Source organism: Carya illinoinensis, chromosome 2 (genome assembly GCF_018687715.1).
Source record: "Carya illinoinensis cultivar Pawnee chromosome 2, C.illinoinensisPawnee_v1, whole genome shotgun sequence".
In the NCBI taxonomy this organism is placed as follows: Eukaryota; Viridiplantae; Streptophyta; class Magnoliopsida; order Fagales; family Juglandaceae; genus Carya; species Carya illinoinensis.
Genome location: NC_056753.1, coordinates 4,449,613 through 4,521,701, shown reverse-complemented (window position 1 = coordinate 4,521,701; position 72,089 = coordinate 4,449,613). Strand labels below are relative to the sequence as shown.

The 72,089-nt window shown below is 37.0% G+C and overlaps 2 protein-coding genes and 2 pseudogenes across 2 annotated transcripts; all 4 read left to right on the top strand.

Annotated features, from left to right (window-relative positions):
- Nucleotides 1–9,761: 9,761 nt before the first annotated feature.
- Nucleotides 9,762–11,446, top strand: LOC122294922 (annotated as a pseudogene).
- Nucleotides 11,447–21,328: 9,882 nt separating this feature from the next.
- LOC122301630 (probable sesquiterpene synthase) lies at nt 21,329–22,577 on the top strand. Its single transcript, XM_043113030.1, has 3 exons — nt 21,329–21,460; nt 21,661–21,928; nt 22,237–22,577. The coding sequence occupies exons 1-3, from the start codon at nt 21,329–21,331 to the stop codon at nt 22,575–22,577; spliced, it is 741 nt and encodes a 246-aa protein (XP_042968964.1).
- Nucleotides 22,578–36,723: 14,146 nt separating this feature from the next.
- On the top strand, nt 36,724–38,660 carry LOC122301629 (annotated as a pseudogene).
- Nucleotides 38,661–48,431: 9,771 nt separating this feature from the next.
- On the top strand, nt 48,432–51,285 carry LOC122301969 (probable sesquiterpene synthase). Its single transcript, XM_043113309.1, has 7 exons — nt 48,432–48,673; nt 48,865–49,135; nt 49,440–49,812; nt 49,910–50,125; nt 50,223–50,361; nt 50,469–50,717; nt 50,884–51,285. Exons 1-7 carry the CDS (start codon nt 48,542–48,544, stop codon nt 51,175–51,177), a joined length of 1,674 nt encoding a protein of 557 aa, XP_042969243.1. The 5' UTR covers nt 48,432–48,541; the 3' UTR covers nt 51,178–51,285.
- Nucleotides 51,286–72,089: the final 20,804 nt, after the last annotated feature.

The following is a 72,089-nucleotide window of genomic DNA, read 5'->3' as shown; positions in this document are numbered from 1 at the left end:
TAGCCCTGGTGACTTCCCTCCCCATCCCTTCTTTTGATAACAAAGAAATATGCCCTGTATCCACTAGTCTTGCCAGATATTAACATATCTTCCATCTTCTATTCACCATCTACAACCTGCCACTAACCATTTTCTTGTCTCTCATATTCCCCTCCAAGTATAGGGTGGACATTTGCCCAGCCCTGCTTGATGAAACTGGTTTGAGGGAAAGACTTTGCCTTTGATAATCTGTGTAGTAAGGAACTGCCATCTTGAAATAATCTCCATCCTTGCTTTGCTAGTAAAGCAAGATTGAAACTTCTTAGATCTTTAAACCTCATTCCTCCAGGATATTTCTACTAACACAACTTACTCCAACTCAACCAATGAATTTTCCTCTCATTTCGTTTTTGACCCCACCAAAACCTTGACATCATACATTCCAATTCAGTACATAAGCTAGAAGGAAGTAGAAAACAGCTTATTGTATATGTAGGAATAGATAGAGCGATAGCTTTCAAAAGAATTTCCTTTCCTTGTGACAACAACTTTTCTTTCCAAGCTTGAAGCTTTTGCCATACCCTCTATTTTATGGATTGAAAAGCACGATTTTTAGACCTTCCAATAATAGGTGGAAGCCCCAAGTATTTCTCATGTTGTTGTATCTCACAATTGCACCAAAGATTTTTTATCTCATTCTTAGCATCTACACTCACATTACCACTAAACAGAATGGCAGATTTTTCTTTATTGAAAAGAGTTTAAAATTATGATCATTCATACATATGTGACATGCATAACTTGTCTTGAATTGTCTTACATATCTAACTTATCATACTTACCTTACTGGCCAAGACACTTAACCCTGTTTGTAAGGTTGTGCACCGGTCTCATATCCTGTGGCAACAATGAGAACTACTAATAGTATTCTAGTATATTATGGTAGACCACGTTTAGGTTCGTGATTTTTACATCCACTCATAAATCGCATTGGTACCAACATTTGAATGACCATTAAACTAATCTTATTTTAGACTTGGTCTTATAGAAGTTTAGGTGTTTTATGCAACGCGAGATGCATGACATACACAAATAGATAAATAAATATAAAATGTGGAATTAGCATGATGATATGATGAATGAAATGCTGGCATATAGTTTATAGACGAGCCTGGATGTTGAGTAAACCGGCTTGGGCCTTGGATCCTAGGGTTTTCACTTGGGTCCTTGTTTCGGGTTCTAAAAAAGGTAAATCACTTAATAATCCTAACGTGCAAAATCTTAAATTATAAAGTGAGCCCATCTCGCCTAATAAACATTTTCGGCTTATAAAATAATCATTGGGCTTAATCCTAATTAAATATAAGTACATTTGGTTCATAAATATTAATTTTAATCAAAATTTATCTTTTAAATTAAATTATATTACGTCAATGGTGTGCGGTGTAATGGTATTTAAATAGAATTATTTTAATTTGTAACATTATTTTTCTAACATTTATATTCGTGGATGCATAACGTTATAAATATCAACAATATTTTATAAATATAATCATTTAATACTCAATCTCTGTCACGATTACAATATTAATTCACAATTGATCTAGGGAGTTTTCTTTGCTGGTCATGCTTGAGGCCTTTCAGTCCACCAAAGTATGGACTTTTGCCTTTTGCCTGCCTTATCACCCGGTTTGCCCTCTCTCAGTTAGTTGCTTTTCTTCCCCATGATCTTATAATTACTCTTAAGGCTCCTATTGGTTGTAGGACTATGCAGCTTAGTCGTGCTCACATCACCCCGCACCCTCTCCTTGTTGAACATCCTCCTGCACCCTCCTCTCAGCCTTTGAGCTCTTGGCCATCCAGTTCTCATCCTTCTAACTTGGCACCATCCACATCGGCATTAGGTTCTACCGAGCCCAGCCTTCAGCAAGTTCTTGAGTACCTAACCCGCCTTGATGCTAGCCTGCCTTGATGCTTGGTTTGATAGCCTAGATACTAAAGTTGATAGTCTTGGTTTGGTAGCTCGTGACTCAACACTTCAACGACATTGAGGAGCAACTTGTTGATGATGATGATGATGGTGGTGGTAGTCCTACTAATGGTGATAATTGAGACCCTTGTCCAGTTGTGACAAAAAAGGGGAGTAGTAGAGTACTAATTCAGGGGGAGTGGTATAGATGTAGGGGGAGTAAAGGGAGAAGGACAGTTGTTAGTAACATAATTTTTCTTAGGAGCATCAACTTTTGGTTTTGTATCTTATGTTATTTGTGCTGCTGTTATTTGACTAATTGAACTTGAACTAAAAGTCTGGTTAATTGCTTAATGAAATATTTTTTTCTAAAACCTATGCTTGTCATGTCTATACGTGTATTCTGGTTTATGATTTACGAGTAGACATTGATTATACTTATGAGAATATTTCATACATATTTTTGTTGGTACGTTTAACTCTTTGCTAAATGTGTACAGAAATATTTCAACGTATTCAAGAATATGAATCCTATGTTGGGTGTACTAGGATTATGTCCTATCTATAGGTTAGAGGTTTTGTCACAGAAATGCCAAATAGGGAGATTGTTGAGGGAAAAATGAGTTGATTGGCATATTATTATGAAAACCTACGTAAAATAGTGTTGTAACAAGTGTTGAAGTGGTGTAACATGAAAATGATTGAAGTGTGCTCAACATGGGTCAAACAAAGCTCAAAATAGAGAGATTGCTCGACTAGTGCTCGAGCGAGACCCATCTAGAGTTGGTTGCTCAACTGGTGCTCGATGTGATGCTCGAGCGAGACCCATCTAGAGTGGGTTGCTCGAATGGCACTCGAGCGATACCTATCCAGAGTAGGTTGCTCGACTGGCGCTCGACGTGGCTCTCAAGCGAGACCCTTCTAGAGTGGGTTGCTATTTGTGCACTTGACATGGCACTCGAGCAGCTTCTAAAAGACAGTGTTCACTCGACTCTTACTTGACACTTCGCTGGAGCTAATATTCCAAACCACTTAAAATTTAGAGTTTTGAGCACCTCTTTCACTTGAAACTATAAATAGAACTGCTCACTTGTGTTCTTTGGTGTGGAGAATCAAAGCGAAAACCCTAAGTGCTTCCAAGAACTTTTTAGAGTAACTTCTCCCCTCACATGGTTGATTCTCTCTTAGAAAAATACATCTCCACCACACCACACTCAAAATCAAACTTTATATGAGTCCATTGAAGTGGACATGTTCATTGGCAGGAAAAGTCCAGAGCCATTATTGATGCAGAGATCGAGAGGTTCTCATGGTGAGCTATAGAAAGGTCGAAGTTCTGACACTACATGCGTGAGTGGGTCACTTGTGGTGTTGCAAGCCAAGTTTAGCTACTACAAAGGCTTTATGAGTGTCTTTAAATTGGTTGTAACAAATTTATTTTCTATAGTGGATTTGAGGTGATGTCTTTCGCCTGAAGTGGTTTTAGATTTTGAAGATGTTTTTCAAATGAGTTTCCACTCAGTGATCAAAATTAATGTATTGATTATTTGTGTTATTTGATTCCTTTATTAACTGTTTGTTTGACTAATTTTGAAAAGACCATCAAAATTGGATTACACCTATTCACCCCCCTCTAGGTGTAGTAATTGGTAGAACCACTGCTTTTTCAAGGTGAAAATAGCACAATAGGTTTTTCCATCTTGACAGACTCATACTTCTATTTTTTTATTAGAATACCATGTGGATTGATTAGTTAACTTGCTGCTCGATTAATTAACCTGTTGCTTGATCAAGTAAATGTTTTCAAAATCCTATTTCTTGCTAAATAACTTTTTGACAAATATCATTACCAAAGTTGCTATCATGCACTGGAACCACAACTCAAAACCACAATTCCATGGCATGGTAGTAGTGTATTTTAAACAACATCAAAATAATTGACAAACCAACCTAGAACCACAACTCATGCACAAAACAGACCCACAATACAGATGCATAGAAAAGCAAGTAAACTTTGATGCACAAAACAGAACCACAACTATCATGTGCACTAAAATACCACTGCACTAAAATAAAACCACATAACAGATGAAGTTTGTAGTGCAAGCAGAACCAAAGGCTAGTAGAATGTAGAAAACACAAGCTAAAAGCCACTTCTCTTTCTTTTATATTTTCTTTATAATTTTTAGTAATTTGAAACATTAAATAGATGTTAAACATGTTTAGAGAACTTGGAAGGCATGAACCTTATTGTTTAAAAAACAGAGAAATTCACTAAAAATTCTAGTAAATATTGATGGGTGGAATCTCTTCTAATATTCTAATGGGATGAAATAACTTATGCAGTCAAATTATTAATATTATTCGACCTTGAATGTGGCAACTTCTTACTGCATAGGAGTTTTAAGTGATCTGCATAATGTATAAAACATATCTATTAGTAAATTCCACTCTATTAGTAAAACATATTTATGTTTTAAGAAGATATAAAACAACATTGACTCCAAAAAAATCAATAAATATATCTATTAGTAAATTCCACTCTCAATCTACATTAAAGCCAAAGTACTAATCTGAAACAAAAAAAATAAAAAAATAAACAGTTGAAAAATTCATGCCTTTACCCATCAAAACTCACTACCCAGTTGATAAAAAAAGAAAAAAGAAAAATAAAACATATATTTTCCTCAACTATTCAACATCCAGCCGAAATGTCAAATCTTGTTCATAAACAAAAGCCCAATTATTATAAAATCAAAATCTTCCATACAAAATTTGTTGCCAGTGTACTTCGAGAGTAAACCACGGATCAAAGACTTTCTTTTCTCTTAACAGAATTCACTTACTTACAGTATAGAAGGTTAAAAAACAAGGCTATTTATCTACAAGAAAAAGCTTCTGCTTCAGCAAAAACAAGTAATATTTGGTGAATTAAAATTATCTAATACCAACTGATTGAGCAACTCAAACATGAAAGGCAAATACACAACATTAAACCGAAAACTGAGGAACATGCACATCGGTTTCACAGAGAGAAAATTATTGTACCCACAGAAAACCACAACTTTTGTAATGCAACCTACTTGTGAAGGGGGGAAGATAAATGCCATGGCGACAAGAGATACCTGTACATTGCTGATATTTCCTGGAGCCTCACTCAATCATACTGGACTACCCAAAATATTAACTTTGCGTTGAAATGGAGGCACATAATTGAAATTTGTAAGGGAAGCTGGAAATGTAGGGCCTAACTTCCCAAAGAGAGACAATATTCAAGTGGAGAGAAGGCCGTGTGCAAATTGGGATAGCCGATTGTGGGATTTAAAGTCCTGTGAAATTGGTGAACCAAGAACGGAGGTGAGAATGGTGTGGGGAAATGGGACTCAGAAAAAGTGCCAAAAGCTCACGGCGGAGGAGTTGACACTGTGAAAGAACAGTAGGAAGGGTGTAGTTTGCAGGGTTTGAAAATGGAGTCTGATGGGTGCAATGGGTCGAAGTGCAGAAGGGTGTTCATTGAAGTGGGCAAACATGGGGGCAAATATGTTGGGGGGAAATATAAAAGGCTTTTGTGCTTTTGGCGCCCCATGCTGAAATCCCGACAAAAATCACAGCGTCAACCACAACAATTTTTTTGTTTTATGATGCACAAAATTGTTGTAAAAGCAAAAATAGTCACCACAAAATACTTTTTAATTGAAACACAGTGTGCAAGTGCACATGCAATTTTAAACGCGTGTAACAAATTCAAATTTGACGAAAAAAATAACTTTTTGTAGCGATTTTGTTTGCAACGATTTTAAAATCACTAAAAAAAGCCTCATTTCTTGTAGTGAATGGACTTCAGAAGGTGGATGATGAACCTTAAAGTGAAAAGTAGAGTCTTCATAGAGAATTACTAGAAGAAGAGGCAATGTAGATAAAAACAAATTTAAAATATCAAAAAGCACACGGTGTTGAAAAATGAAAAAGAAAAAAAAAGGATAGAAGCAAATATCGCTCCAATTAAACATTGCATCCTTCATTGCATGTAAAGAGTAAAAAAAAAAAAAAAGGAAACAAGCATGGACAGCTTGGATCTCAATAGAATAAAAGTTAGATTTTGGTTGTTTATGGTATTCATTGCAGTAACATGAGATTTATTCTTTGAGATCCACAAATAGGGATTGAATTCAAAGTTTAGCTTCATGTTCTACATGCTAGCTTTGACCATCATGCATGTATGGACAACATACAACATATCCATGACAATTGATTATAAGTAGAAACTACTTTATTCGATGGGGGCAGGATGGGTGATAGGTACCAGAGTTCTTATAGTGATACCAAATTGTGTTATGAATCATAAGGCCCCATTAAAACCTTTGTCCAACCTCCTAGTTTTCTAATTTTTACCTAACATTTTAAGGACCACTACTACTTCAGAAAACAACTTGCTGGACATGAGATGGTTTTAATATAATGAGATGGGTTAGATTGAAATTACAGCTTAAGGTTAGGCATTAGTTATGATGGCTGATTGTTTAAGCGACTAACTCAACATTAATTAGCAAAAGCTGTCAAAAGTGGACTATGCAATATTTTAAGAGCCATAAATGTTGGGGAAAAGATCTCTAGGTAGAGTCGCATTGTCATCGCCGCAATTAAAAATAAGCCCAAAAATGACATCATAAAGCCATGAAATGGTCCGGCACACCAGTTACATCATCCATGTTATTAATAAATATAAAATTTGTAATGACTTTTTCTACCTAATATTAATCAAATATTACCCTTGGTAAAATAAAACCATTCATGGCTAATTAACAATATTGATATGATCATTATTTTTTAGTTAAATAGGAAACAGTAAGTAAAAGTAACTATGTATAGGGGTGTGTGTGGAATTGATCAAGGGTCTGACTTTATCCAAATGATAAAAAGATCCACGACGTTGTCTCAAGAATAAGACCCAAGTCAATGAAGGTTACATGGTAATATACCTTAAGCAACAACTGATTTAAATGTATTTAAATTAATATGAGTTGTGCAAAGAGGTTGAGAGCCTTAGCTTGCATTTTGGATTATAATCAAGTCAACCTATGCCAGTGATCTTCATGACCACTCTACTTTTTCTTCCCCCCTCCCCCCCCCCCCCCCCCCTTCCCAAAAAAAAGAAACCATTAATTGAGAGCTATGTGAAGATAATGGAATTGGACAAGGATTCCTTCATACATTTCCTTATAGAATCAAAGTCTATATATAGACTTTACAAAAGAATCAAAAAGAATATTGTTGGTTACATAGCACAACAGAGAGTAACAATCTTATATGTTCTCTGCAGTGCATATTCTAGTGGACATGATTGTTGTGCTGTGCATGTACTGTTGGTCTGCTATGTGACAGACTTGATATTGAGAGTGTGCAGTCTAATAAGCTGCATGATGCAAACGACCCAATGCCATGCAATCGAAACCTTCCATGCATGATTGTATACATTCGATCTGGGCCACCCAGAACCAAGAATATGCCAAACAAATTAAATGAGGGTACCTAGAAATCTAAACCCACATCAACACGTCCACAAAATGCAGGTATACAATCAAAATCTTGTGCAAAAAATTCATGTTTTTAGACTCAAAAACCTCGAAATTAGTCTACAAAAAAGGCAATTTTTTTGCATTGCAACAAGAATGGATAAAGGGGGAGAGATACACAAATTCATTGTAGCCATACTTGTGGTGATAGAAGATACCCAAGAGTCTCGGTTGAAAAATCTCCACCTCCGATTTGCTCAAAATAGTTGAAAAACCAAATGCTTCAAATCCCTAATCGCAGGGCACCCAGTTGTATAGGGAGGAGAAGATGACTGTAGCTTCTATTGGGAAGGCTAACGAAGTGAAGGAATAGAAGCTTGGGTGGGGATTGAAAATGCTAGTCAAGCCGTGCGGGGGTGGGTATCACAGCGATGGTACAAACTCAATGATTGGGATGAACAGAGGAGTTCACTAAGAGGGAAAGTAAAGGGAATGACTAAACAGGTTCTGTTGGAAAAAAAAAAAGCAATCCATGCGTTTTGGTGCCCAAAACTATATCGTGACGATTGTTAGCTCGTTGCAAGATGTTTTTCTTTGTTCAAAGAAAACAATTGCCACAATAACTGAGAAAATCGCTGCAATTGACTCCCGTAAGGGCCGCTCCATATTAATCGTAAATTTGGGGTTTATAGGATGAGACGAAAATAAAATCGTTGCTAAAAGTTACTTGTTGCAGCGTTTTTATTTGCAACATAATAAAAATCGCTGGAAAAACCCTCTTTCCTTGTAGTGTGATGAGGCTCTTAGTTTCACCACCACTCAACTTGAGTCAGCGAAATCCAATTTGAGAAATCCTTTAGAAGCACAGGTAACTCATGCACTAAAGCAATCTCTGCACTAGGGCATTCCAAGGCTACAGTCCAGGGTTTTCATGACGCTCTACCAAGATGACACTTCCCATAACAAAGCTTTCCTAAAGCTTTCAATATTAGATTTCAATTTTGTGCAGGCATTGCACAAACATGAACTTGGTCATATCGTCAGGTATTGCCATGCATGACATTCATAGCACTATATATGTCAACTGGAGGTGCATGGCACTGATTAATGTCAATATATTTAATTAATTTGTAGGTGGTGGAAAGATTTGACTTTGCAATGAAACTACCTTTTGCAACAGACAGGGTTGTGGAGTGCTTCTTTTGGATTGTGGTAGTAACTTTATCATTATCCTTGATTATTTAGATTGGGGTTTGATTGAATGAGTTGGCGAAAAATGCATAGGAATTTTATTTTATTTTTTTATGGGCTTTATGTTTAAATTAAATTATGGCTTCTATTTTTATTCATTTATTTTTAATTATCTTTCGGTTCCCATCATGCAATTATCAGTTCACCCTGCTAACCCAGAAAAGCATTTATGTCTTTTTCTATGACCGTGTTTTAGGTTGAGTCTGATTTTTAACTTGTTGTAAACACCATATAGTGAAATTTGATACGAAATTCACTGCTAAAATTGTAACTTCAAATTATGATCATGATATTGTAATTTTTGCGACCGGACATTTCACCTTTTGTGGGGAATTAATTAATCAACCATTGAAGTTGTGCAGCAAAACTCTTCATGTATAGGGGAGTATGTCTGTTCTATTCATCAAATGACCTTTCCCGATCGAATTTTTTTGGTGGTCTTGGACTTTTAACATGTGATAATTCTTTGCTTCTTCCTGATTCAGGAGATTCAATTTGTTTTTTTTTTTTTTTTATTGGCACAGGGTGACTAGGAACAACGTCCCGACTAATCCCAGGGGTGCGGGCCATCAGCAAGGAGTTTCCCACAAGTGCACCTAAGGTAATTCAAGGGTAAAATCCCCCAGTCCAATGGCCTATAGAGGTTGTTTGCTCCCAAAGATATTTGAATCTTATACCTGAGGGGAGCATACCCCAAGCCTAATGCCTTTACCACTTGAGTCAACCTCTAGGGGTTGGGAGGTTCAATATGTTGGGGCAGCTCCTTATTGTTTTACAACTAATCATTCACTGCTGAGAATGTATTACAATCATAACTCTATTTTTGCAATAGTTTAGCTTTGTTGTATATTATAAGCTCTCTCTCTATCTCTCTATGTGTGTCTTTCCCCCCTGCTGTTGCCATGTGTAAACCCTCTTAAATTTGATTACAGTATGGGACTTTGTAGACTGATTGATTTTGATTTGGAACGTAACTTCTATTTTTCTTTTTTAAAGATAAAATAAGACAATAACTTATCTGTTTTTCTTTGTTTGTAGTTTCAGTTTGATTGTAATCTATAATCTTGAAGGTAAAAGACTTTGGGTCCTAAGTTGTTACGTGCTGATTGTGGTTCTTTAGAGAAGGGCCAAGGCTGATTCATTTCTGATCCACCAACTGGCAGTGAGAATTCTTATTACATAAATCACCTCATGCAAACCTCATAACATGGACTCGCACCAGTTTTTTGGACTTGGAGTGACTAGTGCCAGCCTATCCTTCACATCATCTTATCCCACTATTCCATCCATACCTAATAGACTGCTTGGGTCCTTGAAATTTGATTTAGAGAACTCACCTGATTCACCTTTTTCAACTCAGTTTGATACCGATAGCCTCACAAATTTGTGACTGGATCCGCTCATATCCATTAGCACTGCAAGGAAGGAAAGTGAGGTTCAGGCTGGCGCTAATCCCACTCTTCATCATTGTAGAGGTTGGGGTTAGTTATCGGGCAACCGAAGGGCCAAACTTAAGTGAGAGCCAGGAGCAGCACAGTTCCACAGAGGATCTCTCAGGAGTAAGCACTTCTTGTAACTCTTCATTAGAAACTAGCAGCTATTATCATCAGTTAATCCTTCTCTGGACAATCTTCAAGAAGATCAAAAGCTCTATCCTAGTCCAGCTTCTTTTATACAGGATGCAAATTGCTGCCAGAACATAAGACACGCTTTTTTGGAATTAGACACGGCTTTGAAGGGGCTTGATGATGATGAAGCCACTACACGGGAAGTTAGCAAACCAGAGACACCAGACCGAAGAGCTAGGTCATGGAGCCAGGAGCCACGGGGGGTGCATGCATCTCAGTCTCAACTATCATTTGTTTCTGGGCATATGTAATTTGACGAAGTTGTTCATGTAGAGAAACGTTACAAAGTGATGGATGAAGCATCTTTGCCTAGTTTCTCCCCCGTTAGTCTTACGTAATTGCTGATCGCATCTGCTAAAGCTCTCTTTGAGAACAGGATGGATAATTTTGATAAATTGGTGGAAAAGGCTAAAGGTGCTGTGTCTATCACAGGAGAACTTATCCATTGTCTTGGTGCTTACATGATGGGTTGGAGGCTGTAGGGAGATGGTTGGCAGCGATTTTTGAGAAATTTAACATCCCAGTAGAGTTTCATGTAGTGCCAATTTTTGCTTCAGATGTCATGCTAGAAATGCTTATTGTCAGGCTTTGGGAGGCTTTGGCTGTAAACTTTCCCCTACAGCTCCACCACACTCCTGATGAGAGCATAGATTTGAACAATCCAAGGGATGAGCTATTGAGAATGGTAAAGTCACTGTCTCGCAGTCACTTTGGTGGAGCAAGAATCAAACACAAACACAACCCCGTTCTTCCATAGGTTTGTAGAAACTCTAGACTTCTACTTGGCAATGTTCGAGTCTATCGATGTCAACCTTCCAAGAAATAGTAAAGATCATGTGGGGCAGCAATGTTTAGCCAAGGATATCGTGAACATAATTGCTTGCAAGGGGAAGGAGAGGGTGGAGGGCCATGAGCTCTTTGGCAAGTGAAAGTCTAGATTGGCAATGGCCGGGTTCTGCCAATATCCATTAAGTTCTTATGTAAACTCTGTGATAGGGACCCTACTGAGGTGTTATTCAGAACACTATACACTAGTGGAGAGGGATGGGGCAATGATGTTGGGCTGGAAGGACAGAAACCTGATATTGGCTTCTGCCTGGCAATGATAATAGCAGAGAAAGGTACAAGATGTAGCCGTAGAAAGGAACACTATAATTTTTCCAAGCTTGTGATACTGACATTACAACATGCCGTAAAAGGTGGGGGATGCTGTAGCATTAGCCGATGGGTGCCTTGAATAATCTTGTGGGTGATTTCTCACATTTCGACTAGGGTTTTTTTGCCCATGGCAGCACCTCTCACACAGGAGGGGGCTGCTGGTGGGGATGGGGGCACCTTGTCCTATGTTCAGATGGTTTCAAAGGGAGCGATGCCTTCTACTTTCAAAGTACCGATGCGATATTCCGTTGATGTGGATGGGGAGCCTGGTTTTTTCTTCAGGGAACCAGAGATGACAAAAGTGGCAGAAGAGTTCCGGTGTGCTCTTGTGATGAAGTTTGTACGTATCAGGCCTATGATCGATGATGTTCGTCTGGCTATCATATAGTCATGGGGGCTTTTGGAGATTTCAACGGTGAGTGTGATGGATGATCATCATGTCCAGGTGAAGATGCAATCAGAGAGGGATTTTGTGCATGTATGGGCTCACGAGAGGTAGTTGATTGCTGGTTCTACGTTTCAGCTGTTCAGATGGACAAAAGATTTTGACCTACATAAAGAATCATCGTTGGCACCTCAATGGCTTTTTCTACCTGATCTTCCCGTGCATATGTACTGTATCGATAGTTTGGAAATTTTAGCCACCAGGTTTGGCAGATTTCTAGGGGTGGACAATGCAATGCTACATCGTTCTAGAGCAACCGGTGCGAGGATATGTGTTGAGATTGATTTGATTAAGGAGCCGATGCAAGGCTTTCCCATTGTTGTGGCTAATAAAACATTTTGGCAGGAGGTGCATTATGAAAAGCCAAACTTTTACTGCATTAAGTGTTGGAGATAGGGCCACATGTCAGTGGTTTGCAGAGCTGGGGAAGGGGCTTCTCGTAGAGCAAGGGATGAGGGAAAATGGGGTGTTAGGGGTGCAAGGATAACATGGCAGGAGAAACAAAAATTCATTCCATAACAAGAAAGTCATGAATGTTGTATAACAAAGGAGAAAAGACCTGACAATAAGGCTGAACCGTCGAAAATAATTGAGGACAAAGCTGAGACAAGGCAGTGGGGGGATGTTGTACAAGAGCCGAGGGAGGAGCCATAGTGTTTATTAATAAAACATGCTGAGGCTTCAAGTGATATTGAGAAGGTTGAAGAGTTGCCTTTAATCCAAGGATAGAGCATCATTATGTTGGCGGATGTGCCGCCTGCGGAAAAGGTGGCAAAGGATGATAGTGTTGTGCGAGAGGAGAGTCCAGTAGTACCATTGCAGCCTATATGGTTGGAGGAGACGGTTGGTTCAGTGGTGGCCATGCATGCAGTAGAGGTTGTGACAGGTTGTGACTGATCTATGGGTGATGGAACTATCTGGGGCAGTGGCGATAGAGGATAGTGCTGCTATAATTGAAGAACCGCATGGGGTAGTGGCGATTGTGGCTGACGAAGTGATCCCTATAATAGAGGAGCCGAACGATGATTCATCCTGTAATGAGGGAGAGGAAGAAGATTCTTTTGCTGGGCTTGTGAAGCAAAAAGAGCATGACTCTGAGAACTTGCATGTTTCTGCCACAAGTATAAACTAAAAAAATAAGGGTGTGCGTCATTCTCAGTGGGTTTCTACCCGCACTACAAAATTGAATTTATCACTGAGTCGATCATTGCATGGAATATTAGGGGGTTAGGCAGTTCTCGTTGTGTATTGCGGAATTTGATTCAAAAAAATAAAGGAATGTTAGTAGCTCTTTTTGAACCATTTGCAGCAGCATCTAAGTTGCAACAATTAGTTGGTAAGTTTGGTTTTGATGGTTATATTTGTAATGAACGGGAAGGAGGGAAAATATGGGTGTTCTGGGGTGATCCTTATGCGATGGAGGTGGTTAGTGTTACTAATCAAATGATTATGGGTTGGGTAGTCCTTGATAATGTGCAAACGATGGTTACCTTCATTTATGCAAAGTGTAATCATGTGGACCGAAGAGGCTTATGGGAGAGTTTGATAGCTTGTGGACAGAATAATAGTCCATGGCTTATTCTTGGCGATTTTAATATCATCTGTGTTGATCGTGAGCGAGTGGGTGGGATGCCCCTTCTAGCTCAAGCAATGGAGGAGTTTAATGACTGGATTGATTCTTGTGGACTTATGGAAGTTAAGTACCATGGGAGCCATCTATCTTGGTGTAATGGTCAAGAAGGAGTACCAGGAAATGGGCAAGGCTTGATCGGGCTCTAATGAATATGGCCTTTTCGACTTGGTTTAATAGGTCAGAATTGGAAAATATCAGAAGGAAATCCTCGGATCACAGCCCTATGATTTTACAAGTTTCAGGTGTTGATACAAGGTACTGTCCATCTCCGTTTAGATTCCAAAAAATGTGGTGCTCTCATGAATCCTTTATTTCACTCGTACAGAAAAGTTGGGAGCAGCCTATATGGGGTTCAGGCTTAACTAAATTGGCAGCTAAGTTGCAAAGAGTAAAATTGGATTTGCGGTCTTGGAATAGAAATGTTTTTGGGCCAATTGAGTAGCGTATTCAAGACCTTGAAGAAAAGCTTACTGTTTTGGAGTTCGAACTTTAGATAGAATTTTTGGAGGGGATGGAGGCTGAGTTCATAGCTACGAAGTTGGAGTTAGATAGTGGGAAAAGAGAGAGGAGACTCGTCTAGCTCAGACTATGAAGACAAAATGGTTAAAGGAGGGAGATCATAATTCCAGCTTTTTTCATGTTGTGGTATCTTAGCGTCGACAGGGGGCGGTTATTGCTCGAATGCAATTGGAAGATGGAACAGTGCTAGACTCTCCTGAGAAGGTTCATTTGGGGGTGCTAAATTGTTTTGAGAGGTTCCTCAGTGAGTTGCTGACCGTTGAGGATGTGGACTTAACGTTGTTGGTATTGTGGACTATATCAGTTGACGATAATGTTGAGCTCTGCCGTATGCCTTCTGAAGAGGAGGTAAAGGAAGCGGCCTTCTCTTTCCCACATCAGAGCAGCCCGGGCCCGGATGGTTTCGGGTCTTCATTTTATATTTCTTGTTGGCATGTTGTGAAAAATGATCTGGTGGAGGCGGCGAGAGAATTCTTCACCGGTGCTTCGCTCCTAAAATTTTATGGTTCATCTTACATTGTGCTCATCCCTAAGGTTCAAGACCCAAAGAGTTTTGATAAATTTTGGCCTATTAGCCTATGTTTAGTTGCATATAAGATTTTTTCGAAGATATTAGTTTCGCTGTTGACTAGGTTTTTGCCGAGGCTGATTTCTTCGAAGCAAGGGGCCTTCATCCCGGGTCGTAGTATTTTTTAGAATATCTCCCTCACTCAAGAGATGGTCCATGGTATGAATAAAAAAAATTTAGGAGGTAATGTTATGGTGAAAATTGACATGGCAAAGGCTTATGATAGGGTTCATTGGGAATTGTTGCTAAAAATTCTTATTGGCTTTGGGTTTTGTCGACAATTCTGCAATTTGATAAAGAAGTGTGTAACTTTTCCTTGGTTTTCTGTGATGATGCATTGGTTGTATAAAGGCTTTTTCCAACCTTCTCGAGGCTTTCGGTAAGGTGATCCTCTTTTACCGTACCTATTTATTTTGATGCAAGAAATTCTTTCGAGGCTTTTGTGGAAACAATTTGAGGATGGTCACATTAGCAAGTTTTATCATCCTATGGGGGCCCCGATGGTGTCGCATTTGTTATGTGCTGATGACATTTTAATTTTCGTCAATGGATATAAGTATTATTTGCGTCATCTTGGGTCTACGTTGGCTTGTTATGAGCGGTGGCTTGGGTAGCACATTAATAGAGAAAAATCTGCCATTTTTACTTCAGATGCTATTAGTAATGCTCGAAGGAGAGGGTTGGTACGTCTAACTGGTTTTGTGCAAGGCAGATTTCCTACAACTTACGTGGGGGTACTGTAGGTGCATGGTCGGCTTAAAGTTTGCCATTTTGATCAGCTGCTAGGAAAATTGCGGGCAAAGGTTGCAGGTTGGAAAGCAATGTTGTTGTCCCAACGGGGGTGTCTAACCTTGATTCAGTTTGTTCTATCTAGTATGTCATCTCATCTTATGGCTGTACTGGATGTTTCGAAAAGTTCAGTGAACAAAATTAATGCCATTCTCTTTACTTCTTTTGGGGGGAAAATAACGAAAAAGCAAAGGCTAAGTGGTGTGCATGGTCTCAGATTAGTAAGCCTATCCAAGAGGGTGGTCTGGGTTTGCGAGATTTTTTAGAGTTACAGAGAGCTTTGCATATGAAAATGGCTTGGTGTCTTATGTCATCAGAGTCCTTGTGGTCATGCTTTTAGCTGTCTAAGTATGGAAGAGGGCAACATGTATCCCTCTTAGAGGTGCAAAGGGGCAGATCTAGACTTTGGAAGTCCATTATTTCTTTCCTTCTTGATGTATGCGTAGCGCCCAAAACAAAAGTAAAGAATGGGTATTCATCATTTTGGTTTGACCGATGGTTTGAGGATGAGCCTTTGGCTCAAAGGGTGGAGAGGGTCCCGATGCCAACCCTATTAATCAAAGGTGTGTGGTTAGTGATAGCTGGAATTATGATATGCTGGAAAATTTTGTTGGAACAAAAGTTTCAGAGGTAGTGACTAGAACGATTTCTGCTGGACAGGTTGGGCAAGATGTATTGGTGTGGAAGCTTGAGAAAGATGGTAGTTTCACAACAACAACTGTATGGGAATTTATTCGAGTGAGGGGCGATCGTGTTGCATGGATGGATTGGATGTGGAATAAGCTTCTGCCGAATAGGATCTCGGTTTGTATGTAGCGAGTTAGATTTAAATGCCTAGTTGTTGATGATAAGGAGCAGGCCCGTGGAGTCCAAATGGCATCCAAATGTGATTGCTGTTCTTCACCTAAGCAGGAAACGATGGACCACGTGCTGGCAACAGGTTACATTGCAGAGAAAGTATAGAGTGTTGCTGTTGTTGCATTGGGAGTTTCTTGTTTGTAGACTAACAGTTGGTGGAACCGAGTGGAGGCCTTGTTTAATTGTGGACGGAAAGGTACCAAACGGGGAGTGTTGATTGGCCTTTTGCCCAGTATAATTACATGTGTTTATGGCGAAGGTGTTGCAAAGCCTGGATGGAAGGCATCCAGGAAAATCATGTAGGAGTTTTGACTAGGTACTTTGGTGCGTGATTCAACTGAGTTGAAGATCTCTCAAAGTGATTGCCAAATGTTGAATGCACTGGACATACCAATCCATGGTAGTGCTGTACAGAAAGTGCAAACGATTACGTGGATGAAACCTCCTGGTGGATGTTGGAAGCTAAATGTAGACAGTAATTGTCATGGGAACCCAGGAAATTGTGGTTGGGGTGGAGTGATAAGAGATCACAAAGGAAATATTAATTCTGGTTTTTCTGCATCATATGGTTTCGGCATCAATAAGGAGGTTGAGTTACGTGCCCTACTATAAGGAGTTAGATTGTGTAAATCTATGTCCTATATGCATGTTCTCCTGGAATGTGACTCGAAGGTAGTGGTTGATTGGTTGAATAAGTGATGTTGTAGTTTATGGTATTTATGGGATTACTGGGATGACCTTCTCAAGGAATTAAAGGGCTTGCATTATAAGATGATTCATCAATTCAGAGAAGGGAATCAAGCGGCTGACTACCTTGCTCGGCAAGGTGAAGAGGGACTTGTATGGAGCTATGGTCCGAGTGGCTGGCTTCCAAGGAAGTTGAGGGGTATTCTATGTGTGGATGCAATGGGTTTACCATCTCTTAGGATGGTCATAGATTGAGTGTTTGGTTGCAATGGTTCTACTATGTTGGGATCGCCTCGGTCCTTTGGGTTTATCTTTTATGGCTTTAAGTGTTCCATGTGTTTTTTTTTTTTTTTTTTTTTTCGTATAGGTTGTTTTGTTTGGGAGTGATTTGAGTTGTTGATGATCATAAGGTTTTCCTTCGCCATAAGTGAGAGTTTTAATAAAATAAATAAATAAATAAATAAATAAATAAAGTAAAAAAGATATACAGTTTATTTATCATCGAGTTCTTTGATATAGATACTTCCTCACCTGTTTTAGTAGCATATTAGAGTTGTGTATATCCTTGTTGATGGGGTTTGAGAAACTTGTAATATTGCACGTGGCAAGCCAAGTTAATTCGTTATTGTTTGGTTAAGCATAGTTTGTTGTTATGGAAAAAGGTTCTGTCATTTCATGTGGTGTTCTGTTGTGTTAGGAAAATAGGAGGCCCATGCTAGTTATCCAATAAGCCACTGCTGGCTATATAGCTTGTACATGCAGTTCATTGAATGGGTAGCATTAAAATGTAGCTTTACTCAGTCTGTTTGTGAGGTGCGACTCCTCTTTTCCTTGAGATGCCACGAGACTCCATTATTGGCCGCCTCTAGATGTAGAAGGGCAAGAGACTCTTTGTTCATAAATTGTAATTCAGGAATTTTCCAAATCCTTTTGGCGTATAAGTTTTGTTTTGTCTTTTGCACTATATATATAATTGGTTGATATTCTTATAATTTACCTTCGAAACTGTAATAAATATATGGTCACCGAGCAATCTCTGCTATTTGTCTCCTCACATGTTACTTCTGCATGCAAGTTTGAAGTTGCAGATTTTTCCAACTTCCTACCAATTTATTTGAGACGAACATCAAGATGAAAAACGTGCAACATTATTATTTCAATTTGTATGAGCAAGATGCCAACAATTCTTGCCAATTCATCTGACATGAAAATGGTATCACGCTTCTTTCAATTTCTAATAAGTCGGCTTGATCAATCTGTTTCTCTCCGTTTTTCACGTTTTGAATTTTCTTATGGGACCTGTTTAGAAGATGAGAATAGAGGAGATGAGATGATTTTATATGAAAGTTGAATAAAATATTATTAGAATATTATTTTTTAATATTATTATTAATTTAAAATTTGAAAAAAATATTTGAATTGTTTATCATATTTTGTATAAAAATTTAAAAACGTTATAATTATGAGATGACGTGGTTTATAAATCCAAACCCTCCTAAAACTTCACCACTTTCTTGCAAGTCCTAATATATTAGGGATGCTACTCAACATCCTATATAACATATTTTATATATTTTAATTTTTTTTAATTTTTTTATTCTTATTAAATTAATTAAATTGATTTTGTTATCTTCCATAAACTTCATATTTATTATACAAAAAATAAAAAATAAAATAAAAATAGATATTATGTGTATTGTGCGAGAATTATTCTACATTTAATTGCTCTGGTCGGGAGTACGTACTTGGCATGGCGGTCAACATCATGATCTGATGACACTGAAAACTTTCTGGTTTATTCCTATTAATCGAATTATTCCACAGCCCTACGTCCCACCCGAGAAATTTTCTTCTATGATAAGCAAGTATACGGTTTAGCGAAGAAGTGGGGTAGGGCTTTTTCAAAATCCAAAATCGAAATGGAAAGTACTTCTATGGTCAGCAAGTACATGTATCGCACTGCTCACTAAATGTATGGCGTGATGAATAAATACACTGCTCAGTCAACAACATAAAATATGAGAAATAATATTTGTAGTTGTGAATTATGCAAACGTCGCACAGTCTATTTTAAAAAAAATAAATTAATACAAGACTCACATGAAAAAAAATAATAATAATTTTTTAATTATAGACTCTATTCTTTTTCAAAATAATTGCACAGCGCTTATGCACTCCACACTGTATATAGTATTACTCCACATAATATATACTTGTCTATCTACATGTACGCATGCATTCCTAGATTCAAAGATGGCTTAAATCTGATGTTTTTGGTGGCATGAAGAAAATTAAAGCATTTACAAAAACATACAAAGGAAGAAAGTAAGGATCATCATGTATACAGCTTAGCCAACCAAAAAAGAAAGTAGCATTCTCCAGATAGCCTTTATAACACAAATGATAAAGAGAAATGATCGATATTTACAGTTTTAGTATATGCAAACTTCACACATTTTTAAAAATTAATAAATATAAAATTTACATGAAACGTGCGAGACTTGTATACTTTAATACTTTTATTCTTAGTCAATGAAAAATATATATTTATTTAAGATCTAATTAAGTTCCTAACTATCAGTCCAACAAGTTAACGTAGTACAACTACGTACGCTAGCTTGTGGGGACTGGATCAGACCTCTTAACACTCACACAATGCAGGGCTGGCTTAAGGCAAAATTTTCAGTGAGGCTTTTTTAATTTTAAAAAGTAAAATTTAATAAATTTATTTTTAATTTTATTTTTACATTATATTTTTATTTAAAAATCACTCCTATCGTTTTGTAAAGTAGAATGGTTTAATTAAATTTTTTAATTTTTTTTTAATTAATAACCAACTTAATTTTTATTGAAAAATTATCGGTTTAGAAAGAATTTTATCAATGTTAGTTTTATAAGGGTGTATGAGTGCCTCGTTCAGAGCATGGAGAGAAAAGTAAAGAACCCATTTTTCCAGTATCAATGATATCCATTATTGTAAATAAAGTCCAATAAACCCACGCATTTGGAAAAAAAAAAAGGGACAAAAAATGGAACCTTGTGATCTATTCATACGATTATGCTAAAATCTTTTATAAACACTAAAAAGTAAATTTTGCTCTTTATAAATTTTATATTGTATAGTAAACTAATAAAGATAAAATGCAAGTGCAAAATGAGATTATGTGAAATAATTATTATGTGGAGATAAGATGAGAATATCACTATATATCTCGGTACCAACATTAGAAATGAAAAGAAAATAGATAAGAGAAAAAGTTTCGTCATCATCAAGTGAACTCAAACATAATAAAAATACTAAAAAAAGAAATTCCAATATAATATTAACATATATGTTTAGAAATATAATCATAAAGATTCACGTACGAACACTCAAGCCAAAAAATAAAAAAAAAATGCCAATGAGTATGTTTTTGGCAATTAATCTTTATAAATTAACGACTATATAAAAAAATTATATAAATTAAGAAAATTCAATAAAAGGTGAATTTTCAAAAGAATTTCGTGTAGTGCGGTCATGAAAGTAGAGTATTAGATCAAGCTTATTGACAGATCACTTTTCAAATCAAGCAACAATCTTTTCTATTTTTGTAACAACATGATTTTAAGAAATTAGCATTTATTTTGTAATTACCATATTCAATTAATTACCTTAGATAGACTTATTCTTGTATCTATTTATTCAAATAATGTCTCAATGTAAAAATCAAGTGAATGAAATACAAAAGTTTGTATTATTGACAAAGCTGGATGCGTGTATTCCATCCCCCCAACTTAGGGTCAAATCTGATAGTTTTTCTTTTCTTTTCTGTTTTTTGATAATCAGACTTTCCTTTCATTCAAATCAAATTTCCTTACAAATAGCAAGTTTATCAAGCAAGATAGCTTGACTAACAAAAGAAGGACAATAATCCCACTACATACAAATATCATCAATCAACCAAACATGTCTTGCCAAAAGATGAGCCACCAATTTAACTTCTTGGAAGCCCTCCATAAGTCTTCGCATGTCTTGAAGAATAAATGCAAAATCTGTTAAACATTCAAAATTTTCATTCAAAGCATTAACCAAAATCAAACAGTCGGTTTCAAGTATAAGTTTTGTGACACCCCATTGAACACACAGCTGTAAACTTCTAAGAAGCGCAACTGCCTCAATGAACTCGTTACGACTCTTAAACCCGTCCCATTCCACACATAATCCTTGCCAATGCGCGCCCTATATAAAGCTTCAAATTACCAACAAAGCTTTCTGCAAGACCACTCTTCCCAGCAGCTTGCAATCACTATTAATCAAAGCAGCTTTGAGTTGTCTTAATTAGCTGCAGAATATGTCTCTCCCTGTATCCTCCGTTGCTCTCTCACAAAATGGAGAATCATCAGATGCCATTCGCCGGACTGCAAATTTTAAACCAAGCATTTGGGGTGACCGTTTCGTCAATAACAATATTCCCGAAGAACAGGTACATATATGTGGTCGAAAATTAGCTTCATGAAAATCTTTTTTTTTTTTTTTTTTTTTTTTTTTAATGACAAATATACGTGTTATAAGTATCTTTCTTGTATAAACCGATTGATGTTAATGAATTTGTTTGGAGTTACCAACGTACCGCGCGTGAATAATATTCTGATTTTTGCGAAGTATCCCAATTTGTTGGCGCAGGTTATTCATGTTTCTAAAGTACGCGAAGTCGAAGAACTGATAGCAGAAGTGCGACGGGAGTTGTTAGCCTCTGCAGATCAACCTTCCAAGCAGCTGAACATCATTGATGTACTTCAGCGCTTAGGGGTGGCGTACCATTTCGAAAGGCACATCGGAGAAGCACTAGAACGTATTTATGCTTCCTCGGGTGCCATTCATGATGACAATGATCTTTACAATGTTTCCCTTCATTTTCGACTACTACGTCAACAAGGATTTCGTGTTTCATGTGGTAAAATATTTTTCGCTTTTTTGTTTTAAAGAGAAATCTTTGGTTTATAAAAAAATCTCACAAAATATAAATAAAACTACAAATTAACATGGCTTGCTATATATATGTACATCAGAATACAAAACACATTTTAGTGTAAAGTATATATTATATAAAGTTATCACAGCCCATGGTAGGGCCATAATTAGTTTGTGAGCTTTATTACATATTTTGCGAAGCTAGGCCGTTTCATTATTTTGGGTTTCTTAAGTGTGCGTATGGTATATATATATATATATATTCTGTCTCATAAATTTTCATTTAAGCAGATGTGTTTAACAAGTTCAAAGATGAAAAGGGTCAATTCAAGGCAAGCTTGAGAGCCAACATTCCAGGCTTGCTAGCCTTTTATGAAGCCACACATCTTAGGGTGCATGGAGAAGAGATCCTTGACGAGGCTCTTAGTTTCACCACCACTCAACTGGAGTCAGTGAAATCCAATTTGAGGAATCCTTTAGCAACACAAGTAACTCATGCACTAAACCAATCCCTGCACAAGGGCATTCCAAGGCTAGAGTCCAGGGTTTTCATTACGCTCTACCAAGAAGACACCTCCCATAACAAAGCTTTGAGATCCCAATTGAGATCTCTAAGCCCATTAGCATGAGGTTTAACAAAATTAAAATTTAGCTAACATTTGATTATGAATTATGAAATACAAAAAGGAATTATAGTAGACTCAACAAAGATATAGTAATTTTAACTTTCATCAATTTTTGATTAAATTTGTTGATCTTTTGTTGCTGGTCAAATATTATTTTGACATAAAAAATTCTCTCTCTATTTTTTTTCGATTCCTACTTGCTGTATTTCTTAGTTTTTATTTCTTAAATATATTTAATCCTTTACATAGCTTTTTACTTTAATTTGCATCTATACTATATTTGGAAAAATATGACAATTGATCAAAACATATATTAGTTAAAAAAAAATGATCGTTATAAAAAAAAATATCGTTAAAAAATTTTATCCATTAAAATAATATGAACATTAAAAAATTAATATTTAATATTTTAATATTACATAAATATTTAAATTATAATTATAATTAAAATAAAAAAAAATATCAAAATCAATATTTTCTGGGCCTCTAGCAAGGCAACAACGAATTTAGTTTCTCCCAAATAATCACTAATCGTCAGCAAGCGTGCGCTATAGTCTGAAAAAGAAAATTTAAAAAAATAAAATAAAATAAAATAAAAAAGCGCGCTATAGTCTACGAAACCTTATCTGAGTAGAATAATCTACGTGCGGGTCCCTTAAAATCAACTAAAAATTGGTTTCAATGAACTCCAGAACTCATGATTTTCATGTGTATAATATATAGCCTCGAAACTATAAAAACAAACATTATTAATATTAATGAGATCAAACAACTTCCTTAATTTATTTTTTAATAAGAAACAAATTAGGACAGAAAATTGCTTGTGTTTCCTTGCATATAGGGAATACAAAGAATTAGAGGGCTCAGAACGTACGTAAACCATACGATATTGACCAGGCCATCCGGCATGATGCGTTTTTAAAGAAAGGATTCGTACTTGATCTCAAATATGTCTACTATTTGCGATGTTCTTCTTCCAGTCTCGGACTATAATTTCTTTTGGATATAAATAACTATCTTCATTTGCGATAAATAATTACAACATTTATCAAATCATAAGACTTGAAAAAGAAAGTCTGGATTACAATTCCAACACATGTCAATAGTCTATACTCTCCAAGTATTTATAGCAAACTGTTGAGCTGCCCTATTACTCTCTCTATACACAAGTAAAAGAACAACTTGTAAAACATCTACACAACCTTTACACTTCAAAAAATAAATTACCAAGTATAGAATTTGACATATTATTTTGTTGCAAAGATTGTACTATAATTATCAAAGTTAAAAGTGAAAAATAAAAAAAATAAAAAAATTACCCAAAACGTATCTGTTCGAGGAATCAATATTTTGATTCCCAGAAAGCGCTGGCGAAATATTTATTCAAACCGATTGGGTATAATTATCAATATAAATTTTAGAAAAATAATATCTACAATAGTACTTATTTAAATACTATATAATTTATTTTAAAAATATAAATTAATATAAAATTTATAAAAAAATTAATTTTTTAATCGTAAATCTTATTTTTTTTAAAATTATTATATGATATTTATACATTTCATAATTATATATAACATTACTTTAAATTTTATTATGACTTTCCATATAATAATTGTAGGAGAGTTGCTTTTTCCCCCCAAATAGGCTATGCAGCACAATTGACAAGTCGATCCCAATTGAGATCTCTAAGCCCATTAGTATGAGGTTTAACAAAATTAAAATTTAGCTAACATTTGACTATAAATTATGAAATATAAAAAAGAGTTATAGTAGACTCAACAAAGGTATAGTAATTTTAACTTTTATCTATTTTATTGATTAAATTTGTTGATCTTTTGTTGCTGGTCAAATATTATTTTGGCATAAAAAATTCTCTCTCTATTGTTTTTCGATTCCTACTTTCTGTATTTCTTAGTTTTTGTTTCTTAAACATATTTAATCCTTTGCATAGCTTTTTACTTTAATTTACATCTATACTATATTTGAAAAAATATGACAACTGATCAAAAAATATATTAGTTAAAAAAATATGATCGTTATAAAAAAATACCGTTAACAAATTTTATCCATTAGAATAATATGAACATTAAAAAATTAATATTTAATATTTTAATATCGCATAAATATTTAAATTATAATTATAATTAAAATAAATAAAAATATCAAAATCAATATTTTCTGACCTCTAGCAAGGCAACAGCGAATTTAGTATCTCCCAAATAATCACTAATCCTCAGCAAGCGCGCGCTGTAGTCTGAGAAAAAAAAAAAAAAAAGTAAAAAGCGCGCGCTATGGTTGGTTTCAATGAACTAAAAGTTGGTTTCAATGAACTCCAGACCTCATGATTTTCATGTGTATAATATATAGCCTCGAAACTATAAAAACAAACATTATTAATATTAATGAGATCAAACAACTTCCTTAATTTATTTTTTAATAAGAAACAAATTAGGACAGAAAATTGCTTGTGTTTCCTTGCATATAGGGAATACAAAGAATTAGAGGGCTCAGAACGTACGTAAACCATACGATATTGACCAGGCCATCCGGCATGATGCGTTTTTAAAGAAAGGATTCGTACTTGATCTCAAATATGTCTACTATTTGCGATGTTCTTCTTCCAGTCTCGGACTATAATTTCTTTTGGATATAAATAACTATCTTCATTTGCGATAAATAATTACAGACATTTATCAAATCATAAGACTTGAAAAAGAAAGTCTGGATTACAATTCCAACACATGTCAATAGTCTATACTCTCCTAATATTTATAGCAAACTGATGAGTTGCCCTATTACCCTCTCTATACACGAGTAAAAGAACAACTTGTAAAACACCTACACAACCTTTGCACTTCAAAAAATAAATTACCAAGTATAGAATTTGACATATTATTTTGTTGCAAAGATTGGACTAGCAATAAGCAGTCGCTCTCAACCTCAATGTGCGAGATCCCCATAGAAGAACACAGTCGCATCCCTAAAAAAATAGCAAGTAGTTCCACAATTTCTACCGTTTCCACTTCTTCTTCAAGCTTTGAAGCAACCATGATCACTTGCCCAGTTGAATCTCGTAAAATGGCACCAATCCGTGTCTTATGAAAATCTGAAAATATAGCTCCTTCAGTATTGAGCTTAAGGATCCCAGTAGAAGGAGGCTTCCAACTAAAATGATGTCGAACCTACACCTGGGATTTAATTGAAATAGCTTTATAACTATGCAAAGTCCCAAAGAATGAGAGATGACATGACGAGGACTTAGGATAGTGTTATCAAATTCCAACTTATTTTGCCTATACCAAAAACCCCAAGCAAGACAGAAAAATTGAGCCAAGGTATTAAGATCCTTGCCAACAACAAGATGCAGTGCTAGATCAAAAAAACTAATGGGGGACGGAGTAGCCAACAAAGGAAAGAGCTAAAGCCAATGTTCTCACAACTGGTCACATCTAAACACAACATGCAATAGATCTTCAACAGGCTGCATACAGAACCAGCAAGTGGCTTCTTGGATCACCTGTTTCTGCATCAATTTATCTTTCGAGGGTAGATTATCCTTGCATGCCCTCCATGCAAATACTTTAATCTTATTAGGGGCACGTATTCTCCACAAGGCTTTCCATAATCGCTACTGACTTCCAAAAGAAGAGGATTCTGTGACATCAGGCCCAGTTTGGGACATAATCAACTTATAACAACTCTTCATCGAAAACAGCCCACTCCTTTCTTGACTCCAAATCAACTTATCAGCTGTACCTTCAGGAAACATCATGACTTTCATAATATCAGCCATTAACATTGGATTGAAAAGAGTCCTAAGCTTGTGAAAATCCCACCCGCTATTGTCTTCTTGAAGAACTGAAGCCACTACCTCCTCCCTATTTAGGACTGCACTTCTTCCCTGATTTCAATACCCAAAGGCCTATGACCAGGAACCCATTGATCATGCCATAACTTTGTCGTCTTCCCATCCCCAACCCTCCATATACATCCATTCCTCAACCATTTCTTAGCCTCCCAAATACCCCTCTATATATATGATGGACAATGCCCCAAGCTAGATTCCATAAAGTTGGACTTAGAGAAATACCGAGCTTTGAGAAGTTTATGCAAAACAGATTTCTCATCCTACATTAATCGCCACCCTTGTTTGGCAAGAAGAGCAAGAGTGAAGTTTCTAAGATTCTTAAAGCCCATCCCTCCTCTACTCTTGCCCTCACACATATTACGCCAACTAACACAATGAATTATTGTTTCCTCACTCTTGTCCCCACCAAAATTTAGACATTAGACCCTCTAATTCTGAACAAAAAGTTAAAGGCAATAAAAAATAGCTCATTGAATAAGATGGAATCGATAGTGCTACAGCCTTTAGTATGATCTCCTTGCCCCTTTGGGACAACAACTTTTCCTTCAAACTTTGTAATTTTTGCTAAACCCTTTGCTTGATAGACTGAAAGGCCCTTGATTTTGATCTACCTAAGATAAGAGGCAACCCAAGATACTTCTCATACTGCTGAATTTTCCAATTACTCCAAAGTAATCAAATCTCCTACTCTAACTCCTGCCCCACATTACTACTAAACACAATTGAGGTTTTCTCCTTATCAATTTTCTACCCAAAAACACTTTCATAAACATCTAACACAGCTTGCACCCTCCTATTTTCCTCCACATTAACCTTACAAAAAATAACACTATCATTCGTAAAAAGCAAATGATTAATGTTAGGGGCATTCCTACAAATTTTCAAACCAGAAATATCCTTTTTTAACCCAGTTGCAATCAATAAAGCAGTGAGCCCTTCAGTACAAAAAAAGGAAAAGATAAGGGGACAAAGAATCCCCTTGTCTCAACCCCCGAGTGGAGAAAATTGGTCCTTTTGGTTCACCATTGACCAAAACTGAGAAAGAGATAGTTTTAACACAGTACATCATCAACGAAATGAAACAGACTGGAATCCCATAATCTCCATCACCTTTTGAAGAAAACACCACTCAACCCTATTATAGGTCTTACTCATATCCAATTTCAAAGACATATATCATTGTTTCCCCTTCTTTTTATGCTTTAAGAAGTGCACCAATTCATAGGTAATTAACACATTATCCGTAATTAAACGACCCGAAACAAAAGTACTATGACTTTCACCAATTATGCTAGGCAAAACAGTTGTGGAACGATTGGCAATAACCTTAGAAATAAGGTTATAGACCACATTACACAAGCTAATGAGCTTATAATCAACAACAACAGCAAGGCATTGGTTCTTTGGAATGAGAGTGATGTATATGATTAATAGAAGGAGGAAAAGCACTTGAATTCAATGCCTGAAGCACAACTCCCTGCACAGATGGACCCACCACATGCCAATATTTTTTTATAGATAGCTGGAGACATTCCATTAGGTCCAAGAGCCTTAGATGGGTTCATTTCAAACAAAGCACAAAGCACTTCAGCTTCAGTAAATCTCTGACTTAACTCAGCATTCATATCAGGTGTTCCTCTACTAGCAAGAGCTTCCAGAAAATTAGTAGAGCCCCTTGGATTAGAGCTCGCAAAAAGATTCCCAAAATAATCTAACAAGACCTGATCCTTCTATGCACCAACCTGCCAAACCCCTTCCCCATCTTTTAAACTTCTCAATCTGTTCTTTCTTCTTCTCTAAGATGCCTTCATGTGAAAATACTTTAAATTTTTATCCCCATCCTTAAGCCACAAAGCTTTGGACCGTTGTCTCCACATTACCTCATCTCTCTCTAACCATTTATGAACTTTTTCACGATCCCTTTTATGATCTTTTTGTAATTCCCCTGCTGGATCAGAAGCACTCAACAACTCCATATTCTGCCTAGCCAACTGTAATTGCTTTTGTACATTACGAAAGCAATGTTTATTCCAAGTATCAAGTTGCTTCCCGCACTCTTTAATCTTATTCATAACCTTAACCATACCATATCCCCCTTAATCTCTCCTCTAAGAAGCCGTAATAATCTCCTCACATTCCGGCTCTCCTACCCACATTTCTTCAAACTTAAACTGTATCCCAACACGAATGTGCCCCCTTTCCCCTTTAGTATTAACCCATATAGGAGCATGGTCTGAATAGGTCTCCAAATCATGTGTAACCGATGCATTTGGAAAAAAACCCAACCATGGTTGATTTGCCAAAACTCTATCAAGCCTCTCACTAATACACATAGCCCCTCCTCTACGATTACTCCACGGAAATTTATTACCCTTAAACCCCATATCCTTTGAAGAGCAGTTGTTGACCACATCCCTAAAAGTAGAGATTTGCCAAAACGGCCAAGGCCTCCCTCCGCATTTTTCATTGTGGTGCAACAGTTCATTAAAAGCCTCAATCACCATCCAAGCCTCACCGTTATGTCTACCCAACTGTTGTAACATTTCCCAAGTTTGAAAACATTGGCTAACTTCAAGGAAATTGTAAATACCCGTTAAAAACCAAGACCCTTTTCAGGATCATCCTCAATCCCAGCATCAACATGACATTGAGAATAATTAAGAATTGATAATGAAATCTCCCTTCCCCACAACAAAGCAAGACCCCCCTTTTGTCCACTTCAATCAACAACGAAACAATTCACAAAACCCAATTTAAACTTGCATACCTCAAACTTGTATGCCTTTAGATGTGTCTCCTGTAAGAATAGGATATCAGGAGCTTTCCTCCGCACCAAATCATAGAGAGTTCAAATGTCTCATGGGTTCCCAAGCCCACGGACATCCCAACTCAAAATTTTCATTGGCTTTGGCGGAGCTATTCAATAGCCACCGTCGATTCAATAATAGCATCCTGAGAAGCTTCGGTCGCATCACCCCTAGCTGAGGTGCCTCTCTTGCAGGGTCTTCCATCAACTCCTCCATTAATACGTAGAGCCCTTCATTTTTTAGGAAAGGAGATCTGTGTAGTGCCCTTGATTTTAGAACGGGAAGCAACAGAAAGAGACGAAAGACACTTCCATGTTCTACTTGAAACCCATTAGGCCTTTCTGTCTTCATAAGGGCCATGTAAACACTTCTAGTCCCTCGAATATTCTCATTCACTGGATCTGGCCCATCTGCTTGAATTGGCTCCTCAACTGGACTGACCCAAGAAAACCCCTTCAGTTGAACATCTAGCCCATTTGCTTGGACTGCTAGCCCATCCACTTGAACATCCTGAGGAAACCTAGGTACGTGATTAGCCTGAGATGGCCCACCCACTAAATGGTGCCCCTTTTCCGTTGCAATCGTTGAGATAAGGATTTCTGCAGTAGAGTCATCGTTGACCATTTGAATTCCAACCTCAATGGTTCCTAACTTCTCATCTCTACCTACAACTACTTCTACATTTGCAGCAAAACATAATCCTCCTCTAAATTTGCATAACTCTCAGAGGTACTTATGTCCAACCCCTTAATCTGCGTCGAACAACCAAGAACCATTACATCCACTTTTTTGGTCACTGCACTACCCCTTGAATCAGACTTCTCCGATGGAAAATCATGTCTACCAATACGAAAACTATCTTGTTTGTCCCATGGGCGGCCATCACGAAACATATCAACATAACTGGTAGCCGGTAACCAAGCACCGTACGGGAAGGATACTTCCATATCAACCTGTGCAAGATTCTTCCGCAAAGCACATTCTCTATCCCCATGGCCTAAGCAACCACATAAATAGCAAAAGTTTGATAATCTCTCGTAACAGAAACGAACCCAGCATGAAGCATTAGCCCCTATTGAAAATTGAGTTCCTCGTAGCAAAGGTTTTGACACGTCCAAAGTGATGCAAAAACGTAGAAACTCCCCCCACGCCAACTCCCCATTATCTAGGTCAACCTCTACAACCCTCCTTAGTTTCATTCCAATGCGAGCTCCAACACATTCATTACGAGCCTTAAGAGGGAGATCATGGAAACGAACACAGAAGGTAGCTTCCCGGATCTGAATTTGTTGCACTTGTTTACTCCCATCAACTTCTTGGACTAATACTAAGTGTTTGTCAAAGGACCAAGGCCCCTCTCTCAACACTCTCTCCTTATCGCACATATCTTCAAATTCAGCAAAAAAGAAATTTGCATTAAGATCATGAAATCTCACCCCTCGCACCAACCGCCATGCACGCTTCATATTTAACTTGAACGCATCATGATTGTAATGCTTTTTAGTAAAAAGGGACATAATCAATCCCTTACCATGACACAAAGAAATATCTTCCAACTCACAAGAGTCCACCACCACTTCTTCCTCCTCCTGTTCAGCCAGAGATAACCTCTAGTACAACCCATCGAGATCATTCACCATACCATCGTTACAACCAACGAACAAATGAAAAAAACAAAGAAAAAGAGAAGACTGCACTTAGGCAGAAAAAAATACATCTGATTATAATTAATAACAAAATACATATATCTATGTTTCCTTTGGTTTTATGCTACCGGAAGAAAAGATACGTTCAATTCATCCTACTTTGTTGAAACCAAATCGTTTAACCAAGATTTCACATGACACACACACTAATGGACGAGTATATAATTAATGAGTAATGCACTAAGATCAGATCAGCGATAGAGGGGTAGTCTAGGTATTGTATATAAAGATACAAATGCTTTAACTACAAAGATATTCTACAAAAAGAAATCTATAAACAAACGTGACTTAATGTCATTAGTTGTTAGATTATAAAATTACTTTTAATATTATAAAGTAGATCTAATGTACTATATGAAATCATGCATGCTTAAATATTATGAGTTTACTTTTATATATAAAATGATCTTTTTGTGTTATAATGCTTCTATTGTATATATCATGCTTAAACAAATTCTTCGGCTCTGGCGTGTTACTCTGATCTGGACATCTTGGGCTTTATACAACTAAATATGAGTATTATTGTTGACACTTATTCATGTATTATTGCGTGGTGGGCCCATAACCCACAGGTCACAGGATCGAAACCTGGCTCTGATACCAATTGTAACACCCCATTCTTGTAGGATAGAGATGTTACTAATATATATGACAAAATGCCCGGTAAAGAGATTCATTACTCTAAAATACCTCATTTATTAAAAAAAAGAAAAAACTTAATTGAAAGGATATAAATAGTCTTGAAACTTGAAACTGAATAAGGCAAAACATAAGCTAGTCTTAAACAAGACTAGTTATTGAAATAACATAAAAGAAAACTTAATCCTGGTGTAAAAGACACTTATTCATCCCTAAGTCTTTATTCTAAAACTACTCCTGGCCATCCGGCTCTGTATCATCATAATCACCATCTGTGGCAATCAACGTAGAAGAAAACAAAAAGACAAACAACAAAAATGAGTTGAATACTCAGTAAATAATACATCATACCATAAAATACTATCTAGCTAGCATAAATTTGATTTTTAAAGCCATATCATGACTTTCATATAACATTCATAGATTAACATGAGCGGAAACATTCATAATCATGGCAAACATGAAGTGTGGATGCATGAGTAATTTGTTTATCTTGAATTATACTTATTTCATGGTGAACCATGCTTGAGTCCATGGCACTACATAACTTGTCATGCAGTAAAACACGCTTGAGTCCGTGTTTCACTTAACTTGCATAACATGGAGTGAAACACGCTTGAGTCCATGTTTCACTTATCTTGCTTGACATGGAGTGAAACACGCTTGGGTTTGTGTTTCACTTATCTTGCCTGACATAGAGTGAAACATTCTTGGGTCCATGTTCACTTAACTTGCATGATGTGGAGTGAAACACGCTTGAGTCTGTGTTTCACTTAACTTGTGGTAATCACGCTTGAGTTCATGTACCTTCTTAACATAACTTGTGGTAAACACGCTTGGATCCGTGTTATCTTAAAATGTTTATCTTTCTTAATGCATGATAGTTTTCTTGGACTTCATAGAATTTTCTAGCATGGCATATTCTTGTACATGGCATGGCATAACATGATATATTCTTGTATATGGTATAGCATAGCATGATATGGCCTAACATAATTTAATCATTTTATGACATTTCATGGCATGCATGATCTGAGAACTACATAAACATGACATACATGATCTGGCTATTTATTACATGGCATGCTTGACTTAAGTTATTGCATGAACAATATATGGCATACATGGTCTAAATACTACATGAATGAAGCATGCATGATCTGGCTATTTTAATTCATAGCATACTTATCTTAAATTATTTTATGATCATATCATGGCTTCCATGTGATTATAGTAACATTCAATCCATCAATCAACAGTCCATAATAGCATGGCATACATAGGCTTACTTTCATGTAAATCATTGTAGTAGAAGTTCGTGAAATCGATCTAATCTTGACTTGGCTCTTAGCACAACGTAGATAACCATCAAAACTATATCATATTATCATACTCAATTATAATATTTACATTACATATACATTTATATGATCATACTATTTACTTCTTAACGTTGCTTATGAAATCGCACGTCGTAGCTCGTGACCTATACGAGGCACTAGACGTTACTAAACTTTCTAGAAAATGTGTCGTAGCAATCTAATTACTTAAAATATTAACATGGAGATAATTTAATAAATATTCAAATAAAAAGATTATATAAGCTAATATTATTGCAAAACTCATATCATGATACTTAATATTTTGTTGTGTTTTCTAGAAAGTTTAGTAACGTCTAGTGCCTCGTATAGGTCACGAGCTACGACATGAGATTTAAGAAGCAACGCTAAGAGGTAAATAGTATGATCATATAAATGTATATGTAATGTAAATATTATAATTGGGTATGATAATATGATATGGTTTTGATGGTTATCTACGTTGTGCTAAGAGCCAAGTCAAGATTAGATTGATTTCACGAACTTTTATTACGATGATTTACATGAAAGTAAGCCTATGTATGCCATGCTATTATGGACTATTGATTGATGGATTGAGTGTTACTATAATCACATGGAAGCCATGATATGATGATACAATAATTTAAGATAAGTGTGCTATGAATTAAAATAGCCAGATCATGCATGCTTTATTCATGTAGTATTTAGACCATGTAAACCATGTATTGTTCATGCAATAACTTAGGTCAAGCATGCCATGTAATAAATAGCCAGATCATTTATGTCATGTTCATGTAGTTCTCAGATCATGCATGCCATGAAATGTCATAAAATGATTAAATTATGTTAGGCCATGTCATGCTATGCTATACCATGTACAAGAATATATCATATTATGCCATGCCATGTACAAGAATATGCCATGCTAGAAAAGTCTATGAAGTCCAAGAAAAATATCATGCATTGAGAAAGATAAACATTTTAAGGTAACACGGACCCAAGCGTGTTTACCACAAGTTACGCTAAGACGAAACACGAACTCAAGCGTGGTTACCACAAGTTAAGTGAAACACGAACTCAAGCGTGTTTCACTCCATGTCATGCAAGTTAAGTGAACATGGACCCAAGTATGTTTCACTCCATGTCAGGCAAGATAAGTGAAACACGGACTCAAGCGTGTTTCACTCCATGTCAAGCAAGATAAGTGAAACACGAACTCAAGCGTGTTTCACGCCACGTTATGCAAGATAAGTGAAACACGGATTCAAGCGTGTTTCACTCCATGTTATGCAAGTTAAGTGAAACACGGACTCAAGCGTGTTTCACTACATGACAAGTTATATGGTGCCATGGACTCAAGCATGGTTCACCATGAAATAAGTATAATTCAAGATAAACAAGTTACTCATGCATCCACGCTTCATGTTGGCCATGATTATGAATGTTTCCGCTCATGTTAATCTATGAATGTTATATGAAAGTCATGATAAGGCTTTAAAAATCAAATTTATGCTAGCTAGATAGTATTTTATGGTATGATGTATTATTTACTGAGTATTCAACTCATTTTTGTTGTTTGTCTTTTTGTTTTCTTCTATGTTGATTGCCACAGATGGTGATTATGATGATGCAGAGCTGGATGGCCAGGAGTAGTTTTAGAATAAAGACTTAGAGATGAATAAGTGTCTTTTACACAAGGATTAAGTTTTCTTTTATGTCATTTCAATAACTAGTCTTGTTTAAGACTAGCTCATATTTTGCTTTATTCAGTTTCAAGTTTTAAGACTATTTATATCCTTTCAATTAAGTTTTTTTTTTTTTAATAAATGAGATATTTTAGAGTAATGAATCTCTTTATCGGACATTTTGTCATGTATGTTAGTAACGTCTCTATCCTACAGGAACGGGGTGTTACAATTGGTCGTAGATAACCATCAAAACCATATCATATTATCATACATAATTATAATATTTACATTACATATACATTTATATGATCATACTATTTACCTCTTAGCACTGCGAAATCTCACCTCGTAGCTCGTGACCTATACGAGACACTAGACGTTACTAAACGTTCTAGAAAATGTATCGTAGCAATCTATTTACCTCTGAGGTTTCTCCTTTTTCTTTGATCTACCTTTTCCCTTCTTTGCTTGCTTTTCTTTTTCCTAACCCTTATGGCATTTAATGTGGTGTGCTACAAGGAGTAAACCTATTGGGAGACTCTATAGTGACCGGCTAAAAGGCCACTTGCCCTAGATCAGGACCTCCATTCCCTAGTGCAGGTGGCCCTCCGATGTTCAAGCAAAGAGAGGGAGAAGGCGCTTGGAGGTAGAGCTAGCGGCAACAAAGGAGTTGACCGAACTAGCTCAAAATGAAGCCTTGGCTACTTCTGCGGCAACCGCCTCGGTCTAGGAGTCAGTGGATAAGCTGACCGCTTCAGTGATAGCCATAGAAGAATCGCAAGGTTAGCTACAAGTGGAGAGCGCAGAGCTAAGGGGCCACCGAGACTCCGATGATTAGTAGCTCAAGCTACTGGAGGAAGAGCATATGTCCCTTGTGGCTACTCTGAAGGGGCAAGAGGACTCATTGTTGGCTGCTTAGGTAGCGGCCAATCAAGAGGACTTGTTGTATAGACTCTGGTAATTAATAAATAGGTATTTTTCTTCACTGGTTGGTCTGATGGGGCTAGGATTGAAGCATGCTTGTGAGGACATGGTACTTGCCTTTCTTTGCCAACCCCTTTATAAGCTAGTTCCTTTCATTCATTTTTTTTCCTGCCCATACTTTAAAAATATATAACCTTAGTAGGAAAATATATAACCTTAGTAGGACGAGTCAGGTCCAGGGGAGACTAGGTTTTCACTACACAAAGAGAGAAGATAGGCAGTTGATTAGGCCTAAAGAATAATGTGGTAAATGTAGCATAACTTTGGATGTGGATTCCATAGAGAGACAAATAAAAAGAATAGCAGAAAGAACAAAAAAAATTAAAGAAAAATATTAAATAATTAATGGAGAATAAAGATTAATTTTTAAATGTAAATTAAAGTGAAGCAAAGTTACTAATAGAAAAAGTACTCAAATTTGACGAACAGTATAGCGTCAAGAATCCCTGCACAAATCCTATATTTAAATTATTATTAATTTATTGAATAACTCAATTGAGAACTCAATTTCTGAAATTCTCAATTGAAATATATAGATTTATAAACCAAAATTAAACCAAATATAACCGTTTGAAAAATCATTCATCATTTTTAAAATACATAAATTATTATCTATTCACACTAAGATATATTTGAGTATGATTTTATAATATTTTAAATCTCAAATATTGTATTATTGGTTGTTTATGGATTCAGTTATGCTTTTTCTATTGAATGGATTTCATAATATAAATTATATATCATTATTTCTATTCATATTTTAGTATTTTAATCCAACAATATGGTATTTAGAGTACACTTTCGTACACTCATCAGCAACCTTAGGCTGCCCCTTCCTCTGCACAGAGTGCACATGAGCGTAGCCGTGTCAATTGCGTAAGGACGTGGCCGATTCCTGACCTTTCCCATTCGTCAACCTTGCTGTAGGACTATGACATGAGTCTCGTAAGGAGGTTGAGCAGTGCATTTAGGTTTAACCCTCCTTAAGCCACCTCGAGCTGTCGAGGGACTAATCCCATATTTCCTCATGAGGCAATTCACCTTAAGGCTAGACTAACCTGAATAGAGCCATTCTCATGCAGCTTAGGCTCGCAATGTTTCATCATGGGAGATGGCGCCTTGGGGTTATGTTAGGCGGTCGGAGGCCAAACCTATATCCTACATAGGGAGGGTACCGAGGGAGGGGTACGGATGTCTTTAGCCATGCCCTTCCCTTTTTTTCCCCCAAAGAAAGTGATCTGTCGGGCAGTTGAGAAGCTACTCCACAGAGTGAACTCGTAAAGGTGATGAGGGGCCAAGCAACTCATTAAGCACGAACTCTCCCTGTTCAAGTCAGGTCGTCGAAGGACTAAGCCCATGCCTCGCCATGAGATAGGCCAGGCTTGGCCACCCTGAGGCAGGACTAGCTTGTTGGTCCTTGAAGGGAAGGTAGGGAGGATTTTAGTGCTCAAATTTCAAGAGTCAACTCGGTTAGTTTAAATAACTTCTAGAACTTTGCAAACCTGAGCTGTTTTATTGACGAGTGGTGAAGACAGAAGGCATTGCATTGTGGGAGATAGTGCTCCAAAGTTTTGTCGAGAAGTTGAAGGACTAACCCACACTCCGCCAAGGGAGGGGTAGAGATGCCTAAGGCCACGCTCTCTCATTTTTCCATCGAGGAAGTAATCTTTCAGATGGCTAAGGAGCCAATCCACACTTCACCATGATGGGGACAGGATAAGCAGTTTAGGCAGGTGAGAGGATGGACTCGCTCTCCTTCGTGGAGAGTTCAGACCGCCTAGGGGGCTAGTTCTACCTATCGTCCCTCACGAGGAGATAGGTTCAAGTAGTTTGTGACTGGATCCGCTCATATCCATTAGCACTGCAAGGAAGGAAAGTGAGGTTCAGGCTGGCGCTAATCCCACTCTTCATCATTGTAGAGGTTGGGGTTAGTTATCGGGCAACCGAAGGGCCAAACTTAATTGAGAGCCAGGAGCAGCACAGTTCCACAGAGGATCTCTCAGGAGTAAGCACTTCCTGTAACTCTTCATTAGAAACTAGCAGCTATTATCATCAGTTAATCCTTCTCTGGACAATCTTCAAGAAGATCAAAAGCTCTATCCTAGTCCAGCTTCTTTTATACAGGATGCAAATTGTTGCCAGAACATAAGACACGCTTTTTTGGAATTAGAGACGGCTTTGAAGGGGACTGATGATGATGAAGCCACTACATGGGAAGTTAGGAAACCAGAGACACCAGACCGAAGAGCTAGGTCATGGAGCCAGGAGCCACGGGGGGTGCATGCATCTCAGTCTCAACTATCATTCGTTTTTGGGCATATGTAGTCTGGCGAAGTTGTTCATGTAGAGAAACATTACAAAGTGATGGATGAAGCATCTTTGCCTAGTTTCTCCCCCGTTAGTCTTAAGTAATTGCTGATTGCATCTGCTAAAGCTCTCTTTGAGAACAGGATGGATAATTTTGATAAATTGGTGGAAAAGGCTAAAGGTGTTGTGTCTATCACAGGAGAACTTATCCATCGTCTCGGTGCTTACATGATGGGTTGGAGGCTGTAGGGAGATGGTTGGCAGCGATTTTTGAGAAATTTAACATCCCAATAGAGTTTCATGTAGTGCCAATTTTTGCTTCAGATGTCATGCCAGAAATGCTTATTGTCAAGCTTTGGGAGGCTTTGGCTATAAACTTTAGACTTCTACTTGGCAATGTTTGTAGAAACTCTAGACTTCTACTTGGCAATGTTCGAGTCTATCGATGTCAACCTTCCAAGAAATAGTAAAGATCATATGGGGCAACAATGTTTAGCCAAGGATATCGTGAACATAATTGCTTGCAAGGGGAAGGAGAGGGTGGAGGGCCATGAGCTCTTTGGCAAGTGAAAGTCTAGATTGGCAATGGCCGAGTTCTGCCAATATCCATTAAGTTCTTATGTAAACTCTGTGATAGGGACCCTTCTGAGGTGTTATTCAGAACACTATACGCTAGTGGAGAGGGATGGGGCAATGATGTTGGGCTGGAAGGACAGAAACCTGATATTGGCTTCTGCCTGACAATGATAATAGCAGAGAAAGGTACACGATGTAGCGGTAGAAAGGAACACTATAATTTTTCCAAGCTTGTGATACTGACATTACAACATGCCGTAAAAGGTGGGGGATGCTGTAGCATTAGCCGATGGGTGCCTTGAATAATCTTGTGGGTGATTTCTCACATTTCAACTAGGGTTTTTTTGCCCATGGCAGCACCTCTCACACAGGAGGGGGCTGCTGGTGGGGATGGGGGCACCTTGTCCTATGTTCAGATGGTTTCAAAGGGAGCGATGCCTTCTACTTTCAAAGTATCGATGCGATATTCCGTTGATGTGGATGGGGAGCCTGGTTTTTTCTTCAGGGAACCAGAGATGACAAAAGTGGCAGAAGAGTTCTGGTGTGCTCTTGTGATGAAGTTTGTACGTATCAGGCCTACGATCGATGATGTTCATCTGGCTATCATATAGTCATGGGGGCTTTTGGAGATTTCAACGGTGAGTGTGATGGATGATCATCATGTCCAGGTGAAGATGCAATCAGAGAGGGATTTTGTGCATGTATGGGCTCACAAGAGGCAGTTGATTGCTGGTTCTACGTTTCAGCTGTTCAGATGGACAAAAGATTTTGACCTACATAAAGAATCATCGTTGGCACCTCAATGGCTTTTTCTACCTGGTCTTCCTATGCATATGTACTGTATCGATAGTTTGGAAATTTTAGCCACCAGGTTTGGCAGATTTCTAGGGGTGGACAATGCAATGCTACATCGTTCTAGAGCAACCGGTGCGAGGATATGTGTTGAGATTGATTTGATAAAGGAGCCGATGCAAGGCTTTCCCATTGTTGTGGCTAATAAAACATTTTGGCAGGAGGTGCATTATGAAAAGCCAAACTTTTACTGCACTAAGTGTTGGAGATAGGGCCACATGTCAGTGGTTTGCAGAGCTGGGGAAGGGGCTTCTCATAGAGCAAGGGATGAGGGAAAAGGGGGTGTTAGGGGTGCAAGGATAACATGGCAGGAGAAACAAAAATTCATTCCATAACAAGAAAGTCATGAATGTTGTATAACAAAGGAGAAAAGACCTGACAATAAGGCTGAACCGTCGAAAATAATTGAGGACAAAGCTGAGACAAGGCAGTGGGGGGATGTTGTACAAGAGCCGAGGGAGGAGCCATAGTGTTTATTAATAAAACATGCTGAGGGTTCAAGTGATATTGAGAAGGTTGAAGAGTTGCCTTTAATCCAAGGATAGAGCATCATTATGTTGGCGAATGTGCCGCCTGCGGAAAAGGTGGCAAAGGATGATAGTGTTGTGCGAGAGGAGAGTCCAGTAGTACCATTGCAGCCTATATGGTTGGAGGAGACGGTTGGTTCAGTGGTGGCCATGCATGCAGTAGAGGTTGTGAGAGGTTGTGACTGATCTATGGGTGATGGAACTATCTGGGGCAGTGGCGATAGAGGATAGTGCTGCTATAATTGAAGAACCACATGGGGTAGTGGCGATTGTGGCTGACGAAGTGATCCCTATAATAGAGGAGCTGAATGATCATTCATCCTGTAATGAAGGAGAGGAAGAAGATTCTTTTGCTGGGCTTGTGAAGCAAAAAGAGCATGACTCTAAGAACTTGCATGTTTCTGCCACAAGTATAAACTAAAAAAATAAGGGTGTGCGTCATTCTCAGCGGGTTTCTACCCGCACTACAAAATTGAATTTATCACTGAGTCGATCATTGCATGGAATATTAGGGGGTTAGGCAGTTCTCGTTGTGTATTGCGGAATTTGATTCAAAAAAATAGAGGAATGTTAGTAGCTCTTTTTGAACCATTTGCAGCAGCATCTAAGTTGCAGCAGTTAGTTGGTAAGTTTGGTTTTGATGGTTATATTTGTAATGAAGGGGAAGGAGGGAAAATATGGGTGTTCTGGGGTGATCCTTATGCGATGGAGGTGGTTAGTGTTACTAATCAAATGATTATGGGTTGGGTAGTCCTTGATAATGTGCAGACGATGGTTACCTTCATTTATGCAAAGTGTAATCATGTGGACCGAAGAGGCTTATGGGAGAGTTTGATAGCTTGTGGACAGAATAATAGTCCATGGCTTATTCTTGGCGATTTTAATATCATCTGTGTTGATCGTGAGCGAGTGGGTGGGATGCCCCTTCTAGCTCAAGTAATGGAGGAGTTTAATGACTGGATTGATTCTTGTGGACTTATGGAAGTTAAGTACCATGGGAGCCATCTATCTTGGTGTAATGGTCAAGAAGGAGTACCAGGAAATGGGCAAGGCTTGATTGGGCTCTAATGAATATGGCCTTTTTGACTTGGTTTAATAGGTCAGAACTGGAAAATATCAGAAGGAAATCCTCGGATCACAGCCCTATGATTTTACAAGTTTCGGGTGTTGATACAAGGTACTGTCCATCTCCGTTTAGATTCCAAAAAATGTGGTGCTCTCATGAATCCTTTATTTCACTGGTACAGAAAAGTTGGGATATGGGGTTCAGGCTTAACTAAATTGTCAGCTAAGTTGAAAAGAGTAAAATTGGATTTGCGGTCTTGGAATAGAAATGTTTTTGGGCCAGTTGGGCAGCGTATTCAAGACCTTGAAGAAAAGCTTACTGTTTTGGAGTTCCAACTTTAGATAGAATTTTTGGAGGGGATGGAGGCTGAGTTCATAGCTACGAAGTTGGAGTTAGATAGTGGGAAAAGAGAGAGGAGACTCGTCTGGCTCAGACTACGAAGACAAAATGGTTAAAGGAGGGAGATCATAATTCCAGCTTTTTTCATGTTGTGGTATCTTAGCGCCGACAGGGGGCGGTTATTGCTCGAATGCAATTGGAAGATGGAACAGTGCTAGACTCTCCTGAGAAGGTTCATTTGGGGGCGCTAAATTGTTTTGAGAGGTTCCTCAGTGAGTTGCTGACCGTTGAGGATGTGGACTTAACGTTGTTGGTATTGCGGACTATATCAGTTGACGATAATGTTGAGCTCTGCCGTATGCCTTCTGAAGAGGAGGTAAAGGAAGCGGCCTTCTCTTTCCCACATCACAGCAGCCCCGGCCCGGATGGTTTCGGGTCTTCATTTTATATTTCTTGTTGGCATGTTGTGAAAAATGATGTGGTGGAGGCGGTGAGAGAATTCTTCACCGGTGCTTCGCTCCTAAAATTTTATGGTTCATCTTACATTGTGCTCATCCCTAAGGTTCAAGACCCAAAGAGTTTTGATAAATTTTGGCCTATTAGCCTATGTTTAGTTGCATATAAGATTTTTTCGAAGATATTAGTTTCGCTGTTGACTAGGTTTTTGCCGAGGCTGATTTCTTCGAAGCAAGGGGCCTTCATCCCGGGTCGTAGTATTTTTTAGAATATCTCCCTCACTCAAGAGATGGTCCATGGTATGAATAAAAAAAATTTAGGAGGTAACGTTATGGTGAAAATTGACATGGCAAAGGCTTATGATAGGGTTCATTGGGAATTGTTGCTAAAAATTCTTATTGGCTTTGGTTTTTGTCGACAATTCTGCAATTTGATAAAGAAGTGTGTAACTTTTCCTTGGTTTTCTGTGATGATGCATTGGTTGTATAAAGGCTTTTTCCAACCTTCTCGAGGCTTTCGGTAAGGTGATCCTCTTTCACCGTACCTATTTATTTTGATGCAAGAAATTCTTTCGAGGCTTTTGTGGAAACAATTTGAAGATGGTCACATTGGCAAGTTTTATCATCCTATGGGGGCCCCGGTGGTGTCACATTTGTTATGTGCTGATGACATTTTAATTTTCGTCAATGGATAGAAGTATTATTTGCGTCATCTTGGGTCTACGTTGGCTTGTTATGAGCGGTGGCTTGGGTAGCACATTAATAGAGAAAAATCTGCCATTTTTACTTCAGATGCTATTAGTAATGCTCGAAGGAGAGGGTTGGTACGTCTAACTGGTTTTGTGCAAGGCAGATTTCCTACAACTTACGTGGGGGTACTGTAGGTGCATGGTCGGCTTAAAGGTTGCCATTTTGATCAGCTGCTAGGAAAATTGCGGGCAAAGGTTGCAGGTTGGAAAGCAATGTCGTTGTCCCAACGGGGGTGTCTAACCTTGATTCAGTTTGTTCTATCTAGTATGTCATCTCATCTTATGGCTGTACTGGATGTTTCGAAAAGTGTAGTGAAAAAAATTAATGCCATTCTCTTTACTTCTTTTGGGGGGAAAATAACGGAAAAGCAAAGGCTAAGTGGTGTGCATGGTCTCAGATTAGTAAGCCTATCCAAGAGGGTGGTCTGGGTTTGCGAGATTTTTTAGAGTTACAGAGAGCTTTGCATATGAAAATGGCTTGGTGTCTAGACTTTGGAAGTCCATTATTTCTTTCCTTCTTGATGTATGCGTAGCGCCCAAAACAAAAGTAAAGAATGGGTGGTCATCATTTTGGTTTGACCGATGGTTTGAGGATGAGCCTTTGGCTCAAAGGGTGGAGAGGGTCCCGATGCCAACCCTATTAATCAAAGGTGTGTGGTAGTGATAGCTGGATTTATGATATGCTGGAAAATTTAGTTGGAACAGAAGTTTTAGAGGTAGTGACTAGAACGATTTCTACTGGACAGGTTGGGCAAGATGTATTGGTGTGGAAGCTTGAGAAAGATGGTAGTTTCACAACAACAACTGTATGGGAATTTATTCGAGTGAGGGGCGATCGTGTTGCATGGATGGATTGGATGTGGAATAAGCTTCTGCCGAATAGGATCTCGGTTTGTATGTAGCGAGTTAGATTTAAATGCCTAGTTGTTGATGATAAGGAGCAGGCCCGTGGAGTCCAAATGGCATCCAAATGTGAATGTTGTTCTTCACCTAAGCAGGAAACGATGGACCACGTGCTGGCAACAGGTTACATTGCAGAGAAATTATAGAGTATTGCTGTTGTTGCACTGGGAGTTTCTTGTTTGTAGACTAACAGTTGGTGGAACCGAGTGGAGGCCTTGTTTAATTGTGGACGGAAAGGTACCAAACGGGGAGTGTTGATTGGCCTTTTGCCCAGTATAATTACATGTGTTTATGGCGAAGGTGTTGCAAAGCCTGGATGGAAGGCATCCAGGAAAATCATGTAGGAGTTTTGGCTAGGTACTTTGGTGCATGATTCAACTGAGTTGAAGATCTCTCAAAGTGATTGCCAAATGTTGAATGCACTGGACATACCAATCCATGGTAGTGCTGGACAGAAAGTGCAAACGATTACGTGGATGAAACCTCCTGGTGGATGTTGGAAGCTAAATGTAGACAGTAATTGTCATGGGAACCCAGGAAATTGTGGTTGGGGTGGAGTGATAAGAGATCACAAAGGAAATATTAAGTCTGGTTTTTCTGCATCATATGGTTTCGGCACCAATAAGGAGGTTGAGTTACGTGCACTACTATAAGGAGTTAGATTGTGTAAATCTATGTCCTATACGCATGTTCTCCTGGAATGTGACTCAAAGGTAGTGGTTGATTGGTTGAATAAGCAATGTTGTAGTTTATGGTATTTATGGGATTACTGGGATGACCTTCTCAAGGAATTAAAGGGCTTACATTATAAGATGATTCATCAATTCAGAGAAGGGAATCAAGCGACTGACTACCTTGCTCGGCAAGGTGAAGAGGGACTTGTATGGAGCTATGGTCCGAGTGGCTGGCTTCCAAGGAAGTTGAGGGGTATTCTATGTGTGGATGCAATGGGTTTACCATCTCTTAGGATGGTCATAGATTGAGTGTTTGGTTGCAATGGTTCTACTATGTTGGGATCGGCTCGGTCCTCTGGGTTTATCTTTTATGGCTTTAAGTGTTCCATGTGTTTTTTTTTTTTTTTTTTCGTATAGGTTGGTTTGTTTGGGAGTGATTTGAGTTGTTGACGATCATAAGGTTTTCCTTCGCCATAAGTGAGAGTTTTAATAAAATAAAAAAATAAAAAAATAAATAAATAAAGTAAAAAAGATATACAGTTTATTTATCATCGAGTTCTTTGATATAGATACTTCCTCACCTGTTTTAGTAGCATATTAGAGTTGTGTATATCCTTGTTGATGGGGTTTGAGAAACTTGTAATATTGCACGTGGCAAGCCAAGTTAATTCGTTATTGTTTGGTTAAGCATAGTTTGTTGTTATGGAACAAGGTTCTGTCATTTCATGTGGTGTTCTGTTGTGTTAGGAAAATAGGAGTCCCATGCTAGTTATCCAATAAGCCACTGTTGGCTATATAGCTTGTACATGCAGTTCATTGAATGGGTAGCATTAAAATGTAGCTTTACTCAGTCTGTTTGTGAGGTGCGACTCCTCTTTTCCTTGAGATGCCACGAGACTCCATTATTGGCCGCCTCTAGATGAAGAAGGGCAAGAGACTCTTTGTTTATAAACTGTAATTCAGGAATTTTCCAAATCCTTTTGGCGTATAAGTTTTGTTTTGTCTTTTGCACTATATAATTGGTTGACATTCTTATAATTTACCTTCGAAGCTGTAATAAATATATGGTCACCGAGCAATCTCTGCTATTTGTCTCCTCACATGTTACTTCTGCATGCAAGTTTGAAGTTGCAGATTTTCCCAACTTCCTACCAATTTATTTGAGACGAACATCAAGATGAAAAACGTGCAACATTATTATTTCAATTTGTATGAGCAAGATGCCAACAATTCTTGCCAATTCATCTGACATGAAAATGGTATCACGCTTCTTTCAATTTCTAATAAGTCGGCTTGATCAATCTGTTTCTCTCCGTTTTTCACGTTTTGAATTTTCTTATGGGACCTGTTTAGAAGATGAGAATAGATGAGATGAGATGATTTTATATAAAAGTTGAATAAAATATTATTAGAATATTATTTTTTAATATTATTATTAATTTAAAATTTGAAAAAAATACTTGAATTGTTTATCATATTTTGTATGAAAATTTAAAAATGTTATAATTATGGGATGACGTGGTTTATAAATCCAAACCCTCCTAAAACTTCACCACTTTCTTGCAAGTCCTAATATATTAGGGATGCTACTCAACATCCTATATAACATATTTTATATATTTTAATTTTTTTTAATTTTTTTATTCTTATTAAATTAATTGAATTGATTTTGTTATCTTTCATAAACTTCATATTTATTATACTAAAAATAAAAAATAAAATAAAAATAGATATTATGTGTATTGTGCGAGAATTATTCTACATTTAATTGCTCTGGTCGGGAGTACGTACTTGGCATGGCGGTCAACATCATGATCTGATGACACTGAAAACTTTCTGGTTTATTCCTATTAATCGAATTATTCCACAGCCCTACGTCGCACCTGAGAAAAATTCTTTTATTTTTCTTCTATGATAAGCAAGTATACGGTTTAGCGAAGATGTGGGGTAGGGCTTTTTCAAAGCCAAAATCGAAATGGAAAGTACTTCTATGATCAGTCAACGACATGGCTAGCTAAATGTATGGCGTGATGAATAAATACACTGCTCAGTCAACAACATGGCTAGCTAGCCAACCAAAAAGAAAAGTATATACGTAGTATTCTCCGAATATGGCCTGTAAAACAAATGACAAATAAAGTCACATAAAATATGAGAAATAATATTTGTAGTTGTGAATTATGCAAACGTCGCACAGTCTATTTTAAAAAAAATAAATTAATACAAGACTCACATGAAAAAAAATAATAATAATTTTTTAATTATAGACTCTATTCTTTTTCAAAATAATTGCACAGCGCTTATGCACTCCACACTGTATATAGTATTACTCCACATAATATATACTTGTCTATCTACATGTACGCATGCATTCCTAGATTCAAAGATGGCTTAAATCTGATGTTTTTGGTGGCATGAAGAAAATTAAAGCATTTACAAAAACATACAAAGGAAGAAAGTAAGGATCATCATGTATACAGCTTAGCCAACCAAAAAAGAAAGTAGCATTCTCCAGATAGCCTTTATAACACAAATGATAAAGAGAAATGATCGATATTTACAGTTTTAGTATATGCAAACTTCACACATTTTTAAAAATTAATAAATATAAAATTTACATGAAACGTGCGAGACTTGTATACTTTAATACTTTTATTCTTAGTCAATGAAAAATATATATTTATTTAAGATCTAATTAAGTTCCTAACTATCAGTCCAACAAGTTAACGTAGTACAACTACGTACGCTAGCTTGTGGGGACTGGATCAGACCTCTTAACACTCACACAATGCAGGGCTGGCTTAAGGCAAAATTTTCAGTGAGGCTTTTTTAATTTTAAAAAGTAAAATTTAATAAATTTATTTTTAATTTTATTTTTACATTATATTTTTATTTAAAAATCACTCCTATCGTTTTGTAAAGTAGAATGGTTTAATTAAATTTTTTAATTTTTTTTTAATTAATAACCAACTTAATTTTTATTGAAAAATTATCGGTTTAGAAAGAATTTTATCAATGTTAGTTTTATAAGGGTGTATGAGTGCCTCGTTCAGAGCATGGAGAGAAAAGTAAAGAACCCATTTTTCCAGTATCAATGATATCCATTATTGTAAATAAAGTCCAATAAACCCACGCATTTGGAAAAAAAAAAAGGGACAAAAAATGGAACCTTGTGATCTATTCATACGATTATGCTAAAATCTTTTATAAACACTAAAAAGTAAATTTTGCTCTTTATAAATTTTATATTGTATAGTAAACTAATAAAGATAAAATGCAAGTGCAAAATGAGATTATGTGAAATAATTATTATGTGGAGATAAGATGAGAATATCACTATATATCTCGGTACCAACATTAGAAATGAAAAGAAAATAGATAAGAGAAAAAGTTTCGTCATCATCAAGTGAACTCAAACATAATAAAAATACTAAAAAAAGAAATTCCAATATAATATTAACATATATGTTTAGAAATATAATCATAAAGATTCACGTACGAACACTCAAGCCAAAAAAAAAAAAAATGCCAATGAGTATGTTTTTGACAATTAAGAGCATTAGTAACATCTTTATAAATTAATGATTATATAAAAAAATTATATAAACTAAGAATTAAAATTCGATAAAAGTTGAATTTTCAAAAGAATTTCGTGTAGTGCGGTCATGAAAGTAGAGTATTAGATCAAGCTTATTGACAAATCACTTTCCAAATCAAGCAACAATCTTTTCTATTTTTGTAACAACATGATTTTAGGAAATTAGCATTTACTTTGTAATTACCATATTCAATTAGTTACTTTAGATAGACTTATTCTTATATCTATTTATTCAAATAATGTCTCAGTATAAAAATCAAGTGAATGAAATACAAAAGTTTGTATTATTGACAAAGCTGGATGCGTGTATTCCATCCCCCCAACTTAGGGTCAAATCTGATAGTTTTTTTTTTTTTTTTGATAATCAGACTTTCCTTTCATTCAAATCAAATATCCTTACAAATAACAAGTTTATCAAGCCCTTGACTAACAAAAGAAGGATAATAATCCCACCATATACAAATATCATCAATCAACCAAGCATGTCTTGTCAAAAGATGAGCCACCAAATTACCTAAACGGTTGACATGCACAACTTTAACTTCTTGGAAGCCCTCCATAAATCTTCGTATGTCTTGAAGAATAAATGCAAAATCTGTCAAACATTCAGAATTTTCATTCAAAAATCAAATAGTTGGTTTCAAGCATAAGTTTTGGGACACCTCATTGAACACACAGCTGTAAACCTCTAAGAAGCGCAACTGCCTCAATGAACTCGTTACGACTCTTAAACCCGTCCCATTCCACACATAATCCTTGCCAATGCGCGCCCTATATAAAGCTTCAAATTACCAACAAAGCTTTCTGCAGGAGCACTCTTCCCAGCAGCTTGCAATCACTATTAATCAAAGCAGCTTTGAGTTGTCTTAATTAGCTGCAGAATATGTCTCTCCCTGTATCCTCCGTTGCTCTCTCACAAAATGGAGAATCATCAGATGCCATTCGCCGGACTGCAAATTTTAAACCAAGCATTTGGGGTGACCGTTTCATCAATAACAATATTCCCGAAGACCAGGTACATATATGTGGTCGAAAATTAGCTTCATGAAAATCTTTTTTTTTTTTTTTTTTAATGACAAATATACGTGTTATAAGTATCTTTCTTGTATAAACCGATTGATGTTAATGAATTTGTTTGGAGTTACCAACGTACCGCGCGTGAATAATATTCTGATTTTTGCGAAGTATCCCAATTTGTTGGCGCAGGTTATTCATGTTTCTAAAGTACGCGAAGTCGAAGAACTGATAGCAGAAGTGCGACGGGAGTTGTTAGCCTCTGCAGATCAACCTTCCAAGCAGCTGAACATCATTGATGTACTTCAGCGCTTAGGGGTGGCGTACCATTTCGAAAGGCACATCGGAGAAGCACTAGAACGTATTTATGCTTCCTCGGGTGCCATTCATGATGACAATGATCTTTACAATGTTTCCCTTCATTTTCGACTACTACGTCAACAAGGATTTCGTGTTTCATGTGGTAAAATATTTTTCGCTTTTTTGTTTTAAAGAGAAATCTTTGGTTTATAAAAAAATCTCACAAAATATAAATAAAACTACAAATTAACATGGCTTGCTATATATATGTACATCAGAATACAAAACACATTTTAGTGTAAAGTATATATTATATAAAGTTATCACAGCCCATGGTAGGGCCATAATTAGTTTGTGAGCTTTATTACATATTTTGCGGAGCTAGGCCGTTTCATTATTTTGGGTTTCTTAAGTGTGCGTATGGAATATATATATATATTCTGTCTCATAAATTTTCATTTAAGCAGATGTGTTTAACAAGTTCAAAGATGAAAAGGGTCAATTCAAAGCAAGCTTGAGCGCCAACATTCCAGGCTTGCTAGCCTTTTATGAAGCCACACATCTTAGGGTGCATGGAGAAGAGATCCTTGACGAGGCTCTTAGTTTCACCACCACTCAACTGGAGTCAGTGAAATCCAATTTGAGGAATCCTTTAGCAGCACAGGTAACTCATGCACTAAACCAATCCCTGCACAAGGGCATTCCAAGGCTAGAGTCCAGGGTTTTCATTACGCTCTACCAAGAAGACACCTCCCATAACAAAGCTTTTCTAAAGCTTTCGATATTAGATTTCAATCTTGTGCAGTCATTGCACAAGCAGGAACTTGGTTATATCGCCAGGTATTGCCATGCAGGACATTCATAACACTATATATGTTAACTCATTTTTCGAGGTGCATGGCACTGATCAATGTCAATATATTTAATTAATCTGTAGGTGGTGGAAAGATTTAGACTTTGCAACGAAATTACCTTTTGCAAGAGACAGGGTTGTGGAGTGCTTCTTTTGGATTGTGGCAGTTTATTTTGAGCCCCAGTACTCGCTTGCAAGAAAAATACTAACCAAAGTTATTTCCATGACATCCATCATAGATGATATCTATGATGCATATGGCACACTGGAGATCGTGATCTTTACAGAAGCAATTGAAAGGTTTGAAAGTGATATCGAGTGGTTTTTTATTTTTAAGATTTTGGTGCATGTATGATATCAGTTTAATAATTACTTCAATTGGTACCGGAATAATTAGGTGGGATATTAGGAGTATGAATACGTTACCAAAATACATGCAAATATGTTATAAGGCACTCTTGGACGTTTTCGAAGAAATTGAGCAGGAGCTGGCAAAACAAGGAAGATCCTACCTTGTTTCTCACGCAAAAGAAGCCGTAAGCTGATTATGCGAGCATTAACTCAATTATTACATATTTATGCCTCCTATTTAATGCCATGCATCGTGTTTAATGTTATGTGAAATCCTTTTGAGATATCTCAGATGAAAATTATGGTCCGGGCATATTTCGATGAAGCCAAATCTTTTCATGCAAAACACATCCCATCGCTGGAGGAATATATGCGAGTCGGACTGGTAACCTCTGGCTATCCCATGCTCACAATCATGTCATTTCTTGGCATGGGTGAGATAGTTACCGAGGAGACCTTTGTGTGGGCGTTTAGCGACCCCAAAATTATTACAGCTTCGTCAGTAATTGGTAGGCTCTCGGATGACATCAAATCGCATAAGGTATGTGACCAATAATTGCTCCGATAACGATCAAAACGCGGAACTAATGATCAAAATTCTCCATGTTTTAAACTAAATGGATGTTATTAGGTGTTTGATATCTACGTGATCTTTTATTATCATACCAAATCTTTTTAATATATGTGGGAAAAAACTATGTTTGCAGTTTGAACAAGAGAGAGGGCATGCTGCCTCGGCCGTTGAATGCTACATGAAGAAGTATGGTGTCTCAGAAGAAGTGGCATATGATGAACTCCGCAGGCAAGTTTCTGATGCATGGAAGGATGTCAATGAGAATTGTATGAGGCCTACTGCTGTACCAATGGCTATCCTTATGCGTCTTCTCAACCTTTCACGAGCAATAGATGTCATATATAAGGAGGAAGACGGATACACCCTTGTGGGAAAAGAGATGAAAGCTAAGATCGAGTCACTCCTCGTATATCCAGTGCCAATATGAGTATTGCTAGTTGTATTGGGGTGCTCTAAAGCTAAGTTGATCTTGCAATACTACTGTATAATAATAAATGAAAATGAATGACAAAGAGATAAATAAATATATAGATCACTGCCATAGCTTTCAAAAAGTGCTTCATGTTGATGTAGTTTAAAATATCATACCTAAGCTTGGTTTCAAAAATATTTTAATATTTTAATTTAGCTCGAGCATATTATATTCCAGATGCTTCTTCTATTATTTTACTTAACGCATCTAGGCGTCGTTTCGATTCTATGATCTCCACCTCATAAGAATTACGAGATTAGGAGCACTCGATTAATGAGCTATTTCGCACTGGCAATAATAATTTAGTAGCCGAAATCATCTCTTGCTTGTTGCCATTGTATTTCAACTATATACAGTAATTTTGAAGGTTGTAAAAGCTAGCTAGTGATCTTCATGATTCAAAAAGAATTGTTTACTTAAAATAAATGTTCTGTCTCGCACGAACCCCTGCATGCAGTGGGTATTTAATTAAGAGGCCAGTGAATTAGTTTGAATATAGATATAGGAATAATAAATAAAGCTGCAGCAAGCATAGTTTCCTAACATTAAAAAAATGATCTACTCAACCCAAATGATCATTCCTTGCATACCAAAATAATTAACTCTCAGACACAGTAGTGAAAACTCTTTACTATATGTGCATGGGATCACCTCTAGCTAGCGAGGCCGCAGTTTCTCCAAAATAATCACTAATCGTCCGCTACACTCTAATCTATAATTTCATTGAGCGAGCTCATGTTAATAACTCTGATCGATCGACGTTTTAATCTGGGGAAAAAGGCATCTCCTGCTGTGTAGCTTAATTACTTGAGATCGATAGTTGAATCCAAACAGTACTTATCATTCCACTGTATGAAATCGCCTCATGCCAAAAAAGGTTAATTAATAATCTACTGACGGAGGCAATATTAATGCATAATAAAAAAAAAAGAAAAAAAAGAAAAAAAAGGGACTTCCTCTTTACAAAGGAAGACAAGACACTCTGCATGCATACATGCAGGCCGTGATATACCTGATCAATTCACCTTGCTTAATTAATCACCATGCATGCATTTGTTACCGATCCATTAGTCGCTTTTGATAAACGGCATGCAGCTAAATTAATGTTAATGGTACTAGATCACTGTCTCCTCGGCCTCGACGCGCGCTGCATCTATCATGTCTACCTTTCTCGATCGCTTAGTTTCAAATTAATTCCTTCAAAGCCTTATAGTACTTTAAAACCAACAGCCCGGCCAGTTGCTAATTGCATTCGCCAAAAGGGCTAGCTATTGCCTATTAATGCTAAATCAAATTTTCTGTACTTAAAATTAATCACATGTATAGTCACATATATAAAAAAACGTAGACTTATCGACATTGGATCCCGATAACTTAGTGATTAAATAAATATTTTTTAATGATATTGTGAAATATCATTTAAAAATATAAAAAAAATGAAAAAAAAAAAAAAAAAAAAGAAAAGAATAAAATCCAGGAGGCACGTGTTGTGGAAAGTTTAAGCCCTATTTGGATTTAAAAAATATTTTATTTTATCTCATAATTATAATTTTTTAAATTTTTATATAAAATATAATAAATAATTTAATTTTTTAAAATTTTAAAATAATAATAATATTAAAAAATAATATTTTATTTAACTTTTATTTTTAATTTGAAATTATCTGATACCTTCTCAAAGTATAAGTCTGATGACGTGAAATCACAAAGACTGAAAGTTGGAGTCAGGAATATTGTTTCAAGGGTCATAACCGTCGGCATATATACGTAGAGACAAGATCGTTTTACGGGTCATAGAACTCAAGGTTGTTAGTGCAATGCAGGCCGGGGGAGCGCTCAGCTCAAAGAAGTAGGTAACCGTACTTGGGGGAGCGCTCGGTTCAAAGAAGTAGGTGTCCACGAACTGAGTCCACTCATAGGACTTTTAAGTTGTACTATAATTATCAACTAAAAATTGGTTTCAATGAACTCCAGAACTCATGATTTTCATGTGTATAATATATAGCCTCGAAACTATAAAAACAAACATTATTAATATTAATGAGATCAAACAACTTCCTTAATTTATTTTTTAATAAGAAACAAATTAGGACAGAAAATTGCTTGTGTTTCCTTGCATATAGGGAATACAAAGAATTAGAGGGCTCAGAACGTACGTAAACCATACGATATTGACCAGGCCATCGGGCATGATGCGTTTTTAAAGAAAGGATTCGTACGTGATCTCAAATATGTCTACTATTTGCGATGTTCTTCTTCCAGTCTCGGACTATAATTTCTTTTGGATATAAATAACTATCTTCATTTGCGATAAATAATTACAGACATTTATCAAATCATAAGACTTGAAAAAGAAAGTCTGGATTATAATTCCAACACATGTCAATAGTCTATACTCTCCAAGTATTTATAGCAAACTGATGAGCTGTCCTATTACCCTCTCTATACACAAGTAAAAGAACAACTTGTAAAACACCTACACAACCTTTGCACTTCAAAAAATAAATTACCAAGTATAGAATTTGACATATTATTTTGTTGCAAAGATTTGACCAGCAACAAGCAGTCGCTCTCAACCTCAATGTGCGAGATCCCTATAGAAGAACACAGTCGCATCCCTAAAAAAATAGCAATTAGTTCCACAATTTCTACCGTTTCCACTTCTTCTTCAAGTTTTGAAGCAACCATGATCACTTGCCCAGCTGAATCTCGTAAAATGGCACCAATCCCTTTCTTATGAAAATCTGAAAATATAGCTCCTTCAGTATTGAGCTTAAGGACCCCAGTAGAAGGAGGCTTCCAACTAAAATGATGTCGAACCTGCACCTGGGATTTAACCGAAATAGCTTTATAACTATGCAAAGTCCCAAAGAATGAGAGATGACATGACGAGGACTTAGGATAGTGTTATCAAATTTCAACTTATTTCGCCTATACCAAAAACCCCAAGCAAGATAGAAAATTTGAGCCAAGGTATTAAGATCCTTGCCAACAACAAGATGCAGTGCTAGATCAAAAAAACTAATGGGGGATGGAGTAGCCAACAAAGGAAAGAGCTAAAGCCAATGTTCTCGCAACTGGTCACATCTAAACACAGCATGCAATAGATCTTCAACAGGCTGCATACAGAACCAGCAAGTGGCTTCTTGGATCACTTGTTTCTGCATCAATTTATCTTTCGAGGGTAGATTATCCTTGCATGCCCTCTATGCAAATACTTTAATCTTATTAGGGGCAGGTATTCTCCACAAGGCTTTCCATAATCGCTACTGACTTCCAAAAGAAGAGGATTCTGTGACATCAGGCCCAGTTTGGGATGTAATCAACTTATAACAACTCTTCATCGAAAACAGCCCACTCCTTTCTTGACTCCAAATCAACTTATCAGCTGTACCTTCAGGAAACACCATGACTTTCATAATATCAGCCACTAACATTGGATTGAAAAGAGTCCTAAGCTTGTGAAAATCCCACCCACTATTGTCTTCTTGAAGAACTGAAGCCACTACCTCCTCCCTATTCAGCACTGTACTTCTTCCCTGATTTCAATACCCAAAGGCCTATGACCAGGAACCCATTGATCATGCCATAACTTTGTCGTCTTCCCATCCCTAACCCTCCATATACATCCCTTCCTCAACCATTTCTTAGCCTCCCAAATACCCCTCCATATATATGATGGACAATGCCCCAAGCTAGATTCCATAAAGTTGGACTTAGAGAAATACCGAGCTTTGAGAAGGTTATGCAAAACAAATTTCTCATCCTACATTAACCGCCACCCTTGTTTGGCAAGAAGAGCAAGATTGAAATTTCTAAGATTCTTAAAGTTCATCCCTCCTCTACTCTTGCCCTCACACATATTACGCCAACTGACTCGGTTTCGAATGTGCTTCCAAGTGTAGAAGTGTCAAGTTGTATCAAGGATAAGTCCAGGATCGTATTCCACAGGGACAAAGGGTTATCAAAGCGTATAAGAAATTTGTGAGTAACAAGTGAATCGAGTATGAGAGATGAAAATAAAATTAAAATGCAATGCAAAAAGATAATCGAAATTGAAATTAGAGTTTCTAAAAAAAAACAAATTAACGAACACTTGGGTTGGGTTTAGGACTCTCTTTATTTTGGATTCTAGATAATTTTCTCGATTAACAACCCAATCAAGGCATTGATAATCGGAAGATAAAAAGGTTAAGTTCAAGTTTTGCAATATTTTCCTAAGGGATTTTCTATTTTACTAGCCGAACACACATTAACAAACGAACGAGAGAAGCCTTGATAATTTTCAAGCTTTTGTTGTGCCTTACGTCAACAACAAAACAAGAGCAAGAGCTTCAATCTATTTTCAATTTAAATCCGACTAGTAACATAGTGAAATCAATAATTATCAACAAAATATTGCATCGATCTAGAATCCAGAACAAATCACGTCCCATTCCACAACCCAAGCTTAAGAAATTAGCTACGCATAATATTTCTAGCAACAAAGAGTAATCTAAGTAAAGTCATATTAAAAATTAAAGAAAATACCAACATAGAATAAATCTTAGAATGCAAAATAGATGGTCTATAAAATATCCAGCAGTTCAAACGGTCAAAGCTCAAAGAAATAAAACAAATCAAAACTATAAATAAATAAAACTAAGAAAATTAAATGAAGCTTCATGCTGCCCAAAGGAAATGAAAAGAACAACAAGCCAAATCCACTAAAAGACCAAATGAAATGAATCCGTAAATGAAATTCTTATCTAATTCAAAGAAAAAGTAAAAGCAAGAAGAAAAAGTAGAGGTTGAACAGCTGCCACAAGAAACAAAACTGAAATAAAAATAAAAATGAGAGAGTTCCACCGTTCAAGATGAAAAAGAACTGAAAAATTGGAAAAAAAACTGAAAAAACGAGAAACAAGAGAGAGCCCTCCGCTACTCCCTACGCCGTCTTCACCTAAAGGTAAAAACAGGAAAAATAAAAAGTATATCTCAGGTCTCTCTATGAAAGCAAAGCAAGAATGAAAATAATGTGTGAAAAACAAAACTAGCAGCTTGCTGTCTTTGTCTTAACGAAGAGAAATGAAATAAAAAAAAAAAAAAACTCCAAGTTCACTCTGCTGCTGTTCTATCTCTAACGAGAAACAAAGTGTAAAATAAACCAAAACCAGCTTAACCAAACGAAAGAAAAGAAGAATAAAATAACTACTGCAGGTCTGGAACGAAAACAAGATGTAAAACTCTGCTGTCCGAATGATGAACCAAAGAAATAGAGAAGGAAACTAAATAAAACTGGCTGCCCAGCGTCTGAAACAAAGGAAAAGAAAATAACAAATCTAGCTACTGAACTCTGTGTGTTTCTCTTTGTTCTCTAAGGTCTTTTTATAGCCGTGTGTCTCAACCACCCAGCTGTCTTCCTTCTCCAATATTGTCCAATTAGGTGGAAAGGCAGCAGCCTTTAATGACTTCCATGTCAAATTCGGTGGAGAGGCAGCCCACTTCTTCAATGTCAATTTCGATGGAGAGGCAGCAGCTTTCAATGATTTTCAGCTCATTAATTTCCAGCCTCTTTTCACGTACAATACGGGAACCTGCATGTGTGCATTTTTCTTCCATGTGCAGAAGCAAGAAAAGCTTGCTTTCCAGCAACATGTTTTCTGCATTGGTGTGCTGCTGGTCCACGTTTTGGTCTACATGTTTGAGTCCGAATGAGTGTTCTGCTGTAAGTGTGAGTTGCTGTGGGTCCAGCTATGTGCTGTCCATGTGGGTTTGGTCTGCTGCATGTGTAAGTTTTCTGCTCTTTCCGTTCAAGGGTCTGCATGTGTGAGTGCTTTTGCTACTGTGTTTGTCTGCAACGTCCAGGTTATGTGCTGTCTGGTGATGCTTTTCTGCATGTGTGCATTGTGCATGTGCTGTGTTTGTATGAGTGCTGTCCGCTGCATGTCTACATGTGCTGGTTTGTTGCATGTTTGCATTTTCTGCATGTGTGCTGTGTGAGTCCACTGCATGGTCCGAATGTGTGCATTTGAGTCCACTGCATGTGTGTGTTGCATGTGTGAGTCTGGCTGTATGCATGTGATGTCCGAGTGAGTTTGTTTGCTGTCCGAATGATGCTCTGCTCTCCATGTTCCGCAAGACGTAAAAACCCAAAGATAAAATGAAATGCCAGCTGACTCCTCGCCCAGCTCGTAGCACTATATGCTCTTTTATTATTTTCATAAATGTCCTGCAACAATTATAGAATTTTATGTATAAAATATTAGCATCAATTAGTTTAACATCAAGTACTAGAATTTGATACATAGTTAAGTGCTCAATTCTCATTTGATAAAATAAATCGTTCATTTAAGCAACTTAATTATGCAATTCTAATACTTTATCACACCCTCCAACTAGCTTATTGCTAGGCTCTAGCAAACAAAGCGAAAGAATTCATGCAAAGGTGAGATTACCAACTACAATTTCAGAAAATTCAAGAATCACATGCTATGAAATAGACTTGTTGAGTTTAAGAACACTGGAGATAGATTAATCTGAATTTTGTATCAACTGAGAGATTTATACACCATTTAGTTAATCAACCAAGTGAATCATATGTAACAAAGCTTGCTTTCTTTCAAGTGCATGGGAATGGGGTTAGAATTCCAAGATTGACTACCAAGAGACATTAACAGTTTCAATCACAACAACCAATCTGAGAAAACCACATGGTCTTACTCTAATTCAAAACCATTGTAGTGGCGGCTTTCACGCTATTACTCTTTGAAAGGCGCCTACTTTGTTTTGTAAGGGCCCCGGTAATAGGCAGCCTTTTCCACTACACAAATGTAATTTTTGTTTTTTTATGTTTTTAGATTTCTTAGTGGGGAATCAGACCTATGAATGTGCGCCTATCCACACTTTCACAAGTCAGCCCTTACCACTAGTCTACCTAAAGGATTTTTTATTTTTTTATTTTTTTATTTTTTGGATCCCTGGCTTGTCCCTTTTCTCATTTAATTCATTTCAGATCTCTTCCTAAGCCATTAGGATATGGTTCATTAGAGTCTCAAACAATTGAAGTGTAAATCAACCAACAATGACTTAATGTAGTCTTTCTAGGCCTTCCAGGTATGTGTTGTGTGTGTTTTAGCAAAACTTTTAACATTTTTCCCTTGGTTTAACAACTAAATAAAGTGGATAAGTCCCTCTTTTGACATATACTCATATTTGCACTACATTCCACATGTTTCATGACCTCAACAAATCATTTTTTTTTTTGATCACTTTCCAGCATGTAAAATTCAAGAATGAGAGATTTAATCTGCTTTCAACTCATTACTAACACCCCCCAAAGTGGACCAACATAAGTGTAAGACATGCAAACAGAAAATTAAATTCTCTTTCACCCCCCAACTAGATTGTACCATTGTCCTCAATGGTGCAAGAGAAACGAAAGAATTTACACAAAGAGAGTAGTTAAGGGGCAAAACAACTAACAGAAGAACAGAAAATTCAAAAAACTGGAGGAAAGAGGAAAATGAAGTACCTGGATAGCTTTGAAAGGAATGCAGCCAAAATAAAAATAAAAACTGAAGAACAAAAGAAAACAATGAAAAGAGATGGATAGATCAAGAACCATCAATTAGGATCAAGCAAATGTAGAGTAGATTCCTCAGGTGCAAAGTTAGAAATAAAAGGCTTGAGCCTTTGACCATTAACCTTAAAAATGTTACCATTGAGAGGATTCATTATCTCTATAGCACCATGAGGAAAAACAGTTTGTACCACATAAGGCCCACTCCATCGAGACCTTAACTTACTAGGGAACAAGTGTAACCGAGAGTTGTACAATAACATTTTTTTATTAGGCTCAAAAGTCTTACGTTGGATGTGTTTGTCATGGAAGTTCTTCATTCTTTCTTTGGACAACTTAGAGTTGTTGTAGGCATCCTTCCTCAACTCATCCAACTCAGACAACTGCAATTTTCTCACACAACCAGCTTTATCAATGTTAAAATTGCATTGTTTAATGGCCCAATACGCTCTATGTTCCAACTCTACAGGCAAATGGCAAGCCTTACCATACACTAGTCTATATGGAGACATGCCCAAAATGGTTTTAAAGGCTGTTCTATAAGCCCACAAGGCATCAGACAATCTCAAAGACCAATTCTTCCTGTTTGGGTTAACTGTTTTTTCAAGAATGTTTTTAATCTCCCTATTTGCTAGTTCAGCTTGTCCATTGGTTTGAGGATGATAGGGAGTAGAGATTTTATGATGGATACCATACTTCTTCATTAAGGCCGAGAAATGCTTGTTACAAAAGTGGGTGCCATTATCACTGATTATGGCTTTAGGCATACCAAACCTTGCAAAAATGTTTTCTTTCAAAAATTTTAAAACAACTTGATGATCATTAGATTTGCAAGGGACTACCTCAACCCACTTAGAAACATAGTCAACAGCAAGCAAAATGTATAAATAACCATAAGAAGAAGGAAATGGTCCCATAAAATCTATCCCCCAACAATCAAAAATTTCAATCACTAGTATGGGTTGCATAGGCATCATATTTCTCCTAGTGATTCCTCCTAATTTCTGACAAAGTTCACAAGTTTTACAAAAACTAAAAGCATCCTTGAACATGGTTGGCCAATAAAATCCGCTTTGAAGAATTTTGACCACTGTTTTGTGGGCTGAAAAATGCCCACCACAAGCTTCCGTATGGCAAAAATTTAAGACACCAAAAATTTCGTCATTGGGCACACACATCCTAATGATTTGATCTGAACAATACTTGAAAAGGTAAGGATCATCATAGAAGAACGATCTCACCTCATGCATGAATTTCCGTGTATCTTGAGCACTCCAATGAGGTGGTGTTTGTCCTGTCACCAAGAAATTTACTATATCAGCAAACTAAGGCAAATTTTCAACTAACATAAGATGTTCATCAGGAAAAGAATCAAGAACAGGTGTCGGTTGCTCAGTTTCAGCAACTGTGAGCCTAGACAGATGGTCGGCTACCACATTCTCTACTCCTTTCTTGTCCTTGATGATAATATTGAACTCCTGGAGTAAAAGTATCCATCTAATCAACCTTGGTTTTGCATCTTTCTTTGTCAATAAATATTTGAGAGCTGCATGGTCAGTAAAGATGACTATAGGAGAACCAAGAATATATGCACGAAACTTCTCTAAAGCAAATACCACAGCAAGTAATTATTTTTCAGTAGTAGAATAATTTTTTTGAACAAAATTCAAAGTTTTACTTGCATAGTAAATGACATAAGGAAGTTTGTTCCTACGCTGTCCAAGAACAGCTCCTATAGCAAAATCACTTGCATCACACATGATTTCAAAAGAAAGTAACCAATCAGGAGGTTGAAGAATAGGAGCAGTGGTTAGCAAAGTTTTAAGCCGACAAAAAGCTTCTTGACACTCGGGTGTCCAATCAAATTTTACATCATTCATCAATAGCTTACATAGAGGCTTAGAAGTAGAGCTAAAGTCTTTGATTAATCTCCTATAAAAACCCGCATGCCCAAGAAAAGATCTAATGTCTTTTATTGACTTAGGTGTAGGAAGTTTAGAAATCAACTCAATGTTTGCTCTATCTACTTCAAGTCCTCTAGATGAAACAATATGTCCCAGAACAATGCCCTGTTGTACCATGAAATGGCACTTCTCCCAATTAAGTAGCAATTGCTTCTCTTCACACCTGGCCAAAACAGCTTGTAAATTTGTTAAACAATTCTCAAATGAATCACCAAATACAGAAAAATCATCCATAAACACTTCTAGGGTGTTCTCAATCATGTCACTAAAAATGCTAAGCATGCATCTTTAAAAAGTTGCTGGTGCATTGCATAAACCAAAAGACATTCTCCTAAAAGCAAAAGTACCAAAAGGACAAGTAAAGGTGGTCTTTTCTTGATCATCTGGTGCTATTTCTAATTGATAGTAACCGGAGAATCCATCTAAGAAGCAATAAAAAGCATGTCCAGCAATTTTTTCTAACACTTGATCAAGAAAAGGCAAAGGAAAATGATCTTTCCTAGTGGCGGCATTCAACTTCCTATAATCTATACACATGATTGAGCTGGAATATTGCACATTTTTACTATTTAAAACCAATGTATTTTAAATTCATCATGACATTATTATTGGTTTTAAATGGAAAAATGGTTAAAATGAATAAATCAAAGTTGTGATTTTAATTGATTAAAAGCATGAATTTATGCTTGAATTCTACCAACTATTGATTACTGTGCATTCTGATCTTTTCCTCTAGAATTGAGAAACAAAATAAACTGAACTAGGTCGATATTGGAATGGCTTCACATGTCTTCATTTTCATGATCACAGTTCATTGGACACATATTTTTGCTCTTTGTGCATGAGTTATGAGTTCACATACTTCAAATAAATGTTTATTTTGTTTATCTTGCATGTTTGGTTATGTCTTTCTCTCCTATTGATTCTCTACTTTTCATTTCCATTTGTTCATGCAATGCCTATTCCAGGCCTTTGTTCTACAACAAAAAAAGGTGATTTAATGAAGATATCATGGATCCAAGCATATATGGTGATGAATATAGGCTTAGAGCTTCAAGAGACCAAGTTTAATCAAATCCAACAAGAAGCTTTTGTGTCCACCGAAATTATATGAAGAAGAAGGCTGCTACTCTCCACCAAATTAAACATTAAAGAAGTCACAAAAGGCTGCTTCATTTCCATTGAATTAGACAAATCGAAATGAAGGAAGAAAGAGAAGAAAACATGTGACAAAATCAAAGGAAGAAGCCGTGCCTAACCATGAAGAAATCAAAGGAAGAAGTCGTGCCTAACCATGAAGAAATCAAAGGGAGTTTGGCGCCTACTTAACATATATATATTGATGGATGGAATGGAGACATGTGCTGAATTGTGAGGGAATTTGGACCGGTCAAAGCAGTAGGTGAATGAAGGAACATGTGCTTAAATTGAATAACAAATTGAAGAAATAAAATGAGGAAGTTGGCAAGAGTTTGGCAAGAGTTTGGCAAGGCAAGACTTTGGCAAGAGTTTGGCAAGAGTTAGGCAAGAGTTTGGCAAGAGTTTGGCAAGACTTTTGGCAAGAGTTTGGCAAGACTTTGGCAAGACTTTGGCAAGAGTTAGGCAAGAGTAGCCAAGATTTTTGGCTATAAAAGGAGGTGCACACCAAAGCTTTAAAAAAAAAAAATTTAGAGTACAATTGAGTACAATTGAGGACAACTCAATCTTAGAAAAACACTTGTCAACACATAATTTTCTGCTATTTACTTTAAAAGAATTAGCTCCTTTTGTTTTAAGAAATTTTGTTTCTCTTTTAAGTTTCAAAGCTTTGTTGTTTTAGTATTTTTTTTAGTGCATTAATATTTGTTCTAGAATTGTATTTCATTGAGTGTAATACCTTAATTTCCATTAAGTTACTAGTTTGTTTCATTTCTAGTTTGTTTCATTTCTAAATTGTTTCATTTCTAGTTTGTTTCATTTCTAAGTTGTTTCATTTCTAGTTTGTTTCATTTCTAAATTGTTTCATTTCTAAATTGTTTCATTTCTAGTTTGTTTCATTTCTAATTTGTTTCATTTCTAGTTTGTTTCATTTCTAAGTTGTTTCATTCCTAATTTGTTTCATTTCTAATTTGTTTCATTACTAGTTTGTTTCATACAATAAAAGGAATTGTTCTAGAGTTTTTATACATAAGAAATTGTTCCTTTTCGTTTCGAATTTCAATTGAATCGTGAAAGGACGTTTTCGTTTAGACTTTTCGTTCCCTATTTCATTTAACTTCAGTTTAAAGTTTATAGAATACTTTTGAGTTTCTGTTTACTTATTTCGTGTTATTTATTTTTCTTACTTCTTTAAGTTTTGTCAATTATTTTCTAATTTAGTTTAATGCTTAATTTAGTTTTATTAGTTTCTTATTAGTTCTTTACATTCCAATCCAACAAACAAAAATTCAAAAGACATGAATCTAGTCCATGACTAGTACTTTTTTTCATCCATTGCATATACCATCATATTATTTTCTCTTTGTGAAGTTTTTCACATTTTTTCAACAAGTTTAATTTTAAGCAACTTTTCCCTGAGGAGACGATCTAGGAATTTATTCCTAATTATTACACGACATCCTCCTGCACTTGGGATAGCATTAGTGCTACTCATTTTTGAGTGAGTCAAGTTTTTGGCGCCGTTGCCGGAGAATAAGTTGTCTAACTTAAATTTAAACTTGTTATTTTATTTTATTATCATATTATCTCTGGTTACTCATCCCATCTGCATCAACCACTCATCTCTACCATATTAGATTGATGTTTCATGTCATGGGTAAGAGACACTTCAAATAGGTTGCTTAGAGTCACATCGAGTGTTGAGAGTAGTATACACAGCTTGGAGATCGATAGCTCGTCTGTCTTTTCTTTGAGTGAGCCAGGTGACGAAATTGAAATTGAATCAGAAAACATGGCTGCTCCTGCACCACGCACGGTTAAGGACTATCTGCAACCCACTCGTACCACTACACCTTCATGCATAATTTTACCTGAAAATGCACCTAATTTCTCTATCAAGCATGGCATGATGTCGGTGATACCTCAGTTCCACGGGATGGATTCTGAGAGTCCTTACCAGCACTTGACGGATTTTGAGCTAGCTTGTGCTACTTTTATCACTAGGGCTGTTACTGATGAATTCATTAGACTTCGTTTATTTCCTTTTTCTTTAAAGGATAAAGCGAAGATATGGTTTAACTCTTTGAGACCTAATTCCATTTCTAATTGGTCTGACATGCAACGTGAATTCTTACAGAAATTTTTTCCTTTTCAGAGAACTCAATTTTTGCAGGAGCAGATCAGCCAGTTCAATCAAAGACCTGATGAGACCTTTCAGGCCAGTTGGGAGAAATTTAAGGATTTGGTGAACATTTGTCCACATCATGGTTTTGAATCCTGGAGGCTGGTGAGCTACTTTTACACTGGTCTCACTCCGGAATGCAAGCAATTTGTTCAAACAATGTGCAATGGGGAGTTCTTCAGCAAAGAACCTGATGAAGCATTATCATTTTTTGACTACCTTGCTGAGAGCGCACAACAATGGAATACTCGTACTGATCGAGTTCCATTAACAGCACAGCCACTGAGGGCTATTTCTGGAGGGGGCAGATATGAGCTCAAAGGAGACACGGATGTTCAAGCCCGAATATCTGCATTGACTAGAAGAATGGAGGTCATGGAGATGGAAAAGGTAAAGGCTGCGAAAGTAGCAGAGGCATGTTCTATATGTGCTGATTCAAACCATAAGACCCAAGACTGCCCGATTATGCCAGTATTTCAAGAAGCTGGGTCTGAGCCAATACAATCAACCAACTGGGTCAATCGAGCACAGAATCAACCTTTCTCCAACACATATAATCCGGGGTGGAGAAATCACCCAAATTTTTCATGGAGAAATGATCAGCCTGGTTGGTCCCCACCACCTCAGCAGCAGCCATTTAATCAAGGTGCTCCTCAGCACCAATATTCGCCATATCAAAATCCTCAGAGCTATCCTTATGTAGCTCCTCCTGGATTTCAGCCTCAAGTAGCTGCACAAGGTCCTCAGCCTTCATTATCTGCAAAGAAGACTCTAGATGACAGTATGGCACAGATGGCCAATACACTTCAGCAATTCATGCAGATTCAGGCCACCACAAATAATCAAAATACTCAAGCTATAAATGAGTTGCGTGGCACTGTTAATAAGATGAGCACAACCTTGAGCACCCTAGAGAAAGGGAAATTTCCTGCACAGCCTCAGCCTAATCCTCAAGTATACAGACAACAACAACATCAAGTGCATAATGTCTCAGGAGACGTTATTGAGACAGCAAAAGCTGTTCTTACTTTGAGAAGTGGGAAGGAAATTTCCCGACCTGAGATGACCATAGATACAAAGGTAATTGCTCCTATACCTAATGATGCAGCAGAGACGGATGAAGCTGAAAAAGAACCAGAGGTGGCGAGACCAGAACAGAAGAAGCCTGTGAGTGCAGATGCTGGAACTAGTAAAGGATACCAACCTGTGGTACCCTATCCTCAGAGATTGGCAGCTGGCAAAAAGAATAAGTATCACACGGAAATTCAAGAGATTTTCAAGCAAGTGAAAATCAATATTCCACTCTTGGATGCCATACAACAAGTGCCTTCATATGCAAAATTTTTGAAGGACTTGTGCACGGTGAAGAGGAAGCTGAATGTGAAGAAGAAAGCTTTCCTAACGGAGCAAGTTAGTGCATTGATATTGAGCGAGACTCCTCAGAAGTTTGGAGATCCCGGCTCTCCCAACATCTCCATTATGATTGGTGAATCAAGAATTGGGAGAGCTTTACTTGATTTGGGGAGTAGTGTGAACTTGCTACCGTTCTCAGTATATGAGCAGTTGGGATTGGGTGAGCTGAAAAAGACCTCCATCATGCTACAGCTGGCCGACAGATCAGTTAAGGTACCGAGGGGTATTGTAGAAGACGTGTTGGTCCAGGTGGACAAATTCTACTACCCAGTAGATTTTGTGGTTCTTGACATGCAGCAGCCGGTCTCCACTATTTACCAAGCTCCTGTCATCCTAGGAAGACCATTTCTAGCGACATCAAATGCTTTGATCAATTGCAGAAGTGGAGTTTTGAAGCTTACCTTTGGGAACATGGCACTTGAGTTGAACGTTTTCAACGCTTGCAAGATGCCAGCACATTTGGATGACACAAGTGATTTGAATGCTGTGGAGAGTTTGACACCAACAGATTTTATTTGCTCAACTTCTCCTTTTTCGGATGATGATTATATTTTTCAGACACCTGAATTTTTACTTGATGAGAAAATTGATCATATTGATGAAGATGACTTTGATTTTTTTGATTGTTTTGCAGATTCATCTCTACCACTTGAAGTACCATTTGCGGGAGCAAGATGGAAACCCCAGTTCGAAGCTTTACCACCACCAGACATACTTAGATCTTCAGAGGAAGAAGTTCCTCAGTTGGAACTGAAACCACTTCCTCAAGATTTAAAGTATGTGTTTCTTGGACCTGAAGAAGGAACTTTTCCAGTGGTGATTTCCTCAAAGCTAAATCAGAAGGATGAAGCCCAGTTGATTGAAGTATTAAGAAAGCATCGAGGCGCAATTTGTTGGACAATAGCTGACATCAAAGGCATTGATGCCGCTGTATGTACCCACAGAATCCATCTTGAAGACGATGCTAAACCAGTTCGTGATGCTCAACGAAGGCTCAATCCTACCATGAAGGAAGTCGTGAAAAAGGAAGTGCTTAAGCTACTCGCAGTGGGAATCATTTATCCCATCTCAGACAGTAAGTGGGTAAGTCCAACTCAAGTGGTACCAAAGAAATCTGGTTTGACTGTCATAAAAAATGAAAAAAATGAGTTGATTCCAACTAGAATGGTTACTGGCTGGAGAATGTGCATTGATTATAGAAAACTTAATTCAGCCAGTAGGAAGGATCATTTTCCTTTACCATTCTTGGATCAAATTTTGGAAAGAGTAGCTGGTAATGCATATTATTGTTTATTGGATGGCTATTCTGGTTATTATCAAATTGCTGTAGCACCTGAGGATCAGGAGAAAACCACTTTCACCTGTCCTTTTGGCACTTTTGCTTTTACTAGAATGCCTTTTGGTTTGTGTAATGCTCCAGCTACTTTTCAGAGATGCATGATGAGTATTTTTTCTGACATGATTGATGATATTTGTGAAATATTCATGGATGATTTCTCTGTTTTTGGAAAATCCTTTGAGAGTTGTTTGCATAATTTGGCACGTATTCTCCAGAGATGTGAAGAAAAAAATCTTTTACTTAATTGGGAGAAATGCCAATTTATGGTTACTCAGGGCATTGTATTAGGGCATATTGTTTCTTCTGAGGGTATAAAGGTCGACAAGGCAAAGATTGAATTAATATCTAAACTTCCTATCCCTAGGACAGTTAGGGATATTCGTTCTTTTCTTGGTCATGCTGGCTTTTATAGGCGGTTTATTCAAGGGTTTAGTTCCATTGCAAAACCTTTGTGCACTCTTTTACAAAATGATATTGAATTTGTTTGGAGTGATGAGTGCCAAAAAGCTTTTGATACCTTGAAAAAGTCGCTTACCACTGCTCCTATTGTGCAACCTCCGCATTGGGACCTTCCCTTTGAGATTATGACAGATGCTAGTGACTATGCTTTAGGAGCTGTTTTGGGGCAGCGAGTGGATAACAGACCATTTGTGATTTATTATGCCAGTAGAACCTTGAATGATGCCCAGAAAAATTATACCACTATTGAAAAAGAATTGCTTGCAGTTGTTTTTGCACTTGATAAATTCCGGGCTTATATTCTTGGTTCTCCTGTTACTATTTTCACTGACCACTCTGCTCTTAAGTATTTGTTGGCCAAGAAAGATGCAAAACCACGCTTGATTCGATGGATTCTATTACTTCAAGAGTTCAACATCAACATAAAGGATAAAAAAGGAGTTGAAAATGTGGTAGCTGACCACCTCTCTAGATTGTCATCAACTTCTTCTTCAAATGTCAGCCTTCCTTTTGATGATAGTTTCCCGGATGAGCAGCTGTTTGTGGTTGATGGAACTCCCTGGTATGCTGATATAGTCAATTATCTAGTGACTGAGCGAATGCCTTCTGAATAGTCAACCCAAGATAAGCGTCGGTTTCTATCTGAGGTAAAACATTTCTACTTTGATGACCCTTATCTTTTCAAGTATTGTTCGGATCAATTGATTCGGAGATGCATTCCTAATGATGAGTTTTCTTCAGTATTGAGATTTTGTCATACGAGTGCATGTGGTGGTCATTTTTCAGCAAACAAAACAGTGGCAAAAATTTTGCAAAGCGGTTTTTATTGGCCTTCCATGTTTAAGGATGCTTACAATTTTTGTAAAGCATGTGAGTCTTGTCAAAAATTGGGAGCCATAAGCAAAAGAAACATGATGCCCCTTTCCCCCATTCTTACTTTAGAAATCTTTGATTGTTGGGGAATAGACTTCATGGGACCTTTTCCGGTTTCCTTTGGAAACACATATATTTTATTGGCTATGGACTATGTTTCAAAGTGGGTTGAGGCCATCGCTTGCAAAACCAATGACCATCATGTTGTACTAAAATTTTTACAATCTTTGTTTGCTAGATTTGGCATGCCCAAGGTTATCATTAGTGACGGGGGTTCTCATTTTTGCAATAAACCATTTTCTACACTTGTGAAGAAATATGGTATCACACACAGAGTTTCTACCCCTTATCACCCACAAACTAGTGGGCAAGCTGAATTGGCAAACAGAGAAATAAAAATCATTCTGGAGAAAACAGTAAATCCTAATAGGAAAGATTGGTCGATTAAGCTTCTTGATGCTCTGTGGGCTTATAGGACAGCTTTTAAAACAAATCTAGGGATGTCTCCCTATCGATTAGTTTATGGTAAAGCTTGTCATTTACCTGTTGATATTCAGCATCGAGCTCTTTGGGCCATAAAGCATGTTAACATGTCACTTGATAAAGCTTCAGGGCTGAGAAAATTGCAGATCAATGAATTGGATGAAGCTCGTCGGAATGCTTATGACAACGCGCAAATGGCAAAGGAGCGCATGAAAATTCTGCATGATCAGAAAATTCATCCAAAGCATTTCACACTTGGCCAGGAAGTTCTTCTTTACAACTCTCGCTTGCATATTTTTCCTGGAAAGTTGAAATCCCGATGGAGTGGGCCGTACATTGTAAAGACCGTTCATCCTCATGGCGCGGTAGACATTGTCAATCCGAAGAATGGTAATAGCTTCACTGTCAACGGACAACGTCTAAAGTCATTTCTGAAGGTTTTTGATCCACATGATGAGATCTTGCTTGTGCAAGACCCCAGGGAAGTGTTTTGATTTGTTTTTCCTTCTTTACAGTTTTCTTTACTTGCTTTGTTTTTATTTGTTCGTTTGTTTTGATTTTATATTTCATGTTGAATGTTTGTTTTGCTTGCTTAGTTCTGTGCACTTCGTTCGATTCATTGAGAACTATGTCTCTCACTAGTTGAGGGGTGTGGACTGAAGAAAACGGTGCGTTAGTAGACACTGTAGATAGTTTAAAAAAAATAATAATTGGATCCGTCCGTGATCCGACAAGTGTGACTGTAGATAGTTGAAAAAAATAATTGGATCCATCCGTGATCTGACAAGTGCGGCTAGAGATTTGAAAGTTAAAAGAATAGTTGGATCCGTCCGTGATCTGACAAGAGTGGCTGGAGATTTGAAAAAAATCACCTGATGTTGTTGAAAAACGAGATTTGAGGCTCCGAGTTGTCATTTCACCGAAGTCACATTACTTTGTGACTTGGATGATAGCTCGTCTGGTTCTTTGTGCTATCTCTATAAAATCAGTCCTGAACTTCATCAAATCCGCATCAACTTTTCATTCTCATCTCTATAAACTCATCTGCATTCTTTCAACAATCTCGTTTTTAAGCCTTCTAGTCTTCTGTCAATGGCTCATTCCTCAAACATTCATCTAGATCAATCCATGAGGCCTTCTGCATCCCAACCTCCTGTTCTTTCTGCAGCCACCATTAGTGCCATGTTGCAACTAGAAAATAATAGTATGGCTAATAGGTCGGACTCAGATGCTATCTACGACCTGGTGAGTCTTAGGACTCGCTACTCATCCTCCATTGTTGCTTTTTCCCAAAGGGTACAAGCCAAAAACAATGAGGTTGAAAGGCTGAAAGAACAAATCGTTGTACTTCAACGAATTTCTCAAGAGGCTCACATAAGGGAAGGAATCGAACGGCAGAAGAATAGACAGTTGAAGTCTCTTTTAGATTCTTCATTCCGCTTGCCAGCTCCCATGGCTAAGGATGACCTGATGTTGTATGAAGAGCATGAGCGTCTCAAACTTGAGGCTAAAAACCTCAAGTTTATGTAAAAAAAAAAAAAAAAAAAAAAAATTTACTTGCTTGCTTGTTTTTGCATTGTTTGTTTTGTTTTTCTTTCTTTTGCTTTTTGTATTTTTAACTTTGACAGAAATCTACTCCTTGTGTACTCTCAAATATCTAAGGTGAATTTTTTCCTCTCTGTTTAATCATTTTCGTCTCAATATATGTTCTACAGTGTTTATCTTACTCAAATTTATATCTGTATAACATACATCATCGAATATTCATTGCTGAACATTGAGGACAATGTCACATTTAGTTGGGGGGAGGGTTTTCTGTTAAAAATGTGTTAAAAAAAAAAAATTTGTGAAGTGCATAAACGATTAACACACACTTCTAGCATGTTTGTTAGATTTGTGTATCTTGGTGGAATAGTTGAGCGGAATTATTTTGTGAAGATTTATTTTCAACCTTAAGCATAAAACATAACTTATGATGCCTCATATTTTGTTGAGGAGTGACTTGAAATACCGGGATGCGATATTTACAAAAATGAGAATTAGTATAATTTATATAGAATGAAGGGCAAGTTTTGAAAGAACATTTTGCACATGCTTACACTTGTAGTGTTCCTCATTAATGTTCATTGATTTAAAACAGGAGAAGTAAACTGCAGGACTACCGAGCCTTATATATATTAAAAAAAAAAAAAAAAAAAAAAGAAAAGAAAAGAAAACGAAAAGAAAAGAAAACGAAAAAAAATCGTGTAAGTTTTCCTAAATAAAGGGCTAGAAACAGTTACCCAAAACTTTGGGGGTTGAATGATCAACCTTTAAACAGAGTTGGCGTGAAAACTGCTAGTTCCTTAGGCTTTGAGGTAGTTAGAATCAATAATGATTAATCTTAAGGTTGAAAAATCCTATGATAAATCATGTTTATTAGTGAGGAACATACAGAAGTTTAGCCACACACACATCTCTGAGTTCTAAGACATTTGCTCCAATTCTATGTGAACAATTACTGAGACTTTCCTTGTGGATACAACTCATGGTGTTGAGTAGTCACGAATCAATTTTTTGTGAGAATTCATAATTATGTTTGATTGTTTTTGTTTGAATTTCGAGCTTTATACAATATTCATCTCAATTAATTTTCACTATTTTGCTCAAGGATTAGCAAAATGCTGGTTGGGGGGTGTGATTGAGCTGGAATATTACACATTTTTACTATTTAAAACCAATGTATTTTAAATTCATCATGACATTATTATTGGTTTTAAATGGAAAAATGGTTAAAATGAATAAATCAAAGTTGTGATTTTAATTGATTAAAAGCATGAATTTATGCTTGAATTCTACCAACTATTGATTACTGTGCATTCTGATCTTTTCCTCTAGAATTGAGAAACAAAATAAACTGAACTAGGTCGATATTGGAATGGCTTCACATGTCTTCATTTTCATGATCACAGTTCATTGGACACATATTTTTGCTCTTTGTGCATGAGTTATGAGTTCACATACTTCAAATAAATGTTTATTTTGTTTATCTTGCATGTTTGGTTATGTCTTTCTCTCCTATTGATTCTCTACTTTTCATTTCCATTTGTTCATGCAATGCCTATTCCAGGCCTTTGTTCTACAACAAAAAAAGGTGATTTAATGAAGATATTATGGATCCAAGCATATATGGTGATGAATATAGGCTTAGAGCTTCAAGAGACCAAGTTTAATCAAATCCAACAAGAAGCTTTTGTGTCCACCGAAATTATATGAAGAAGAAGGCTGCTACTCTCCACCAAATTAAACATTAAAGAAGTCACAAAAGGCTGCTTCATTTCCATTGAATTAGACAAATCGAAATGAAGGAAGAAAGAGAAGAAAACATGTGACAAAATCAAAGGAAGAAGCCGTGCCTAACCATGAAGAAATCAAAGGAAGAAGTCGTGCCTAACCATGAAGAAATCAAAGGGAGTT

What these genes read in the sequence shown, in the direction of transcription:
- LOC122301630 (XM_043113030.1), top strand. Translation starts at nt 21,329, where the DNA reads ATGTCTCTCCCTGTATCCTCCGTTGCTCTCTCACAAAATGGAGAATCA. An exon ending in ACAATATTCCCGAAGAACAG is followed by an intron (nt 21,461 to 21,660) that starts GTACATATATGT and finishes TTGTTGGCGCAG; the next exon opens with GTTATTCATGTTTCTAAAGT. An exon ending in ACAAGGATTTCGTGTTTCAT is followed by an intron (nt 21,929 to 22,236) that starts GTGGTAAAATAT and finishes TTTTCATTTAAG; the next exon opens with CAGATGTGTTTAACAAGTTC.
- LOC122301969 (XM_043113309.1), top strand. Translation starts at nt 48,542, where the DNA reads ATGTCTCTCCCTGTATCCTCCGTTGCTCTCTCACAAAATGGAGAATCA. An exon ending in ACAATATTCCCGAAGACCAG is followed by an intron (nt 48,674 to 48,864) that starts GTACATATATGT and finishes TTGTTGGCGCAG; the next exon opens with GTTATTCATGTTTCTAAAGT. An exon ending in GAACTTGGTTATATCGCCAG is followed by an intron (nt 49,813 to 49,909) that starts GTATTGCCATGC and finishes ATTAATCTGTAG; the next exon opens with GTGGTGGAAAGATTTAGACT.